The 72,089-nt window shown below is 35.7% G+C and overlaps 1 protein-coding gene across 1 annotated transcript; it reads left to right on the top strand.

Annotated features, from left to right (window-relative positions):
- Positions 1–32,535: 32,535 nt before the first annotated feature.
- On the top strand, positions 32,536–63,003 carry LOC119536596 (membrane-spanning 4-domains subfamily A member 3-like). Its single transcript, XM_037839449.1, has 5 exons — positions 32,536–32,602; positions 34,283–34,368; positions 60,388–60,546; positions 61,826–61,927; positions 62,462–63,003. Exons 1-5 carry the CDS (start codon positions 32,536–32,538, stop codon positions 62,492–62,494), a joined length of 447 nt encoding a protein of 148 aa, XP_037695377.1. The 3' UTR covers positions 62,495–63,003.
- The last annotated feature ends 9,086 nt before the right edge of the window (positions 63,004–72,089 follow it).

The following is a 72,089-nucleotide window of genomic DNA, read 5'->3' as shown; positions in this document are numbered from 1 at the left end:
AAGATGGCCGATTCAAGAAATGCCTTCACGGTTTTAACGTTGAATGTAAATGGATTAAACTCCCCAATTAAAAGATATAGATTCGCAGAATGGATCAAAAAAAATGAATCATCAATATGTTGCATACAAGAGACTCATCTTAGACACAGGGACACAAAGAAACTGAAAGTGAAAGGATGGAAAAAAATATTTCATGCAAGCTACAGCCAAAAGAAAGCAGGTGTAGCAATATTAATCTCAGATAAAATAGACTTCAAATGCAGGGATGTTTTGAGAGACAAAGAAGGCCACTACATACTAATAAAAGGGGCAATTCAGCAAGAAGAAATAACAGTCGTAAATGTCTATGCACCCAATCAAGGTACCACAAAATACATGAGAGAAACACTGGCAAAACTAAAGGAAGCAATTGATGTTTCCACAATAATTGTGGGAGACTTCAACACATCACTCTCTCCTATAGATAGATCAACCAGACAGAAGACCAATAAGGAAATTGAAAACCTAAACAATCTGATAAATGAATTAGATTTAACAGACATCTACAGGACATTACATCCCAAATCACCAGGATACACATACTTTTCTAGTGCTCACGGAACTTTCTCCAGAATAGATCATATGCTGGGACATAAAACAAGCCTCAATAAGTTTAAAAAGATTGAAATTATTCAAAGCAAATTCTCTGACCACAATGGAATACAATTAGAAGTCAATAACCATCAGAGACTTAGAAAATTCACAAATACCTGGAGGTTAAACAACACACTCCTAAACAATCAGTGGGTTAAAGAAGAAATAGCAAGAGAAATTGCTAAATATATAGAGACGAATGAAAATGAAAACACAACATACCAAAACCTATGGGATGCAGCAAAAGCAGTGCTGAGGGGGAAATTTATAGCACTAAACGCATATATTAAAAAGGAAGAAAGAGCCAAAATCAAAGAACTAATGGATCAACTGAAGAAGCTAGAAAATGAACAGCAAACCAATCCTAAACCAAGTAGAAGAAAAGAAATAACAAGGATTAAAGCAGAAATAAATGACATAGAGAACAAAAAAACAATAGAGAGGATAAATATCACCAAAAGTTGGTTCTTTGAGAAGATCAACAAGATTGACAAGCCCCTAGCTAGACTGACAAAATCAAAAAGAGAGAAGACCCATATAAACAAAATAATGAATGAAAAAGGTGACATAACTGCAGATCCTGAAGAAATTAAAAAAATTATAAGAGGATATTATGAACAACTGTATGGCAAGAAACTGGATAATGTAGAAGAAATGGACAATTTCCTGGAAACATATGAACAACCTAGACTGACCAGAGAAGAAATAGAAGACCTCAACCAACCCATCACAAGCAAAGAGATCCAATCAGTCATCAAAAATCTTCCCACAAATAAATTCCCAGGGCCAGACAGCTTCACAGGGGAATTCTACCAAACTTTCCAGAAAGAACTGACACCAATCTTACTCAAACTCTTTCAAAACATTGAAAAAAATGGAACACTACCTAACTCATTTTATGAAGCTAACATCAATCTAATACCAAAACCAGGCAAAGATGCTACAAAAAAGGAAAACTACCGGCCAATCTCCCTAATGAATATAGATGCAAAAATCCTCAACAAAATACTTGCAAATCGAATCCAAAGACACATTAAAAAAATCATACACCATGACCAAGTGGGGTTCATTCCAGGCATGCAAGGATGGTTCAACATAAGAAAATCAATCAGTGTATTACAACACATTAACAAGTCAAAAGGGGAAAATCAATTCATCATCTCAATATATGCTGAAAAAGCATTTCACAAAATCCAACATCCCTTTTTGATAAAAACACTTCAAAAGGTAGGAATTGAAGGAAACTTCCTCAACATGATAAAGAGCATATATGAAAAACCCACAGCCAGCATAGTACTCAATGGTGAGAGACTGAAAGCCTTCCCTCTAAGATCAGGAACAAGACAAGGATGCCCGCTGTCACCACTGTTATTCAACATTGTGCTGGAAGTGCTAGCCAGGGCAATCCGGCAAGACAAAGAAATAAAAGGCATCCAAATTGGAAAAGAAGAAGTAAAACTGTCATTGTTTGCAGATGATATGATCTTATATCTAGAAAACCCTGAGAAATCAACAATACACCTACTAGAGCTAATAAACAAATTTAGCAAAGTAGCGGGATACAAGATTAATGCACATAAGTCAGTAATGTTTCTATATGCTAGAAATGAAAAAACTGAAGACACACTCAAGAAAAAGATACCATTTTCAATAGCAACTAAAAAAATCAAGTACCTAGGAATAAACTTAACCAAAGATGTAAAAGACCTATTCAAAGAAAACTACATAACTCTACTAAAAGAAATAGAAGGGGACCTTAAAAGATGGAAAAAAATTCCATGTTCATGGATAGGAAGGCTAAATGTCATTAAGATGTCAATTCTACCCAAACTCATCTACAGATTCAATGCAATCCCAATCAAAATTCCAACAACCTACTTTGCAGACTTGGAAAAGCTAGTTATCAAATTTATTTGGAAAGGGAAGATGCCTCGAATTGCTAAAGACACTCTAAAAAAGAAAAACGAAGTGGGAGGACTTACACTCCCTGACTTTGAAGCTTATTATAAAGCCACAGTTGCCAAAACAGCATGGTACTGGCACAAAGATAGACATATAGATCAATGGAATCGAATTGAGAATTCAGAGATAGACCCTCAGATCTATGGCCGACTGATCTTTGATAAGGCCCCCAAAGTCACCGAACTGAGCCATAATGGTCTTTTCAACAAATGGGGCTGGGAGAGTTGGATATCCATATCCAAAAGAATGAAAGAGGACCCCTACCTCACCCCCTACACAAAAATTCACTCAAAATGGACCAAAGATCTCAATATAAAAGAAAGTACCATAAAACTCCTAGAAGATAATGTAGGAAAACATCTTCAAGACCTTGTATTAGGAGGCCACTTCCTAGACTTTACACCCAAAGCACAAGCAACAAAAGAGAAAATAGATAAATGGGAACTCCTCAAGCTTAGAAGTTTCTGCACCTCAAAGGAATTTCTCAAAAAGGTAAAGAGGCAGCCAACTCAATGGGAAAAAATTTTTGGAAACCATGTATCTGACAAAAGACTGATATCTTGCATATACAAAGAAATCCTACAACTCAATGACAATAGTACAGACAGCCCAATTATAAAATGGGCAAAAGATATGAAAAGACAGTTCTCTGAAGAGGAAATACAAATGGCCAAGAAACACTTGAAAAAATGTTCAGCTTCACTAGCTATTAGAGAGATGCAAATTAAGACCACAATGAGATATCATCTAACACCGGTTAGAATGGCTGCCATTAAACAAACAGGAAACTACAAATGCTGGAGGGGATGTGGAGAAATTGGAACTCTTATTCATTGTTGGTGGGACTGTATAATGGTTCAGCCGCTCTGGAAGTCAGTCTGGCAGTTCCTTAGAAAACTAGATATAGAGGTACCATTCGATCCAGCAATTGCACTTCTCAGTATATACCCGGAAGTTCGGAAAGCAGTGACACAAAAAGATATCTGCACGCCAATGTTCATAGCAGCATTATTCACAATTGCCAAGAGATGGAAACAACCCAAATGTCCTTCAACAGATGAGTGGATAAATAAAACGTGGTATATACACACGATGGAATACTACGCGGCAGTAAGAAGGAACGATCTGGTGAAACATATGACAACATGGATGAACCTTGAAGACATAATGCTGAGCGAAATAAGCCAGGCACAAAAAGAGAAATATTATATGCTACCACTAATGTGAACTTTGAAAAATGTAAAACAAATGGTTTATAATGTAGAATGTAGGGGAACTAGCAGTAGAGAGCAATTAAGGAAGGGGGAACAATAATCCAAGAAGAACAGATAAGCTATTTAACGTTCTGGGGATGCCCAGAAATGACTATGGTCTGTTAATTTCTGATGGATGTAGTAGGAACAAGTTCACTGAAATGTTGCTATATTATGTAACTTTCTTGGGGTAAAGTAGGAACATGTTGGAAGTTAAGCAGTTATCTTAGGTTAGTTGTCTTTTTCTTACTCCCTTGTTATGGTCTCTTTGAAATGTTCTTTTATTGTATGTTTGTTTTCTTTTTAACTTTTTTTTCATACAGTTGATTTAAAAAAGAAGGGAAAGTTAAAAAAAAAGAAAAAAAGAAAAAAGACAAACAAGGGAAAAAAAAAAAGATGTAGTGCCCCCTTGAGGAGCCTGTGGAGAATGCAGGGGTATTCGCCTACCCCACCTCCATGGTTGCTAACATGACCACAGACATAGGGGACTGGTGGTTTGATGGGTTGAGCCCTCTACCATAAGTTTTACCCTTGGGAAGACGGTTGCTGCAAAGGAGAGGCTAGGCCTCCCTGTATTTGTGCCTAAGAGTCTCCTCCTGAATGCCTCTTTGTTGCTCAGATGTGGCCCTCTCTCTCTGGCTAAGCCAACTTGAAAGGTGAAATCACTGCCCTCCCCCCTACGTGGGATCAGACACCCAGGGGAGTGAATCTCCCTGGCAACGTGGAATATGACTCCCGGGGAGGAATGTAGACCTGACATCGTAGGACGGAGAACATCTTCTTGACCAAAAGGGGGATGTGAAAGGAAATGAAATAAGCTTCAGTGGCAGAGAGATTCCAAAACGAGCCGAGAGATCACTCTGGTGGGCACTCTTACGCACACTTTAGACAACCTTTTTTAGGTTCTAAAGAATTGGGGTAGCTGGTGGTGGATACCTGAAACTATTAAACTACAACCCAGAACCCATGAATCTCGAAGACAGTTGTATAAAAATGTAGCTTATGAGGGGTGACAGTGGGATTGGGAATGCCATAAGGACCAAACTCCACTTTGTCTATTTTATGGATGGATGTGTAGAAAAGTAGTGGAAGGAAACAAACAGACAAAGGTACCCAGTGTTCTTTTTTACTTCAATTGCTCTTTTTCACTCTAATTATTATTCTTGTTATTTTTGTGTGTGTGCTAATGAAGGTGTCAGGGATTGATTTAGGTGATGAATGTACAACTATGTAATGGTACTGTAAACAATCGAAAGTAAATTTGTTTTGTATGACTGCGTGGTATGTGAATATATTTCAATAAAATGATGATTAAAAAAAAAAAAAGTGAACTGTGTCTAATTTCTTGTCCATATAACTTCATTTTAAAAACAGTAGATTTGTGGTAGCATTTGAAAAAAATCTTGTAAAATCACACAATTTTAGTATTCTCTAGGATCTACTCACTCTTCCTTTCTCAAATCTGAATCAGTTGACAAACTAACAAGGGAGTCATGAATCAGAATACACCCTTATTCCTTGTAAATCTATTGAAAATGGAGATTAGCACCCTGGATAAGAAGTGGTTTTGTTGTTGTTGTTGTTGTTGTTGTTGTTGTTCAAATCTTTGCCTCTCTTTGCATTTACCCAGCTGTTCTGGTTTGCTAAAGCTGCAAAAATGCAATATACCAGAAATGGACTGGCTTTTACAATGTGGGTTTATTAGTTCACAAATTTACAGTTCTAAGGCCATGAAAATGTCCCAGTTAATGCTTCAATAGGGCGATAACTTCTCTGAAGAAAGGGCTGATGGCATCTGGAACATCTCTGTCAGCTGGGAGGGCACATGGCTGGTTTCTGCTGGTCCTTTGCTCCTGGGCTGCATTGCTTTCAGCTTATGATTCCAGTGGCTTAAGCATCTGTGGCAAACACTGGGCTTCATCTCTTAGCTTAATATCTCCAAATGTCTGAGCTCTGTCTCTCTCTCAAGCTCTTTTAAGGACTCCAGTAAACTAATTAAGACCCACGTTGAATGGGCAGGGTCACATCTCTATGGAAACAACCTAATCAAAAGATCCCACTCATAATAGGTCTGCCCTCACAAGAGTGGGTTAAAAGAACATCATCTTTTTATGGGGTACATGACAGATTCAAACTAGCACATTCTACACTCTGGACCCCAAAAAGACCTGTTCTTTCCCTATGCAAAATACATTCATTCCATCACTATTTCACGAAAGCTTAAATAATTTAATAACAATAGGGAAATACAAAGTCTTATCAAAATCAGTTACAGGTGTGGTTTGTTCTAAGGCAAAATTCCCCTCTGGCTGTGGACCTGTGAAACTTAGAACAAGTTATCTGCTTTCAATATACAAAGGAGGGACATTCATAGGATAAACATTCCCATTGCCACAGGGAAAACTGAAAGGAAAACAGGGGTCTCCAGACATAAAACACCAGCCAACCAGAGAAAAAGGACTGTTGAATCCTAGAATTCCCATGATTGCCTAATCATGGGGCCAAGGTGATTCTAAGGAAACCACCAGAGAGTCAGGATGCAGTGAAGATTGAACTCTCTTATGAGGAAAATTGAGTGTGTGCTGAGGAGAAAGCACGTAAATATGTCTCTAATGCTGCTTTTCCTTGGTTAGTGGAGTAAGGAAATATGTTACTCCACACTGTTCTGCTTTACTTTTCTCCTTTTATTTCCCTGTTTAAATTTATTTTCTACTCTATTCCTTTTCCCTTTTAATAAAGTGCTGAAGCATCTTACTGATACGAGGGATATCTCCATCCCTGAAATAAGAATGTGCTTTTTCCTTCCATTCATAAGGAAATATGTTACATATTCTCTGGAGGTTAAAAGAATGTATCATCCAAATCAATCATATTCAAGTATAATTTGTTTGGACTAGTTGAGTTGGTCCCATACATGCAATATGTCCCCTATTTCTCAATTCTTTCAATAGAAGTCCTTTTTTCTTTTTCTTTTTTTTTTAAATTAGAGGACAATAAAATACAGTGTTTTGGTTTGCTAAAGCTGATGAAATGCAATATACTGGAAATGGACTGACTTTCAACAATGGGGATTTATTAGCTTACAAATTTATAATTCTAAGGCTGTGAAAGTGTCCAATTTAAGGCATCAACAGTATGATGCCTTCTCTGAAGAGAGGCTTCTGGTGATCTGGTGTTTCTGGGTCACATGGCCAGGCACAAGGCAATATCTACTGGCCCTTCTTTCCTGGGTTTTGTTCCTTTGGCTCCTGGCTTCTCCGTCTGTGGCTTTTTCTCTAACCTTCTCTGGGTGTTTCTCTCAGCTTCTCTGGGGCTTTTTCTGTGAGCTTCTTGTAATTTCATCACTATGTGTTTTATCCTCTTATAAAGGACTCCAGTAAAAGGATTAAGACCCACCTGGAGTGAGGTGGGTCACATCTCAATAGAAATAACCCAATCAAAAGGTCCCACTTATGCGAGGTCTACACCCACAGGAATGGTTTAAATTTAAGGACATGATTTTCTGGGGTACATAACAGCTTCAAGATACTACATATAGGGTTCCCATATACTACACTACCCTATTATTAATAGCTTGCATTGGTGTGGTACGTTTGTTACAAATGATGAAAGCATAGTTTTATAATTGTACTATTAACTATAATCCACAATTTAATTTAGGGTTCACTGTGTAGTGCAGTTTCATGGATTTTAAAAATGTTATTTTTTTAACATGTATATAATCTAATATTTCCCCTTTTAGCCATATTCAGATATATATTTCAGTGCTATTAATTACATTCACAATGTTGCACTACCATCACCATCATCCAATACCAAAATATTCCCATCATTCTAAATAGGAATTCTGTACATTTAAGCCTTAACTCCCTATTCCCTATCCCCACTCTGCTTGCTACCCAGTCCCTATATTCTAGGTTCTGACTCTGTGAGTTTGCTTATTCTAATTATTTCATGTCAGTGGGATTATACAGTATTTGTCCTTTTATGTCCAGCTTATTTTACTCAACATGATGTCTTCAAGATTTGTCCATGTTGTTGCATGTATCGGAAAGAAGTCATTGTTAGAATTTTTAGCTGAAAATTTAGAAAGCCAAGGATAAAGAGAAATCCTACAAAATAGCTTTAAAAGGACATTAAAGTAGTACAATAAATATGTTTTCTACAAGTAAGGTACAGGGGAAGTCCTTGATGTAGTACATACTAGTCAATCTCTCCCAGAGGCCACAGAACAGAAAGTCTGCAGACCAAAGGATGATGGTCATATCATACAGAATATAAAATCAATTTGAAATACAGCAAAAATAAAAGGAAACAAATTGTGCATTGTAGGGAATTAATTCATTTATTGATTAGGGTTCAAACAGAATGGAATGACCACATTATGTGAATCCAGGAGTATGCTGTTTTCATGTGTCCCATTTCTTTGTCTGTTTAATCTGCCTTCCCTTCTGGTAGTGTGGTTACTAGGGCCATGCTGAGGATTAATTATGGTCACCTCAGAAGGAAGGTCTTCCTTCTAAGGGGCTTAGGGCCAATGACACACATTTGCTCTTTCAGGAGCAAATATCCCTGGTGTAGCTCACCAGTTATGACAAGGTACTTTCATGGTATTTAGCTGTGTTTTGGGGTGTGTGTGTGTTGGGGTAAGTGGTAGAGCACATATGGGCTCAGAATGGTACAATATTCAGTCTCAACAATGGGGGAAAGATTTAGGGTGATGGAGCTGTAAACCCAGTGGTGCCATGATCGTGGCTTGTCCTTTCCATATTTTTCTATCTCATTGTAACAATCTTGCTTATTCCATCATTTTCTATTCTATTTTTGACACGTCTTCCCAGTTACTAATTTACCTATATCTAACATCTTATTAATTCTGCATGTCTTTCATGAACTTCTTGTGTTATCAAGAATTCATTTCTGAAGAAAAAGGTATATTTATGGATATTTATATACTTAAAACACTATTGACCATAGCTTCTGCATGTGAAGATATCTGATAGTAAAACAAAATGAGGATTTCCTTAAATATCTGGTGTAGAACCCCTGTGATGGATGTATTAGCCTGTGTTCTCCAAATGATTTAAATGCAAATACAAATAGACAAATAATGAAGAGCTAAAGCACCACAAATTTACTTTTAGGACTAAGTTGTTTTTAGAATATATTTAAAAAAAAACCTCTGGTAATAATAGGAAAATTATCACATGTTTTAAAATGTGGTAAATTTCTTGTAGGAGGATATAGATATTAATTTTAGATGACTACAGAAAATTTTTGATTCTCTTTTTTGAAAATTCAGAAGTAATTTCTAAAACAAATAAAATGTAAAATTCCAAAGAATTAGGTATTTAAGAATTTCCAAATCACTAAAGAATTAACTTTATAAAAATGAGGCGCATTAGATCAATAAATGAAAGTGAGCTTGAAAAGAAAACAATACAAAACACCAAGTAATATGGAGAAATAATTTAGTTATTACTCATAAGATACATGAATGGTTTAAAAAACTCCAAGAAAATCTTCTTATACTGCTTTTGAAAAATGTGTTGTATGTTCATTAATATCATTTATGAAAACACATCCAGAAGTATAAAATATTCAGACACTAAATCCAGCATCTTACAAAAATATAAATCAAGACAAATTCATGTTAATATTAGGCATTCACCTAATGTATTTCATTACATGAACAGATTAAAGAGGAAGAATTTAATCATTTCTAGGCCCTGATATGAGTAATTTACATGCATTCAGCTTTAATCTAGACAATATTGCTGTACAGTGCATTCACTATTTTAATTCCCATTTTACAAAGCAAATAACTGAGGTGACTAGAGGTTAAATAGCTTGTCCAAGATTATATGACTTTAAAGCATAGCCCCAGAGTATGTGCTCTTAAAAATTACACTACAGCTTTGCTCGTATTGGAAAAATTATGAGGAAAAAAGTAATAAAAGAAGTTATATAAAATTTGTAGTAATTACCCAGCTAATTATAAGCATGCATACTAAAACTTTAATTGATTACATATTATATTTTATCAGAATAGGAATGTTGGCACAGGGACACAGGTTCTTGAACTAGACTTGTACACATTTTACATATACTCAATAATCATATGGGGAAAGAACTGACTAATGAAGAATATGGATTACTGGTTAATACTTTCAAGGAATTTAGGTACATCATAACCACATTTTAGGCATAAAAGTGAATCATAGATGAATGAAAGAGCTAAATATAATTCTGGAAAACTGAATAATAATAAAAAGAATGTTTCTCAATAATTTGGTAATGGATACCACATACTGAACATGAGTCAATATGCCATAATCACTGAGAAAAAATAAAAATAAATGTTTGTGTTTTGATGCCCAAAGCAAGATTTAAAGATAAATGACAGATTGATAGAACATATTTGTAATACACAATTGTAAAAGTTAACAACCAGATTACAGAAATTTTAACTATTAAAAGGGAAAAGATAAACACTGTTTGAATCTGTATGTACCCTAGAAAAACATGTTCTTAAATCTAATCCATCTCTGTGGGTGTGAAAAAAAGTCGTAAGTAAAACTTTTTGGTGAAGTTACTTCAGTTAAGGTGTGTCCCACCTCAATCAGGATGGGGGTTAACTTATTACTGGAATCTTTTATAAGAGAATGAAATTCAGACAGAGAGAGAAGAAAGTCACAGGAAGCAAGAAACCGAAACAAAACCTGGAAGAAAACGGCGAGACCAGCAGACATCGCATGCGCTTGCCATATGACAGAGGAGCCAAGGATCACTAGCAGCCAGTCTTTGGGAAGAAAGCATTGTCTGATAATGCTTTGATTTGGACATTTTCCTAGCCTCAAAACTGTGAGCAAATAAATTTCCATTGTTTAAGCCAACCCATTTCATGGTCTTTGCTTTGAACAACCTAGGAATCTGAAACAGACTTTTTGATAAGGTTACTTCAGCTAAGATATGGCCCACCTCAGCCAGGCTGGGTCTTGTTTTATGGCATTAGGTGTTGCTAACTACCTTGAATATATAAAATGGATTAAATGCTTATGTTAATGACCTAGATAATCAATATGGTTAAATAAATGTAAAATCACTATTGGGAAGAGAAAAATTAGCATGTAATACATAGAAATAAAGAGAAAAATTAGCATGTAATATATAGGAATAGCATGTAATATATAGAAATATATAAAATGGATTAAATGCTCCTGTTAATGACTTAGATAATCAATATGGTTAAATAAATGTAAAATCACTATTGAGAAGAGAAAAATTAGCATGTAATACATAGAAATAGGTTTCACTATTGAGAAGAGAAAAATTAGCATGTAATATATAGAAATATATAGAAATTAGCATGTAATATATAGAAATTTCCCTTTTTATTTCTAGCAAACATTTAAGAAAAAAATAATTTCAATCTTAAACTCTTTGTGAGAATTGAAAAAGAGGAAACAATTGCCACCTCATTTTATGAAGCTGGAATAATCTTGATAATAAAACCTGAGACATTAAATAAAAGAAGGGAATACCAAGTCCATTTTTACTGATGAAAAGATAATACAATTTTATCAATCTGTCATTTATCTTCAAATTTTATTTTGTGTATCAAAATACAATCAAGTGATGAAAACATGCACCATTCAACACTAACCAACAGGAAGGGGGTAGGTATATAAATATCTGATAAAATGAATTTGAAAAGTAGAGCTCTAATAGGACAAAGAGGATCACCTGACATTCAAAGAGGTCAACTTACCTGGAAGACAAAATGATTTTAAATTAGATTTCACCTAATAACATGCCCTGAAAGAACATAATGAAACTGATAACCTTAAAAAGTGAAATAGTGGAAGATTTTAATATACCTTTCTTAGTAAATGTTGTAGCAAAAATACACATGCACACAAATTCTTTGGAAACTCAGTGATTAGGACAAGGCAGTTAACGAAAATGATCTAATAACATTTAGAGAACAGAATATGTATTCTTTCAATCTTACAAAGATTTACAAAAATAAATAATATCCAATATTAAAAGAAGTCAACACATTTGAAATATTAAAATCATAGAAAATATATTTCCTGACAAAAAATAATTTATTTAGAATTACAAACTAAAAAAGAAAATTTAAAAATTACCATGTGTGACAATTGAGCAATAAACATATTTAAGATTTGCAAAATGTCAGAATGGTAATTAGAAAATATTTTGAGTGAAAATGGTTATTAAAATGCCACATATCAAAACCTGCAGGGTGTGTATAAAAAATTATTTAGCAATTTATAAGGATAGCATTTATATATTAGAAAAGAGTAATGATTGAAAAGAAAACACTAAACAACCATTTCAAGAAGTTCAAAGAGTAAAGTGAATACATATAACGGAGAGGTAAATAAATAATAAATTTAAGAGTATAGATTAATAATGATCAAAACCAACAACAAGGCTATTTGTGATTTTTTGAATATTGGGGATGAAAAAGGGACATCATATAAAGCAGGCAAAAAAAGGACATAAGAACAATTTTATGCCAATGGATTTGCGATGTTTTATGACCCTGAAAAAATCCTGGAAAAATATTATTTGCCAAAACTGATACACAAATAAATTTTTAAAAACCAAATAGTTCTATAATTATCAAAGAAATTAATTAATTATCAAAAAACTTCCATAAATTATACTCCAGGCACAGTGGCTTCCCTTTTTACTTCAAGCAAACATTTAAGAAAAAAATAGTTTCAATCTTAAACTCTTTGTGAGAATTGAAAAAGAGGTAATAATTTCCACCTCATTTTATGAAACTTGGATAATCTTGATAATAAAACCTGAGTAGGTAAATAAAAGAAGGAAATATTTTTACTGATGAACACAGATAAAAAAAAAGTTCTAAACAAAATGTTAGAAAAACTAAGTCCAAAAGACGTAAAATAATAATACATAATAACTGAGAAGTCCAGCTCATGGCCAAGCATGTATGTATGATCTCTGAGGAATGACCAAAGGCAATTATAAAGGACTGGAAAATTAACATTCTTTTGCCCCTTTATAAAGATGTGAGAAAGCTTGTTAAATTACAAGACAAATTTGGCACCTAGGGGCATAGATCTATGGTGAGAGAGATGGAAGATTGGGAGTTATAAGTTGATAACTTCAACATTGGCAGCACCTGATCATTCTTTCAAAGACTTTTCAAATTTGGCTAGGCTCTTAGCTTTATTTGTGCCAATAATATTCATCAAACTAATTCGGAAAAGGCCACTTCATAGCTTCTGGTCTGGTTGTGGGAAAATCACTTGCCAGATTTTTGGCTTGTGTTTTTTTACCTACCAAGGTTGCAGTGGTCAAGCAGAGATTTTGGAGGTGCCAAGAAATTATTACCCAGTTCCTTCCCTAAAAGCACTGTCAGTCTATTTTGGGAGATTTCTCTGATTGTGCTTCATAGGTCTTCAATTTTTGAATGGATACTAGAAAGAATAAAAACCATCAAATTGTCTGAGTTTGAATAAGAATAAATGGCTCCTATCACATAACTTTTTGATTATTGCTTATCCTTTATCATCTTCTATAGCTTGAAGGCAGATTTCGATCTCAGTATGTTTTAGCCTATATTGTAGTATGTGTAGAGAAGATAGTGGTGACTAAATAACTTAACCTGAGTCAGTGTACATTATGACATTTATCATTTCTTCACTTCAGTTCTATAGTTATCCCACAACATTCAATTCCAGTTGGTAATAGGATACTGATCTGACAGTGAAGATTGAGTGACTGATGTGATTTGCCCCCACAATGAACAAGTGATTGATACTTAGCATGTCTTTTAACACCTCGTCAATGGAGAAAATGCCTACATGAAATACTCCAATAGTTTGTAATTAGTCTGTTTCAAAAATTACATGCATGGTGTTTTATGTTTATGTAGAATCATTATTAAGTCCTGTAATGGGTGAGAGTGGGGAGACTGCAGCCAGCACAGCTGTAACATATTAAACAGGTTTAATGTGGCTTAACTTCCCTAGGATAATAGGCTTTTTATTTCAAATGAACGTGTGCTTTTTTAGGTTATCAATTTCAGCCTTAGTATCATCGTGGTGTTAGCAGCCTCTGCAACTTTCCATATACAAGTGTGATCCATGGACAGTATCGGCGTGACTTGGGAGATTGTTAAAAGGAAATGTCGAATCTCAGGTCAAATCCAAGACCTCCTAACAGACACTATATTTTAACAAGACACCACATGATTCATGGGTACATTAAAGTAGAGTCTAGGTTAAAAAAGTAAACCGAAGGCAACAGTTAGTGCCGTTATTTATCTCGACTGAAATGATGAAGCCAAAAGTGTTCTTTCCTCAAAAGATAAAAGGGCTTCAGGTGTGCTAGGGTCCTCCTCTTCCCCCTTCCCCTATTGCAATCCCCCATATGGTGGGAATGGTTTCAGTATCGTCAACAATACACTTTCAATCCTCGTGTGGAAAAACTAAGAAAAAAAAGAATTAGAGAAATAGCCAAAACAGATTCCCTAGCATAAAAAGAAAATTACCAGGTAGTTCCACAATAAAATAGTATCAGTGGTTAATTGAACAGGGGGGTAAAAGGTGTAAACATTATTGGAGAAGTAGAAAGTTTAGTTTTATTTTATACACTTTCATACTGTCTAAATAAAATTAATAACAATTTTTGCCTTTTGAGTAATAAAGACAACTGAAAAGTAGTGTCAACTAAAATAATTGATATTATGTAAATTTAAATCTACTGCAAGGCCTTTATTTTCAATTCCATTTTAAATAGTTGGTACCCTGAAATAAAACCCTGTTACTTTCAAGAAATATATATTACGCAATAAAAATATTTAGGAGGAAGAATTTTCCTTTGAGATTTCTGATAATGACGTCTTTTTCCTTGTTTTTCACTACTTCAATGCATAATCCTGGAAAACTCTGTAGATTTTTGATAATATTTGGCAACAATTTTCTGGCACTAGGAAGCTAAATAATGTGTTATATTATTTCTAAAGTTAATTTATTAAACTTTTCCTTTTCATTTTGAGCTTCCATAAGGTTGGTTTCTGTCAAATTACTGAGCCAAGCGAGTTGTTATTCTAATGCATAATCCTACTCAGGGTTTTTACATTCCGAGGTTTGACAGGACAAAATTATTTGTGGAGAAATTTTCAGCACTCTGAAGATTTACCAACTAATGATAAAATTTCTTCTTGTGAAACCAAAACTAAACCAGAAAGCATTGCTCTTTGGAAGCTTAGACCACAGTTTTGTGAATTCATTTACCTGAATTAGAATTACACGGAGCTTGTTAGAAGGACAAATCAATGGGTATTGACTCAGGTTTATTGAATCTGAATTGTGAGATGAGGGGCCAGAACTGATTATGATACACAACACTGTCAAATGAATCTTACATAATTCTTTTGTTATCACCCCCTTTCAGCATTAGCATCTTCGTGCTATTAGTAGCCTCTGCAACCTTCATGTAAAAGTGTGATCCATGGACCAGTATCAGCAGCTCATAAAATTGCCTTGAGAAGTCTTTGTCTTGGCAGTCTATTAGACACATATCAAACATTACATAAGATGTCATTTAGACATATCCATAGGCTTCAGGAAGATACATTTTGGGGTTGTATAGTTGAGAAAAACTTTTCGTATTTTCCCCCTTATATTTTCAATCATGATGATCGTAACAATTTCAGACTGGGAGGAAAAGCCAATAATATGTTGAGGGTTCTCAGTGCTTTCCAGAATGATGTATCATCACTTGCACCTGAGAAGGGAAGGTTTATAAACACCTGAGGAGGTCCTCCTCCATTGGTTCCTGGTTCCTGTGATACCTTGGATCAAGGACGGGAGCGATGAAGGTCTCTGCTGTGTTAGGGGGGCTCCTCCTGCTTGTGGTGCTGATTCACGGTTTAGATGATGGTAAGAAAAGGGGGAATTCTGGAAGGTGGGGATTTCAAGCATTGGCAGTGCTTTCTTACATGCTATTGACTTTGGGGGCTTGGTTTTATAACCTAGTGGCCATCTGCTAAGATAACCAATGACTACCAGTTTCCACTCAGATCTACGGTTTAACCCGTGCATTTTCACTGCCATGCTCCCCTTGGATCTGTCCAATAGGCTGACTTTATGATGCTATTTTTTTTTTCTTTGCTTGAAAAACAATTTAAAGCTCTCAGAATATTCTTTCTGGAGACTGTGATAATTCGTTGAATCCGTGATAATTGCAGTGATGGTTGAAAGCAGGAGAGACAGTGGGGTGGCTGGAAGAGAAGGTTACTTAGCTCTTTGTGGCTCAGGCTGTGAGGTTTGAAGTGTGGACAGACAGTGGTCAGCTCTATCCAATTGTAACTGAATCCTTTTCAGAGTTGAGCCTCTGCAAAGATTCTGCATGGGCTTTATAACTGGCTCTGCCACTTAGCAAATAAGTGACCTTAAATTTATTCATCTGTATTCCAGTTTGCTAAAGCTGCCAGTATGCAAAATACCAGAAATGGATTGGCTTTTTTTTTACTTCTTTTTTAATTGAAATATATTCACATACCATACAATCATCCAAAATGTAAAACAGTTGTTCGCAATATCATCATATAGTTGTGCATTCATCACCACAATCAATTTTTGAACATTTTCATCGTTCCAAAATATAAAAATAAGAATAAAAATAAAAAGAACAAACACCCAAAATGTCCCATACCCTTCCTCCCCCATATTGATTTACTTTTTGTCCCCATTTTTCTACTTATTTGTCCATACACTGGGACAAGGTTTTCACAATCACATAGTTATATCATATAAGCTATATAGTTATATGCTTTGGATTGGCTTTTAAAATGGGGGTTTATAAGTTCACAAATTTACAGTTCTAAGGCCATGAAAATGTCCCAGTTAAGGCCTCAATAGGAGGCTACTGTCTCTGAAGAAAGGCTGAAGGCATCTGGGGTTCCTCTGTCACATGGGAAGGCACATGGCTGGAGTCTGCTAGTCCTCTTCTAGGGTTAGCTTCTGGTTTCCGTTGCTTTCTCCAAAATGTCTCTGGGATTCTGTCTTAGCTTCTCTCTCTCAGCTCCTGTGCATCCTGGTTTGTTTCTCCCAGGGCTTTTCTCTCTAAGCATCTGGGGGTCCTCTCTGAGCTTCTCTAGGGCAAACTCTGTGCTTCATCTTAGCTTCTCTCCTAGTTCTGGTTTCAACCACTATATCCAAAATGTCTGTAGGCATTTTCTCTCTGAGCATCTTTCTTAGCTCTCTTAAGGACTCCAGTAAACTAATTAAGACCTACCTTGAATAGGTGGGGGTAACATCTCCAAAGAAATAATCTAATCGAAGTTGTCACCCACAATTGGGTGGGTCACATCTCCATGGAAACAACCTAATCAAAAGATCTCACCAGCAACAGGTCTGCCCCCACAAGAGTGGATTTAAAAAACATAGTCTTTTATGGGGTACATAACAGATTCAAACCAGCACAATCTGTAAGTATGGGATAATAAAACTGACCTCATATGGATCCAATGAAGATTAAATGACATGTTAAAATACTTGCAAATAGTAAGCAATCCAAAAATAAATCTTGTTTAAGTACCTGAAATATTATTTATTCATAGAAGTTTCTACTTTCACATGGCATTTCAAGCTAATGTTTCTTGGCTCAGATATTTTGAGTCAAAAATTTTTTAAAAATGAAAATAGCAGATAAATTTTTCTAAGTGGCTATAACCAGATATTGAAACTGTTCCATCCCTAGTTCAGACTTGTATCTATAATGCTTGCATAAATTTCAAAGGTATATTCACTTGTGAGACTCTTTTCTGTGTGAAATTTGAATGCTATCTAGGGACTCATGGGAGATTTGTCCTGTAACTTCATTTAGTAACTAACATGCATGACCTGACTCTCCCAAATTTTCAGTCATCTTAATTATATCCTACTGAAAGCTAAACATTTCATGTTCTTATGGGACTCATTTCATTTCATTTTGTAGACATCCTCTGACACAGGTGTGGCTTTCTTGATTCTACTGCCTCTTCCAGTTACTGCCTAACTTTTCTACTTGAGCATTATCTGTATTTACTTTCTCACAGCTCTCTTTTATTTTCTTTTGAATCCTTTTTAATCAGTCTTTCATCAAGTGCACCCTTTTTTAGGACTTCAATGACTTCCAAAAAGCAAAATTCTACGGTCTCTTCATTGTTAGCCTTGGTCTTATATGATTTGGACATAGCCCATGGTACAGAAAATCCCTCTCACCTCCATTCAAAACCTTCTTTACTTGACTTCTAGTTCATGCCATTCTCCTTTCTTTGCACCATTTCACTGCCCATTTCTTGTATTTTCCTTTCCATTGTCTCCTTAGTTGCCTGATCTTGGTCATGTATGGATCAGTGTAAGGACCTCTTTTTTATTCCACGTATTTCCCTTTCAATTTTTGGTTATCATCCAGTACCATGACTTTACATCCCCTTTTTATGCTCAAAATCCCCAACTTTTTCATCTCGAGCCTGGGTATCCACTCTTATCTCCAGATCACACTGCCTGTTTGACATCTATGTTTGAATGTTTAATAGCATTTCAGACTAACATTTCAAACTGGACACCAGCTATTAACTTCCACTTTTGATTTTCCTGCATCATTTCCAGTCTCAATCAATGGCAACTGACCCTTACAAGTAGCTAAAGCTGAAAACTTGATGCCATCCTGACTACTTCTTTCTCTTTATCTACACATTCAGTTAATTAGCAGACCCTTTGCCTTTTTCTTCAAAATATACCAAGAATCAGGCCATTTCTCACCAACCCACTTCCTACCCTGCTCCAAATCACAAGTATCTCTGGCTTAGACATCATACTAGACTGGTAACTAGTTTCCTATGTATCTTCCTGTCTGCTCAAAAATCTGTTTTCCACACAGCAGCCAGAGGAATCTTGTTAAAACGCCAGTAATCCCTCTGGTCAAAACATTCCAAGGGCTTCCCATCTCACTCAGAGCCAAGTGCCTGCTGAGAGCCTCCAGGGCCGTAAACAATTTGTTCTGTTAATTCTTGATCTTATATCCTGATCTTGTCCTACTGGCTACCTCTTCTTTAGCCACACTGGAGCCTTCCCTACCCAGCATCTCCAGGCACACTCCCAAAAGCTGTCTTTTTGTGTTTTTCTCTCCTCATTGTCTGGGATTTTCTTTCCTTAAATATTTTCATAACCTCCACTCCCTTACCACAGGACTTCGTGTGAACGTGTCCTTCTTATTGAGGCCTTCTCAGATCACTGTGTTTAAAATTTCAAATCTCTCAACTATTTTCTCCCTTTTCCATGTTTTTTCTTCAAATTTTTTTTTTTACCATCTAACATAACTCTTCTTTGTGTGTCACCCAGCCTAGAATATAACTCAATGAACAATAGTCTCCCTGTCCCAATATTTCTAGTGCATAGAACACATTGCCTGATACCAAATAAGTTTTCAGTATTTGCCAAGTAAACGAAATATTTTCTAGGAGGCACACATAGGTTTTTCAGACTATTCAGGACTGGTATCCTTTTAATCTTCCTTTTGAGGTCTGTTAGGGCATGTTTGATATAACCATGTCTTAATATCCTCTGATTTCTTCTTTATCACACTACATGGTTGTTTTGAATTGGATGGGAAATCAAGTACTTGGAGAAGTTTGGACAAGGTTAGGACAATGGAGAAAGCACAATAATAACAGCTATGAAATCAATAGCAAAATGTCTTTTGTGCAGTCATTTAAATGGTTGATTCATTACAATTTTCCTAACAAAGGCTACACATGGCCTCTTCCTTTCACCTGCACTGAAAACAAAAACATATACCACTTGACAAAGAGTGAATCATAATGGGGAAAGAAAACAGATAATGTCTAAATATGTATCTATTTGTGAACATATGAGTGTTTTAAAAAATCCTTCAAGGGGTTGTTGGCAAACTTTTTCTTGCATCAGGATCAGCTGGGGTCTTGTTAAAACATAGACGGCTGGGGCTCAAGGCGAGAGTGTCTTTGATTAGGTAGAGCAGAGTACTCATAAGAATTTGCAATTCTAAGAAGTTTCCAGGTTATGCTAGTGCTGTTTGTTCAGGACGCACATTTTAGACAAGATGTCTGCTCTCTGTTTCAAGAAAAGCAAATTAGTAGAAAATTATCCTAATGAAACCTTGATATTTGAGATAGGAGGAGAGGTAAGTAGGTACATTTCAAAAGGAGGGGATAAAGTAAATGTATGGGAATTCTGAAAATCATCTAATTCAGATGGGAGAGAGATACTTCCTTGAATCACAGCTTCTAATTAAAGCTGTTGGTGGGTTCTAAAGTATCTTCAATGAAGTTCATAATTATTTTTAATCATAATTTTTCTTTGCTCCAAATTATTATGTATTATGATCATGTTACTTTATTTCTAATCTTATTGGACAATAACTGAATTTAGCTCATAAAATTTGGTAATATTTTATATATTAAGGTGGGTTTTTTTGTTTTTGGCCAAGCTTATGCCTAATTTTCTAAATCATATTTTATTGTAGAATATAACATACATACATAAATTGCACTTGGAAAGTTATCACTTTTAACAAGTAGTTAGCGAATTTCAAAGAATGTTATGGGTTTTACAGTTCCACAATCTCAGTTATTTCCTTATCGTGAAATATAACATATATGCAAAAAGGTATTATCTTTCTAAGTATGATTTAGCAAGTAGTTATATAGGAAATTTCCAAAAATGTTATGACTTACAGTACCATAGTTTTAGTTACTTCCTTATTGTGAAATATATATACAAAAAGGTGATAACTTTCGAATTACAATTTAACAAGTTTTATAACTCTTCCATAGCCACACATAAAAAGGGATGTCTTCTTTTGAATTATAATATGCCTGTGATTGCTTCCTTTATTAACAAAGGATGAATCTTGTATAGGAGCAAGGAATCATAGCTAAGGGCAATGTCTATTTTATTTTTAAACTATGCCATGTGACCTTTGTAATATTGTACCACATTGCTGACTAGGAAATGGGAAATCAGTCTGAAGTAGAAAGTTAAAATGTAGAGGTGACTTCACTTACTAAATATCGGAAAATATTATAAGCCACAATATTCAAATCAATATGGCATTGGAAAATTGCAGACTCTATTAGGATCATATTACAATAAAATATACAGCTTGAAAATATAAAGAAGACAATATATTTCTTTTCATGCAGGCAACATAAAATTTTTCATTTTTAGTTCTATAAGTGCTCTAAAAAGAATATAGTTTCTGATAAAACAGGCAGATGTTCATAAGTAGAATTCGAGCTGGCTCTTTGGGCAGTGTGTGCTCATTTTAGAGAAAAAATTAAGTGTAAAGAAACTTTCATTGTTAGATAATTATTTTCTTATCAGTAATATCAAGTGATTTTTCAGCATTCCCTAGATTCCAGGTACTAATGTAAAGCTATTACGGACTAATCTAATTTAATATTCAAAATATTCCCAGTAAGTACCTCCCAGTAAGAAATTGTATGTGCAATTTCTCCCACATACAGAGAAGCAGATTGAGCCACGCAGACATTACATAATTAACCCAAGATCTGACAGTGGACAATATAGAAATAGAACCAAAGCACTGCATTCAGCTTGAGTATAAGGTTGAAAATTTTTGAGCTATTGTTAAAGGACAGACATGGTATCTTACATTTTCGCTTTCTTCTTTCATCAGTGCTTGTAACCTGTACTGATTTATGGCTCCAGGTCAAAGTTAGACGATTGCCTATTGTGGATAACCTGCAACCCCAGCGTTATGAACTATTTCTGGGAAACAGATGCAGTGTAACCAGAGTGACGCATAACTATTTTGAGTTCATTTATCCTCTAACCAGTTGCGGCATCAGGAAATATGTAAGAGCAGTTATTATTTCAACATATAATTTAGCCTTTTCTTTCTAAGGGTCAAAAACCAGTTATTAAAACTGTGCTACTGATTTTGAATTGATTTTACACCTCATGTAATATTGACTACTCTCTGTCTTATGTTTGGACTATTTCGTAGTAGCAGAGAGATCCGTTGGATTTGCATCTTTAGAAACCATGGTATTCCTTTTACCTACCTTCTACCAACACATTTCTCTTGCCTTTGGAGAGAATTCAAATTCTCGGGGGTCAAATCAAATGTGAGGCAAATATGTATCTGAAGTAGGCCCACAACCCCCTACCCTTTGTTGAACTAAAAATAAAATATCTGAGCTATTGTTTTCTGAAGCCAGAATACTTGTTATTACCTTAAACATCAGGACTCAAGGAATCATGATGTGAGAGAGAGACGACAGGAAAACGAGAGGAATAAATAACAATTATTAAGCAATTTTGTGCCAATTGTGCTGATGAGTATTTCAGGGGCTTTAGTTTTTGATCCTTAGGATATCAAGTACATATTTTACTTATGTAATAAGCCAACAGTGCTTATCATGTACCTGGAAATTTACTTACTTAACCCTCACAAAAGTCCTAGTAGAATTATTTTTGTTTTAAAGATGAAGACTTTGAGGCCTAGAATGACTGAGAAACTTGCCCAGTGTCACACACTTAGCAATTGGTGGATCTGGGATTCAAAACAAGTATCTGTTCTTAATCCAGTAAAATCTGATCGCCCTCAAATCTATTCGCTTTGCTTTATGTTAACTTCTGTGTTTGGTAATGGCAGCTTGGTTTTCCTTTTGGGACCACATCTGCCCCACTCATAGTACATACAATTTAGGATCTCAGAAAGCAAAATAATGCTGGTGGATGACAAGCAATACAGGTGCTGGTTAAATAAAATGCAGGCACTGAGTAAATAATTGTGAAATAAGTGAAAAGGCCATGTCAATTGATAGTTTTGTCAGGTCAACTGGAACATTTCTGTGACTTCTAGGGAAAAGATTCACTCTTTTTCATTGAGATTATTAATGGATAATCATAAGTAGATAGGAGTTGAGGTTTCTATTTTCTAGCTCTGGCTATAGGGGAGACCCAGTCTGAAATAGAGACCAAACGAGAAGGAGAAGATATAACATTGTCGGGGAAGGGAGAGAGCCAAGTGCTGGAAATGTGATTGGGATTCTATTATCCAGCTATTCCAAAGTCAAAATTACCTTGGGATTCCTCTGGTACATGGACCCATATATTCCCATTTGTGCTAAATTCGGATTATTGAATGCCTCGCAAGTGAAATATATATTTCCCTGTATTAATGCTCAATCCTATAAATTATTGCCAGGCCATTCTATAGAATAAAATGCCTAGGCATGGTTATTCCTCATCGTCACACAAACGTAAAGGCCAAAGATCGTATCTAAACCTTGGCAATCTGAGATACTAGCAAGCACTCTTGAATATCATACTTCCAACATGGTAAATGTATACCCAATATTTATGTCTGACTTCATGGAAGAATTAAGAAGTCTCAATTTTGAATTTGCTCATGTTTTATATTCTCTAAATAGTTAAATTACAGTGTATAATATATATGTCCTCCTGTTGGTTTGCACTCTTCAAGAAATCTACCATTATGGAGGTATGCCTACATATATAGCTTAATTTTTTTTTATAAGTGTGTTAATTGGTATTATATGTTGAACATATTATTATCTCCATTTTACAAATAAAGTTTAGTATCTTTTTTTGCAACTGTAGCTTACAGGCCAAAGCCAGCCAGTAGCCTGTGTTTATAAAATAACTTTTTTTGGAACAGTCACATTCATTTAGGTATTGTCTATTGTTGTTTTCCATTAAAAAAGCAGAACTGAGTCTTTGTGTCAGGGGCAGTATGAAATATGACATCAAACACTAATATATTTATTGTCTCGGTGATTAAAAAAAAACATTGCCAGTCACTGGTTTATATTATCACCAGTTTACAAAATAAGCAAAGTGGAACTTGTTCTGAAGTTGTCAGATATTTAGGCAAATTTTATAGCCAGAATATGTTGCAGGGCCTGTACTATATAATTCAGGCCTACCTAAGAAAGATCCTACACTTAAATAAAAGTGGTGACTCAAAAGTTGTCTCTGTCAACTCAACTGCTGAACAAATCCAATGTCTTTGTCACTGTGTTGGGAGCTATTACTTGGGTCTTTTCTAAATCAGACCTTTATCACTTAGTTCTGCTGTCCTGCTACTTTATATCTTAATGTAAAAATGATAATTTATACAGTTTTCTAATTCTAATTTTTAAATTACTTTCAAACCCTTGGATTCAACTGAATTTTTTTCCCCCTTTAGGATAGCACGTTGGGCATTCTCATTGAAAGTTCAGTCACATATGTACCAGTGTTTTTAAACATGGAAACTTACTGCCCGATATCATGTTCTGTTCCAAGGTAAGTCGAGCAAACCTCAGAGATTGAGGTAGCTAACATTGTCTTTGGCTGCCAAGTATTTCTGGGAGTTAAGCTGTTAAAAAAGAAAAGTTGAGTTAGAGTCATGGGTTCAATAAGATCAGCAATGTTACGTTTAGGCATGTGAGTATGTTTGTGCAAGTGTGTGTATGTGTATATGCATGTGTGTGTGTGTATATATATATATATATATATATATATATATGCATGTGTGGATGTGTGTGTATGTAATCCTCTCAATGTGGTTTCTTAATTTAAAAAATGACCCTAGTAGTTTGATTCTCTTCTAGCTGACAATATTTTTGATCCAGGATCCAGATCCCACCCCAATCCCTAATTTTCAGCTCTGCCAAAAATTAACTCTATAAATATCAAGGATACTGATAATCCTTAGATGAATGAGTTGGGCACTTATACATGTCATTGGAGCATGACTAGTGATTGCTCATAAAAGGTTAATCTGAAAACAAGTGGTTCTGTATTTTATTTAGTACTCCAAGTTTTGTATTTTTCTTAAATACACAGTTGGTATGTTAAATTTGAATTAGTCAAGCAAGAGAATACATTAGAAGGCTTTTGTTAGTAAACTATTCTCTCAGGTGTCCTGTATCTGCACCATCATCTCTATCTTGCCTTGTCCATTGTATCAAATTCTTGTATGAACCATACCACCTGCATGAAGTTGATTGTCTTGGACAGGGATGACTTAAGAGACTGAAAATAAGTGTTTCTTCCAAAATATTCAAACTAGAATTCATCTTGAGATTTAATGAGATATAAAAATCAAGACTTTTTATTGACCAATATTCTCTTCTTGTTTGAGAAACTTCAGCAATGAGGGAATGAAACAGAAAAGCCTATATTTACAGCTCAGGCAGTTCTACTTGTCCCTGGTTGGATTGTTCATTAAGTCTAAATACAGGTCTGTCCTCTGTACTAGGAGTTTTCAATCTAATTTCAAAGAGTCTAAGCTCTCTGGAGATACTGAAATTAAATGGCTGTATTTATTTTATAAAGCTGGCATCACATCTGCTATATAAAATCGTCCCTTCCCATCCCTTCTCAATGTCTTTGGCCTTCTTCACACATGAAATTAAGTTCCAAGAAAACCTTCAATTTCATATCAAAGTTAATGTTAATCTTCACTATTGCTAGCTCTGGGCAAAGAAGATTTGAGAGGGAAAAGACTCAGCATAATCGATAAATACTTTCTCTTCTGTTTACTCTATCACCATGGTTTGCCAAAGTAGGAAAAAAGGCTGAATGAGGGTGTGATGGATGAGTATTCCTCAGCCTGGTACCTTGTAGTCCATTTCTAGTAACTTTGATTAAATAGCTTTACAGAATGGACGTAGTATTGTTCAATTTATGGATCTTTAAGTCATTCAGGGGCCCAACAAGTAGTAGAGACCCCTAGTGCATTTTTATTTTTTTGAGGGGTCAAACTAGATAAGGCATAACTGCTGTACACTAATGTCGCCTTTGACCTCCCTCCCCATTTCTCTAGCATTGCTGATGTTCAAAGAGTCTCTAATTTTGGGGGTCTTTCTACAGTTAAGTATTGTTTATGTACTGGTGAAACTGCTGAGGTCCAAGAACTCATGGGTACTTTTCTCTTCCACCCTGCTCCTTTTTCTACTCTTTTCTCTCACATATTCTTTGTCTCCAGACCAAAGAGACACATAAGGAAGATAGAGCAGTCCCCTGCATAAGCAGATAGTCACCTTGAAAGTGAGGTATCACTCTCCAGTGTTGGTACCCTCAAGGTCTGAGGGTTCATTTCAAACACGTTTCTTTGTTTATAAAGAAAAGAAGCCTTTCAGTGACCCCTCTACCTAATATGCGGCAAGAACTCAAAACTGAACGTCTCAGTTCATCTCCTTAGACTACAGGGTGAGATGGTTGGATGTAGCAGAGGTGGTGCAGCCACTTATTGAGCGTTTCTGGTATTTGATATTTTATCCTCAGCTTTGGTTCCCAATAAGTAATTCTGAGTTAATCGGAACTCTAATCAACATTGTTAGGAACTTTTCCTTGTGCTTTGTGAAATTATCAATTTCCATTTCTGCCTGAGGTTCTCAACTTGGTATTCTATCTTACCACCCATAGAGAGCTGTCTAGGTTTTCTTTCACAATCCTTACCAAAATAAACAGCAGGATATATATCAGCTTCAAATCTTTGTATGTCTTTTATTTATTTACTTCTATTTCTATTTTTTTTTTATTATTATTATTTTTTAGAAAGCTTCCATTTTCCCAGAAGAAAAGTGAGATAAAGAGTGAGAACAGGACATTTGGGGAGATATCTACAGGGTCAGTGGGAAGGGAAAACCCAACATCATCTCAAGTGGGAGTTGTGGGGATCAATCCAGGAGAGTCATTTCGGTAAGGCTCTTTTGACATAGTACAATAAATGTTTTTCAATGCACTTATAAAAAAAGACGTGTTGGGTAAAATGACATAGATCATACTTTGTACTATGCACAATTTAACTAAAGTTCAGGGTCATTGTTACCATGACTTCTTATGGTTACTACAGATATATTTTATCATAATATTTATTTTCTCTGGTAAAACAGATTTGTGTTTGTACTCTCAGTAGCCATATCATGTTATCAAACCCAACCAGAGAAAACTTTGACGATAGCATGATTATCGAATGGGTTTGGGAATTTCCATGAAGATAGTAATTGTTTTGTGTGTTTTGTGCTTTTGTTTTGGAAGGACTAAGTGATTGTAAGAGAAGACCCTTCTCAAACGTGAAGGACAGCATAAGAATCATTCAAATGCCCCTTAGCTCTTGGAGTTTACCATTCCTGAAGGGACAGATCTTGTAAAAAATTTTTTTCAGGGGTCTTTTGACCTCCTAAATTTAACATTTGAGATGCTACTGTTAAAACCTATTAACATTTAATTAATAACAACTGCATATAGGTAATATATTAACATTTAATTAATAACAACTGCATATAGGTAATATATCAATGTTACTTAAATCAGTACAATGTTGTAATAGATTCTGTAGTTTAAAATTGAAACTGTTCCACCCACCCAACCCCTGTATTCCCTCCTGGTTGAACCACAGTGAATTATCTGAGCATTTTTTGTGTAATAGTTTCCTATCAGTACGAGCACATGACTGTTTCTCTTTCTTTCTTACAGGAACAGTTTTTCCCTTGTTGGATTATATCATTTTCCTATCCCTTGCTCTAAGGAAGGAATTAAGCTATAATTTCAAAGTGTGAGGCAACTTTACTAACTCTTGTATTCTGGCTACATTGAGGATTGTAGTGACTCTTAGAAGTTGGACTAATGCCTATGATATAATCTTTTATCATTTTAATAATATTTTTAAATGAATTTTCTCTGTAGATCATGTCGATTAATTCTTTTGATGAGGTGATAGAGAATCCCCAGATCTTAAATTTGAAATGAAGGTATTTTAAAAAATAAAGTTTTACATAACTTAAGAGGTGTTTTCTGTTGAAAAATCAAAGGTTCCGGGTCACAAGGCATTGTGGAGTGCTAGTTATCTGCATTTTGTTGAAAGGGTTAGGACTAACCATCACCTGCTGCTCATGGTGGCAATTAATTACCTGTTATTCCATGATCTAGTTTGCTTATTAATCCATATTACTTTTCCTTCCTGTGCTATGTGTAATATGATGAAATCAGTGTTTTCTCTGCCTGTTCTCTATTCCTAACTTGTCTCTATTGTGTTTGTTTGCATCATTTTCCTTTTCTATGTGTTAGTAATTTCAAGTCTAAGAAACTGCAATTAATAAGGCAGTGAAAGAAGTGAACTAGAAAAGAACACATTTTTTCAATATTATAAAGATTTCCAAAATGTATAATATCCAACAGTAAAATAAGTTGTAATGTATTTCAAAGAACTAAAACCAGGTCCATGAAATGGTGGGAACCTTTTATTTACCGTTCCCTCAACAGTGAGACGACTCACACATCTGTGCTGATCCATCTGATTCTCAGCTACATTCTACGTGGGAAAAATCAAACAGCAAGGGAGCTGGTGCTCTTTTGGGATATCCTCTTGTTTATACCATCACACTCAATGATTAACCATTTGACTGTTTCTTTAATGTTGGCTACTTGGATATCAGGCAGCTCAGCTCAGCTCTTTCAGTTTTGCTCAGCTCTTGACAAAACTGAAAACTAATATTTCACAACAATCCTAGGTTGATGAATGATATAACCATCTCAGTAGATGCAGTGAAAGTATTTGCTACAATTCATCAGTCAACGATGATAAAAATCAGTGAACTAGTAATATAAAGAAACATGCTTTCATAATGTAAACAAACATAGCCTACTATATCAACTATACTTTATGGTGAAATGCTACCTTTCCCTCTGAAAGTTACTACTTTTAATAAATATTAGAAAATATCGCTAAAGAGAAAATTGTATAACTTTATATTCTTAGACAGCAAAGTTCTAAAGCCATTAAAGTTCTAAATAAGTGAAGGGAGACTGCATCCATGGATGGGAAGACTCATGCACTGTAGACTGGTTACAAGCCTAACCAAAATCACAACTTTTTTTTTTTAAACAAACTTGGAAAGCTGGTTTTAAATTTACATAGAGTGGCTATTGGTCAGGTAGAGTCAAAACCATTTCTGGCTAGTGTCCTAGTTTTCTTTGTGCCAATAATTTTCTCTGTGCTAATTCAGAAAAGTTTTCTTCAAAAATTATGATTTGGTTGTGGTAAAATCATTCATTAGGTTTTTTTTTTTTAAATTCATTTTTATTGAGACATATTCACATACCATGCAGTCATACAAAACAAAGCATACAATTCAATTGTTTACAGTACCATTATATAGTTGTGCATTCATCACCAAAATTAATTTTTGGCATTTTCGTTACCACACATACACAAACATAGTAAGAATAAAAATCAAAATGAAAAAGAACAATTAAAGAAAAAAAGAACACTGAGTACAATTTTTTTTTCTGTTTTTCTTCCCCCATTTTTCTACTCATCCATCCATACACTAGACAATGGGGAGTGTGATCCACATGGCTTTCCCAATCACATTGTCACCCCTCATAAGCTACATTTTTATACAATCGTCTTCAAGATTCATGGGTTCTGGGTTGTAGTTTGATAGTTTCAGGTATTGACTGCTAGCTACTCCAATTTACTAGAACCTAAAAAGGGTTGTCTATATTATGCGTAAGAGTGCCCACCAGAGTGACCTCTCGGCTCCTTTTGGAATCTCTCTGCCACTGAAGCTTATTTCATTTCCTTTCACATCCCCCTTTTGGTCAAGAAGACGTTCTCCATCCCACGATGCCGGGTCTAGATTACTCCCCAGGAGTCATAATCCATGTTGCCAGGGAGATTCACTCCCCTGGGTGTCAGATCCATTCATTAGGTTTTTAGTCAAATTTTTTCTATCTGTTATGGGGGTCAGTAGTTAGGTGAGATTTGTGGATATAGAAATAAATACTCAATACTTGCCCTGAAAGCATTGTCAGTCTATTTTGGGAGACTTCTTCCAAAATATGCTCTATCATATGCTTCATGGGTCATCAGTTTTTGAATGGATCCTGGAATAAACAGAAAACATCAACTCGTCTAAACTGGTGTAAGAATAAAAGGTTTCATTCAATCTATATTTTTTGTTGTTAAGCCTTTGTCACATTCTACAAGATATAATCATTTTATAGCTCTAAACTAAGATTTTGAACTTAGTACCTTTAAGCCAGGATTGCAATCTGCATAGAAAAGACAGTGACTGAATCATCCTGAGTTAAGTGTACATTATTATATCTTCTCTTGATCATCATCTGTGTAAAGTATTCCCTGAAGTTTCAATTCCAATGGGTACTGGGGACATTGACCAGATACCAGTGATGATCAAGTGTCTGAAGTGGTGGAACAGTGGTCAGTCTTGTACAATGTCAGTGCCTAATGATTTTCCCCACACATTGCATCAGCGATTTATACTTCTTGCCAGTACTTTAACACTAAAATGGAGAGTATGTCTATTTTGTATACTCCAATAGTTCCTTATTAGTCTCCCATAAATTACATGCATGTAGTATTATGTTTGATGTAGATGTAGAATCATTATCAATATCTTTAAAGCGGTGGTAATGGTAAGATTGCAACTGGAAGATGTTTAGCATCCAAACATACCTTGTGGTACTATGGATATATACACCAATGTTAGGCAAAATTAACTTCCCTGAGATAATAGATTTGTTTTCTCAAATGAACTTGTGCTTTCTCAGATGTTCCATTGCTGTTCCAACCCCCTCCCCTCATATAATAAGTAGCCTGTACAGCCTTCCAGATAAAAATGTGAGCCACAGACCAGCATCCTGTTAGAAAGAAATGTTGAATCTCAGGCATAATTCAAGACTTCCTTAATCAGACTCTGTATTTTAACGAGACCCCAAATAATTCACATGCATATTCTGCAAGAGACTGAATGCACTGTTTGTCAAAGTCCTGAGTGGGAAAGAATGCAACCATGAGAGCTTGGATGAGATAATTCAATGTATTAGCCTGCGGGTATTGAAACCACTGGGTCCGTTATATCTCCAGAGACTGAAGCAAGCTATTCCGCCTTTCTTGAGGAGAGCCATTTCCCTTTGCCTAGAGAGTCTGCAAAAATCTGAATTGAACGAGAGTCTTCACAATAGGACATTTGGCCCTGTCAATATCAATCCTCACTATCCCCCAGGACAATAACAAGTGTCCCTCAGCACACCCCAAGAGGGAAAATAGTCTTGGTGGGGGTGGGGGAAGGTGTTTATAAATTGAAAATAGGATAACACATAAACGCATGTCAGACCTTAAATATTTTTTATTTTCACATGGGATACTATACTACCACTAGAAAGTGGTAGGTACAAAGGCAATGACAAAGTTTTTCAAGATGTTTTATATAAACCTCAGTGTAGAACAATATAAAACCCATTTATGTCATAAATACCTCAACATATATGTATTCATGACTTGGAGAAGATGTAAATAAAATGCAATAAATATGATAAAATTGTATCAGTGGTTACCTATCAGGGAGGTAAAGGGGTAAAGGATATAAACATTATATAAAGTAGAAATTATAGTTTTATATATTTCTATATTTTCTTAATTATTTACAGTAATAATATCTCACCTCTTGAATAATCAAGAAAATTGAAAAGTATTGTCAACTACAATCCATTGATATTGTCATTTTAAATTTAAATAGATGCAAGAATTCATTTCCAATTATAACTTAGATGATTTGCATACTAAAATAAAAACCTGTTGATTTTAAGAAACAAATAATACAATAAAAATATTTAGTGGAAAGAACTGTCCCCTGAGATTTCTGATGATCATAGAAGTACCTTTTTTGCTTATTCTTTTCTACATCAAATCATAATTTTGGAGATTCCTATTGTTAATTTTGATTATATTCACTAATAATTTCCTGGCACTTAGAGCTGAGCAATCTACGTGTTATATTATTTATAAGGGTAACTTATTTAACTCTTGCTTTTAAGATGGAGCTTCTATAATGGTTGGTTTCTGCCAAAATATTAAAACAAGTCAAAAATATTATCTTAGTCCATAATCCCTTTCTCTCATGATTTTGTGTTCTTAGTTTACACTGCACAAAAATACTCTTAGGACCTTTTCTTCAGCACCCTGGAAATGCACATATTCATTATAAAATGTTTTATGGGAAAGCAAAATTAAACAAGAAAGGAGTGTTATTTCAAAGCTTAGATTGCAGTTTTGTGAATTTGTTTACCTGTATCAGAATCACCTGGAACTTGTTAGAAGGATGATTAGTGGATCTCATTCCAGACTTTTAGATCAGAATTACTGGCTGTGATGCCAATGGAATTGCCATTTTTTTCACAAGAACCTAGAGTAATTATTGCAAATAATGTCGCCAATAAAAAATTTAAAAAATCCTTTTTATAACCAACTTGGAGCTCCTCAAATTATCTTGCAAAGCTGTGGTCTTGGCACCCATCAAATATTACATAAGATATCATTTCAGAGACATCCAGAGGTTTGAGGAAGGCACGATTGGGAGGAGGTACAGTCTAGAACCACTCTTCACATGATTTCCCTAACTTTCTGAATCACAATGATTAGAATTTCAGCCCCAGGGATGGAAGCTGATAGTGTGCTGAGGGCTTTCTTGGAATGATATATCATCACTTGCAGCTGAGGAGGCAAGAGGTTTGTTATAAACACCCACAGGGGCCCACTTACCTTGACTTCCTGTTTCCTGTGATACCTTGGCTGGAGAGCTGAAGCGATGAAGGCTCCTGGCGTGTTAGGAAGGCTCTTCGTGCTTTTCGCGCTAACTCATGGTTTAGATGATGGTAAGAAAGGGGACTTCTGAAGAGTGGTGATGTCAAACATTGGCGGTGCTTTCCTACATAGTGTTCACTTTGGGGACTCGATTTATAACCTGGTGGTGCTAACAGCTAACGAATGCCAGTTTCCACTCAGATGCACAGTTGAATCCCTGCCTTTTCACCACCATGCTTCTCTTAAAGCCAGCTAATAGGCTGATTTCATGATGCTGTTGCTTTTTCTTTATTTGTTTGCAAAACAATTTGAGGTTCTCAGAATATTCTTTCTGGAGATCGTTGGTACTTTTAAAATCTAAAATGATTGCGGTGAATATTGACAGCAGGATTGGCAGCTGAGTGTCTAGAAAAGAAGGTTCTCAAGGCTATGGCTATGAGGTACAAAGTGTGGACAGCAGTCAGCTGTGTTTAATTATAACTGATTCCTTTTCAGAGTTGAGCCTCTTCACAGAGTCTGCATGGGTTTTAATCCTGCTCTGCCACTTAAAATCTTTGTGACTTTACATTTACACATCTGTAAGTGTGTCATAATAGTAATGTTGACCTTATGGGAACACAATGAAGAGTAAATAAGATATTTCTAAAAACTGACCTGGCAAATAGTGATCAATACAAAAATAAGCCTTATTGTTGAGGTACTTGTAATATTATTTTTTTTTATCAGTAGAAGTCTTTCACATAGCATTTCCAGCTAATATTTATTGGCTTAAATATTTTTAGTAAAAAATATTTTAAATGAAAACAGTTGAAGAATTTTTCCACATGGCTATAACCAGATATTGAAACTCTTCCATTCATAGCTCAGACATGTGACTGTTTTGCTTGGCTAAGTTTCAAGGATATATTCATTCATGACACTATTTTCTGTGTGAAATTTGAATGATCTCTAAGGGACCTATGGGAGATTTGTTCTATAACTTCAAAGTAACCAATTAACATGATTTGACTCTCCAAAATTTAAGTCACCCTAACTGTGTCCTAAAAGCTAAACATTTCCTGATCCTTTGGGACAAGGCTCAGTGTTGTGTGGATAACCCCTGGCACATCTGTGGCTTTCTAGATCCCACTCCCCCTTCCAGTAATTGCCTCACGTTTCTTCTTCCCTTAAATGTTATCTGTATTCACTCTCTTCAATTTTTCTTTCATATTCTTTGGAATCCACTCCAGTCATCCTCCCATCAAAAATACTCCATCAAAATGTATTCACCTAGGACATTAATGCCTTCTAAGTAGTAAAATTTTAAGGTCATTTCGTTGTCAGCTCTTGTCTTATTCATAGACCCAGCCAATCACATGGAAAAATCACTCTCTCCTCCATTAAAACCTTGGTTTACCTGGCTTCTAGTTCATGCCATTCTCCTTTCTTTTGTCCTATATAACTGTATTTCTTCTACATACTTTACAGATGTCTTCTTATTTGTTTGATTTTGATCACACAAAGATCAGTCCTTGGACCTCTTTCTTAGTCTATTTTCTTCTTTTTTTATCCTATCCAGTGTCATGGCCTTACAAACCCTTTTTATGCTCATGATTCCCATCTTTTGCATCTCCAGCTTGGATATCCTCTCTTACCTCCAGATGCAAATATCCTACTGTCTCCCTGACAGTATGATAGCACCTCAGACTAATATTTCCAAACTGAACTCCAGCTATTAACCTCCACTTCTGCTTTTCCCATATCATTTCCAGTTTCAATCAACGACAACTATACCCTACAAGTTGCTAAAGCTGAAAACGTGGTGCCTTCCTGGCCATCTCTTTCTCTTGCTGCACACGTACAACTACTTAGCAAACCCTTTGCCTCCACCTTGAAAATATATCAAGAATTGGACCATTTCTCACCAACCCCAATGTACCCTAGTTGACATCTCCAATATATCCTCTTGCATTATTGCACTAGCTTGATAATTGGTTTTCCAATGTATTCCCCTGTCCACTTAAAAATCTGTTCTCCACAAAGAGCAGAGGGATCTTGTTAAAATGTGAGTAGATCCTCTGGTCAAAACCTTCCAATGACTTCCCATCTCACTTAGAGCCTTCAGGGCTGTATATAATTTGTTCTATTAATTCTCTGATCTCACATCCTGATCTTGTCCTACTGGCTACATCTTCTTTAGCCACATTGAAGCCTTCCCTGCCCAGCATCTCCAGGCACACTCCCATAGCATGTCTTTTGTGTTTTCTCTTCTCATTGTCCGGAATACTTGTCCCTTAGATATTTTCAAGACCCTCCAATTACTTCATTAGGATTTTGCTCAGATGTAGCCTTCTTATCCATGCCTTCTCAGATCACCATATTTAAAATTTCAACTCGGCAATTTTTATCCCCTTTCATGATTTATTTTTCTTCAAAATTTACCATCTAAAATACTTTCTCTTCTGTTTGTTTCTCACCTATTCAACAGAATGTAAGGGGGGGGGGCTTCCTCTCCCCAAATTCCTAGTACATAGAACAGTACCTGGCACAGAATAGATCTTTTCAGTACTTGTCAAGTAAAGAAAATATTTTCATTGAGGTAAACATAGTTTCCATAGAGCATCTGGGAGTGCTGCTCTTTTAGTCTTTCATATGAGGTTTGTTAGAGCTTGTTTGATATATCCAAGTCTCAAGTCTCAATATACTCTAATTTCTTATCGCTCACATAATGGATTTGGGATAGGAAATCAAGCACTTTTTCTCCCTGTCTAAATTTTACTCTGCTTATAAAGGACTTCAGTAAATGGATTACAATCCACCCTGATTGAGGTGGGCCATACCTTTTTTTTTTTAATTGTGATTGTTCAGATACCATACAATTATCCCAAGATCCAAAATGTACTATCAGTTGCCCCTGGCACCATCATACAGCTGTGTATCCATCACCACAATTAAGTTCTGTTCAATTTTTAGAACATTGTCGTTACTTCAGAAAAGTAATAAAGACAAGAGAAAGAAAGAAAGAAAGAAAGAAAGAAAGAAAGAAAGAAAGAAAAGGAAACAAATCCTCCCATATCCCTAATCAACCCCTCTCCATTGTTGACTCGTAGTATTGGTATAGTACATTTGTTACTGTTTATGAAAGAACGTTGAAATACTACTAACTGTAGTATAAAGTTTGCAATAGGTATATATTTTTTCCTATATACCCCTCTATTAATAACTTCTAGTTGTAGCATCATACATTTGCTCTGGTTCATGAAAGAGATTTCTAATATTTGTACAGTTAATCTCAGACATTGCCCACCACAAGGTTTACTGTTTTATACATTCCCATCTTTTAACCTCCAACTTTCCTTCTGGTGACAAAAATGACTCTGAGCTTCCCCTTTCCACCACATTCACGCACCATTCAGCACTGTTAGTTATTCTAACAAGGTGCTACCATCACCTCTGTTCATTTCCAAATATTTATGTTCATCCTAGTTGAACATTCTGCTCATATTAAGTGACTGCTCCCATTCTTTAGCCTTGTTCTATATCTTAGTAACTTACATTTCATGTCTGTGAGTTTACATATTACAATTAGTTCCTATCAGTGAGACCCTGCAATATTTGTCCTTATGTGTCTGGCTTATTTCACTCAGTATATTGACCTCAAGATTTCATCATCAACCCATTTTTTTTTAAGATGATTTTGTTCACACGCCATACATTGCATCCTAGGTAAATAATCAATGGTTCCCTGTATGGGAACCATTATGTGTTCACCACCCTCACCACTATCTATATAAGGGCATCAACATTTCTTCCACAAAGCAGGAGGAAGAGTCAAAGAAGGTAGAGAGGCAAAAGAAAAATAAAAAAGAAAGGGAGAAAAAAACAAATGAACGAACAAACAAAAAAAACATGACAGCCAGGAAGCAGCAGAAGGAAAGATAGTCTTAGATCAAAGTAGAATAGTCAGACAACACCACCAATGCCAAGAGTCTCACACCACTCCACTATGCCCCCCTCTTCTCTGCATTTATCTTGGTATATTGCCTTTGTTACATTAAAGGAAGCATAATACAATGATTCTGTTAATTATAGTCTGTAGTATTCCCCCAATGCCTCCCTATTTTTAACACCTTGCAAGGTTGACATTCATTTGTTCTCCCTCATGAAAAAACATTTGTACATTTTATCACAATTGTTGAACACTCTAGGTTTCACTGAGTTACACAGTCCCAGTCTTTATCTTTCTTCTTTCCTTCTGGTGTCCCACATGCTCCTAACCTTCCTCTTTCAACCATATTCATAGTTACCTTTCTTCAGTGTACTTACATTGCTGTGCTACCATCTCTCAAAATTGTGTGCCAAACCACACAGTCCTGTCTTCTCCTATCACTCTGTAGTGCTCCCTTTAGTATTTCCTGTAGGGCAGGTATCTTGTTCACAAAGTCTCTCATTGTCTGTTTGTCAGAGAATATTTTGAGCTCTCCCTCATATTTGAAGGACAGTTTTGCTGGATATAGGATTCTTGTTTGGCAGTTTTTCTCTTTCAGTATCTTAATATATCTTACCACTTCCTTCTTGCCTTCATGGTTTCTGCTGAGAAATCCGCACATAGTCTTATCAAGCTTCCTTTGTATGTGATGGATCATTTTTCTCTTGTTGCTTTCAGGATTCTCTTTGTCTTTGACATTTGATAATCTGATTATTAAGAGTCTTGGCGTAGGCCTATTCAGATCTATTCTGTTTGGAGTACACTGTGCTTCTTGGATCTCTAATTTTATGTCTTTCATAAGAGATAGGAAATTTTCATTGATTATTTCCTCTATTATTACTTCACCCCTTATCCCTTCTCTTCTCCTTCTGGGATACCAACAACATGTAAATTCTTGTATTTCATTTTGTCCTTAAGTTCCCGGAGACATTGCTCATACTTTTCCTTTCTTTTCTCTATCTGTTCTTTTGTTTGTAGGCTTTCAGGTGTTTTGTTCTCCAGTTCCTGAGTGTTTTCTTCTGCCTCTTGAGATCTGCTGTTGTATGTTTCCATTGTGTATTTTGTCTCTTGTGTTGTGCCTTTCAACACAATTGAACTTTCGATTTCTGCCTTATGTAGACCCAGTGTTTTCTTTATAGCCTTTATCTCTTTTGCCATATCTTCTCTAAACTTTTTGAATTGATTTAGCATTCGTTGTTTAAATTCCTGTATCTCAGTTGAAGTGTAAGTTTGTTCCTTTGACTGGGCCATAACTTTGTTTTTCTTAGTGAGGGTTGTAGTTTTCTGTTGTCTAGGCATCTGACCTCCTTGGCCACCCCAATCAGGTTTTCCCAGACGAGAGCAGGCTCAGGTCACAGAAGGAGGAAATATTCAGTATCTGGTTTCCCTGATGGTGTGTCTTAGAGGACTGACACACCCTGTGCTTTTCTGTCCAGCAGGTGGTGCCTGTCAGCCTGTAACTCCAGAATGGTGTAAGGAGGTGTAGTCAGGGGCTGTTTAACCCCAGGCTCTGGGGTCAGGTTCTGACGGTAAGGCAGGTAGTAGAGCTGGGCCCTACCTCTTTTCTGTTGGGAAGCTCTGCCCCCTAGAGAGAGATCATTTGCATATAAATAGATTCTTTGTTTCTCTGACTCTGCTATCTCCACCCTTGTCTGGGTCAGAGTGCTGTGAGTTTAAAATGGCTGAGTCTTTCTTTACTGCAGAGCACTGCGATCTGAAAACTGTTGAGGCTTTCTCCACTGAGCCGCCCAGGTTGACAGAGAGAGAAAGAGACAGAAAGCCCCTTTTCAGGGTCAGTCTTCAGTCCCCAGATTCACCCATCAGCCAGAGATAGCACCTGATCCTTTGGGCGCCCCATCCCGAGACAGATATGTCCCCTGACTCTCCAAGGTCAGTCGTCTCCAAAAGCCTCTGTCTGTTTATTGGGGATTTGCAGTCTGTATTGAGCAGTTAACATTAAAACCCCAGTTGGAGCTGGGCTGAGGTATATTCGCTTGTTCAGAGGGTGCTGCTCTCTAGGCGTCCATCAGTGAGGGAGCTTTCGGCTCAGGTCCGTAGTTTTTACTTACAGACTTTATGCTGTGATCTCGGGCATTTATCCCAATTCATGTTGGTGTATGATGAGTGGATGGTCACATTTGTCCCCCGCAGTTATTCCAGGTTATTTACTTGTTGTTCCTGTTGTTTATTAGTTGTTCCAGGGGGACTAACTAGCTTCTACTCCTCTCTATGCCACCATCTTAGCTTCTCTGGGCCATACCTTTTTAATTGAAGTAACCTCATTGAAAGGTCCTACTTACAATGAGTTCATACCCACAAGAAGGGATTAAATTTAATGACATGTTTTTTTTTCTGGGGTACATACAGCTTCAAACCCACCATAATAATATATGATTAAATTAAGATTCTTTGTGGCCAAGTTTATTCCTAGTTGTGCCACTATATTATCATTGTAGCACTATGATAATATATAAATAAGATCATTTTAAGAAGTAAAATATACATGAGTAAATTTTACATGAGTAAATTAAGCCATGAAGACACTAAATAATTCACCTAAGTTCTTATGGTAGAAATAGAAAAATAAGTCCAAAGTATTTTCATTCTAGGGTTGGGCAGTTAGGTTGACTTAGAGGTTGAAATTTTCTGATCTATTGTTTAGGGACAGACATGGTATCTGACTTGTTCCCTTTCTTCTTTCATCAGTGTCTGTAACCTGTACTGAATACTGGCTCCGGGTCAGAATTAGACGAACGCCTATTTTGGAAAACCTGCAACCCCAGCATTATGAGCTATATCTGGGAACTGGCTGTCCTGTAACCAGTGTGCTGTTTGATTTCTTTGAGTTCATGTACCCTATTTCTAACTGTGGCATCATGAGATATGTAAGAACAATTATCATCTCTACAAATGATTTAGTACTATTTTTTAGGGTAGAAAATCAGTTATTAAAACTGTGCTACTGATTTTTAATTGATTTTAGGCTTCATGTAATATTGACTACTCTCTGTCTTATGTTTTTGGACTCTTTCACAGTAAATGAGATATTGAATTTGAGTCCTTAAAAACCATGTACTCCTTTCACCTACCTTCTGCCAACATACCTCTCTTGCCTTTGATGGAGAGACTTCATCTTCTCTTGTGAAAAATCCACTCGAGGAAAACATTTTATTTCAATGTCCAGATTTCCCTCTTCTCATAAGGACAGCAGTCATATTGCACTAGGGCCCACCCTAACCCAGTATGACCTCGTCTTAACTTGATCACACCTGCAAAGACCCAATTTCCAATTAAATCACATTCTCAGGTGTTGGAAGTTAGGACGTCAGCATATGCTTTTTTGTGTGACACATTGGGTGTCTGTTCTCTTAATCCACTAAGTTCTGATCTCTCTCACATCTGTTTACTTTACTTTGTATTAACATATTGCTGTGTTTGGTAATGGCAACTTGCCTTTGCTTTTGGAACCTAAGTCTTCTCCAGTTTTAGTGCATTTTAGTGGACTGATTCTACCCCTGGTTCCAGGTACAGTATCCATGCCTTTGTTTACTGCTGTACCCCCCAATACCTAAAATAATGCCTGGCATTAGGCAAGCAGTGTATAGTTACCAATTAAATAAAATGTAGGCACTCTATGGACATTTTTGTAATATATGAAAGCTATGTCAATTATTAGTTCTAATAATTTTGTTTCAGGTCAAATGGAAACTTTCTAGGATTTTGCTAGGATTTCTGGGAAGAGGTTCACTCTTTTGCATTGAGATTTTAAATTGGTAATCTTTAATCAGATAGATGCTTGGGTTTCTATTTGTCAATGCTGGGAGAAAGGGAGAAACTGTCTGCAAAAAAGGCCAAACCAGAAGGAGAAGTTACAAAGTTGTAACAAAGGGAGAGAGAGGAACGGGTACTTAACAGTGTGATTGGGGTACTATTATCCAACCAAAATCAAAATTACTTTTGGATTCCTCAGGTGAATGTACCAATATATTCTCTTTCATGCTAAATTCAGATTAAGTAATATCTCTAAAGTGCTCAACCCTATAAATTCTTGCCATGGCCATTCTATCAATTAAAGTGATTCACCTATACATTCTTTATTGTCACACAAATGTAGGGGCCAAAGATGGTATTATACCTTGCCAATATGAGACACCTGCAAGAACTTTGAATACCATACTTCCAAAGTATTACATGTGTATATTTAAGGTTGAAATACATCCAAATGTGAGTCTGTGACTGCATAAAAGAGTTGACTGCTCTCATTGTTGATACCGGCTCTTGGTTTCCATTCTATTAACACGAACATTTCAAGTTTTAACATTTGATTTGAGGTACACCTGTTGGTTTGCACTTCCCATGGAATTCACCATACGGGTGTATGACTATATATAGCTTATTTTTCTTCAGATATATTTGTGTTTAATAGTATTATATGTTGAATATACTATATTCTGTCTTACAAATAATGGCTTATATCTGGGTCCATAACTATAGGACTCAGGTTGAACCTAGCTAGCAGCCTGTGTTTGTAAATTGTTTTATTGGGGCAGTCACATTCATTTAGGTGTCCTCTACTGCCGCTTTCACACTACAAGGGCAGAACTGAATGTTTGACTAAAAGGAAGTATGGTCTGCAAATACTAAAATACTTACTCACTGCTGGCTTCAAAAAAAGTTGCAAGTTCCTGGTTTATATTATCTCCATTTTACAAATAAGCAATGTGGACTCTTCTCTCAAGTCCTCAAATATTTAATCAAATTTTATACCCAGAGAAAGTTTCAGAACCTGCCCTATAATCCCAATCTGCCTAAATCACACTCTATGCTTAAATACAGGTTGTGACCCCAAAATTTTCTATGCATACTCAACATCCTAACAAATACAGTGTCTCTGACACTGTCAGGAGCCGTTGCTTGGTCCTCTTCTAAAAATCAAACTCTTTATCACTAAAATCAAACTCTTTATCACTTAACTCTGCTGTCCTGATACTATATATTTTAATGTAAAAATAAAAATTCCTACATTTTTCTAATTCTAATTTTTAAAATTGTTTTTAAATCCTCAGATTTAACTAAAATAACTGAACTTTTTGCTCTCAGGAACGCATATGGGACATTCTCATTGAAAGTTCACTCACTTATGAATCAATCTTGTTGAATATCCGGGGTCAGAAACCCATTGCCTGCACTATTCAAAGGTATGTCTAACACACTGCAGATAGTAAGGTTATCTAACATTTTCGTTAGCTGTCATGTGTTTCTGATAAGAGTAATGCTGCTAGAAAATATGCTGAGGTAGAGTTCTGGTCTCAGTTTGATCTACAATATTTCATTCATCCATATGAACAAAGTATATCACATGAAAAAATACACACATATATAAATATAATTATTCTTTTAGTGTGCTTTCTTAATTAAAAAAATGAGCCTGTTAGTTTAATACACACATATATAAATATAATTATTCTTTCAGTGTGCTTTCTTAATTAAAAAAATGAGCCTGTTAGTTTATGCTTCATTTATAGATGAATTGTTAAGTCAGAAGCCAGCTTTTTTGTTTTGTTTTCACATCCCAAGTTTTCAACTCTGCCATGAAATAACTTAATAACTATCAAGATGCTGATAATCCTTAGATGAAAGGGCTGGACACTATCACTATAAATTTCATTTTCCCATGATTAATGATTGCTCATGAAAGTCAGGTTGCTCTGAAAGCAAGTAGTCTTGTACTTTATACAGCTCTTTTGGTTTTGTCTTGTCCTTTTTAAAGACCCACTTGGTAATTTAGAGTTGAAGACTAGAGTCAACCAAGAGAATATACCAGAGGCTTTTGTTAGCAAACTTCCATTGTCTTAGGTGTCCTTTGTCTGTACCCACCATTCCCACCTTGCCTGTCCAATGCTGTCAGATTCTTGTGTAAACCATACTGCTTATATGAAATTGATTATCTCAGAAAAGGATGACCCAGTGATGCAAAATGTATTTTTTTGTTCTAACATTTTCAAACTAGATTTGAGTGAGTCTCTGGTGATTTAATTTGTGAAATAAAAATCAAGACTTGTTATGACCAGTGTTCTCTCCTTGTTTGGGAAACTCTTCTGGATTGAGAGTATGAAGGAGAAGAGCCTGTAGATACAGGGCTGAGGCAATTGTGCTTGCCCTAATTGGGTTTTCATGAAGTCCAATTACATATCTGCTTTCTCTGCACTTGGAGTTTTCAACCTAATCTAATTTTTGAACAATCTGAGTTCTCTGGAGACACAAATTAAATGGTTGTATTTATTTTATAACAACTGACATCAACTATGCTGAATAAAATCTCTCCTTCCTATCCTTTCTCAATGTTTTTGGCTTTTTTCATATATGAAAAATAAATTTAAGTCCAATGAAATCTTCAATTTCATATCAAATTTAGTGTTACTCCTTCCCTACTGCCAGCTCTGGACACAAAGGATTTGGAGAGCGAAAGTATGCAGCATAATCTAGAAATACTTTCTCTCCTACTTTTTCACCTACCCCTATGATTTTCCAAAGTAGGAAAAAAAGATGAAAGAGGAGGTAAAGAGTGAGTGTCTCTGAACCTGGTACAATTGTAGTCCATTTATTGAAACACTGTCTAAATAGCTATGTAGTATGGATTAAATGTACCTCAAATTATGGATATCTGAATATTTTGGGAGTAGGTATACCCCCTGCATATTTGCGATGAGTCAATCTAAATAAGGCTTAACAGGTTCCACACTTATGTCACCTCTGACCCCCTCCCCATTCTCTATCATTGTCGCCATCATAGAGTATCTTATTTCTTGGGGTCTTCTATAGGAGGTGATTATATATTAGTGGTTTGTGTATTGAAGAAATGGCAGCAACTCAGGCAAACATTGGAAATAATCTACTAAAGGTTGTTCTAGTTTACTCTTCCACTCGATCTCTTTTTCTACTCTTACCTTCAAAGTGTCTTTATCTCCTGAATACATAGGCACATACGGTAGATATAACAGTCTATTGCCTAAGCAAGTAACCGTTGTGGACATGTCATGAGTCTCCAGTGTAGGTAACCATCAGTATTTGAGGGGGTCACCTCAAACACCCTAACTTGACTTCATAAAGAAGGAAGCACTTCAGTGACCCCTTCATCCAAAGTAATGTGCCAAGACCTCAAAGCTGTATGCCTCTATTTTCTGTAGCCTGTAGGGCAAAATTTGGGGAGTTAACAGAGCTGGTTCAGCCACTAGTTTATTTAAAGAGTTTCCAGTATTTGACACTTTTTTGCTCTGAGCTTTGGATACCAATAATAAATTCTGGAGTAATGGGAAATCTTAATTAATATTATGTTAGAAACTTCTCCTTGTGTTCTTTGAAATAACCAATTTCCATTTTTTACTAAACTACTCAACTTGATGTTCTATCACTTATCCCCCAAAACTATCTTGCGTAGTTTCTATCCCCCACATTCCAAACCACCTATCAAAACAAACTGTAGGCTATAAGCCAGCCTCAAAGACTTGTATATCATTTTTCTTTTAATAGAAAGATTTCATTCATCTTCGTGAAAAGAGATGTTGAAAACAAGAGGATATTGGAGGAAGAAACAATCACTGTGCCTGTTGTAAGGGAAAACGTAACATCATCTCAGGTGGGAAATGAGGGGATCCTTCCAGAAGTGTTATTTGGGTAAGGGTATTTTGTCTTAGTACCGTGAATGTTTTCCAGTACATTTATGGAAAAGAAAGACAAGTATCCAGTAAAGTGGTGACATAGATCGTACATTGTACCATTTCATTTCAGGATAGTTGTAATCATACTTTCTTAGGGTGATTAGGGATATATTTGGTCACAGCATTTCTCATTATTTTCTCTGGTGAAATAGACTTGCAATTGTCTCCTCAATTGCCACATCAGTTATCAATTACAACCCAACCAGGGAAAACTTCATTACACCATCATGGAAGGGATTGGGGAATTCTCATGAAGATGGTAATTGAGATGTGTTAACACTTGCATCTGCTTTTTGTTCTGGAATGAGAAAATGCCTCTAAGAGAAAACTCTTCTCAAATGTGACGGACAGCCATAAGAATGATTCAGATGACCTCTAGCCCTTGGACTTTAGCATGCCAGAAGGGATAGAAATTGTAAATTTTTGTTTCAAGGATCTATTGACCATCTTAAATCAAAATTTGAGATACTGCTGTTACATAAAATCTATAGGCATTTATCAATAATAACTATATATAAGTGATGCATTAAAATACTTAAATCAATACAATATTGTAATAAGTTCTGTGATTTAAAATTGATATCCTCCCACCCCATACCCAACCCCTGTATTCCCTCCTGGTTGAGCCACAATGAATTAGCTGAGCATTTTTTATGTAATAGTTTCCAGTCAGTACTACTGCATGACTGTTTCTTTTTCTTCCTTACAGGACAAGTTTTTCCTTTGTTGAATTATATGAATTTGTGGTCACTTTCTCTAAGGGGAAGATTAAGTTATAAATTCTGAAAGGTGACACAATGTTACTAACTCTGACTACCTGAGGATCACCTTGACTCTTACAAGTTGGACTAATGCCTTTGGATATCATTTTTATCTTTTTAATAGTAGCTTTTAAATGCATTTGTTCTGTAAACCATGCTCATGAATTTGGGTGGGGGAAAAAGGAGAATTCCTATTTTTTTATTTGAAATGAAGGCATTTTAAGAAAATAAAGTTTCACATTTCTTAATGGTTATTTCTCTTGTTTGAAGAAAGTAGAATTCCTAACTCAGGGCATTGCAGAATCTGAGAACTGCATTTTGTGAAAGGAATGGGTTGGCTCATCATCCACTGTTCCCAGTGGAAACTAATTAGTTATCATCTAGTTCTCCAATCTGTCCCTATTTCACTTCCTTCTTATGTGTGAAATAAGATGAAATCAAAGTTCTCTCTGTAACTGGCTAAGAGAATAGAGGCTTATTCTATTCACCATTTACTGGGGATGAAATCATGCCCCACTTAGTCATGTTCAGTTCCTAACCCCCAGTTATGTGGGTATGAACCCATTTGTAAATAGGACCTTGAAGATGTTATTGGCTAAGGTTAGTCAAAGTGTGGGTGTAAACCCATTTGTAAATTGAACCTTTGACGGTGTTATTAGTTAAGGTGTGGCCAAACTGAATGAGAGTTGGCCTTAATTCAATGTGGCTGAAGTCCTTATAAGCAGGTGAAATTGAAAATGGAAGTGGAAATCAGAAAAGGAGAATGAAAGAGATCACCCTGTGACAGAGGCAGAGATTGAGCCAGCCCCAGAGCACTACCAACTACTGCAGAAAACATGGCCTTCTGATACTCAGATGTTGGACTTCTAGCCTTCAAATCTGTGAGTCAATAATTGTCCATTTTTCAAGCCAACCAGTCTATGGTATTTGTTTTAGCAACCCTGGAAAACTAAGACACTACTCCTAGCTTTCTTCTATTTTTTATTTTTTCTCTTTGTATCACTGTTCTATGTGGTTATAATTTCAAATCAGTTTGAAAACTTAAGTTCATCCATCTTGCTGTATATGAAGAGTCCAATATTTGGGAAAAAAAAAAAAAGACTCCACTTAAAGCTAGCAGAAATTTAGCAGCATTAAAGCAAATGTGAATCTTGTCTAATTTTCTTGTCCAGATATTATTGACTTTTAAATAGTGGATTACATGGCAGAAGGTGAAAAATCTTGTAGAAATTACATGCTTTTATGGGTTCTCTAGAACTTACTCCTTTCTTGATTTGGATTCAGTTGACAAAACTAAAATGGTAGCCATGAATCAGAATATCCTCTTTATTCCTTGTAAATTTGTTGAGACTAGAGATTAGCTCCCAGGGTAAAATGAATCTATCTTGGAATATCTGCCCTTCCTTGGACTTAACCAGCCAATCAGAAGAAGGGAACCCCTGCCACATAGGCTTTCGATGATGCAAGAGTTTGGATGCCAGGGTGACTCCTGGAGAGATCGTCAGAAATCCAGGTGAGATTGTAGAGAGATTCCCTTCCTGATCAATAATGGGCTGAGAATTGAATTCTCCTGTGAGAAAAATAGAGGGAATTATTGAAGAGAGAGCCCATAAATATGTCTTTAATGCTGCTACTTCTTGGATTACAGAGTTAAGTAAATATGTACCCCATATTTTGCTGCTTTACTCTCCTGCCTCTATTTCCCTATTTATTTTCCACTTCACTTCCTTTCTCTTTTAATAAAACACAAAAGGACTTTACCTGCTCCATAAAGAAAATCCCTATCCTGCAAGAAGAATGTGATTTTTACTTCAATTTATAAGGCAATACTTTTTGTTCCCCCTCTATGGAGTGCCAAATAATATATTACCTATATCAACTAAATTTGAGAATTGTTCGGGCTGTTTGAGTTGCTACGATGCCACATGTCAATGACTATCCCATACATAAGAAGTTGTATACGCTATTTCTCAATTTTCAAACTTCTGTTAGAATTATGTAGATGAAAATTTAGAAAACCTGAAATAAAAAGAAATCCTACAAAATAGCTGTAAAAGGAAATCAAATACAGAACAAAAAGAGATTTTCTATAAGGAAGGTGTTGGGTGGGGATATCCTTGAAGCAGTAACTACAAACCTATCTCTCCTGGAGTTCATAGAACAGAAAGGGCACAGACCAAATAATCATGCATTGTAGAAAATGAACTTAAAACTTACAGCAGAAAGCAACAGGAAAGGGTTGTGTGTGGGAAGGAGTTAACACATCTAAGACAGTGTGCAAGAAGAATGGAAGAACCACTCTGCTGGAATCCTGGGGTTATGCTGTATTTATATATCTTGTTTTTCTGTCTGTTTTATCAGCCTTCCTTTCTGATGGTGTGATTACAATGCCAGGATTGAAAACTGATCAAGGCAGCCACGGAAGGTGTTCAGGGTCCATGGCCCATGTTTCCTCTATCAGAGAAGTGCAGGGCAAGGATCCCTGATGTCTGAGTTCCCCAGCTGTGATCACACATACCACTACTGAGTTGGCTTAAGCAATGGGAATTCATTATTCTATGGTTTTGAGGTTAGAAGTCTAAAATTGAGGCATCAGCAAGGTGATGTTTCCTCCCTGAAGACTGTGGCATTCTGAGGCTGGCTGCCAGCGATCCTTGCTTGGGTCCTTGGCTTTTCCATCATATGGCAATGCAATGCACACCGTGGCATCTTCTTCTTTCCCTCTGGGTTCCACTGACTTCCGGCGTGTATCCTCCCAGGTGGCATTGTCTTCATAAAGCCTCTGTAATAGGATTAAGGCCCAAATTTATTCAGTTGGGCCACGCTTTAACTAAAAATAACATCTTCCAAACATCCTATTTGCAATGGGTTCACAGCCAAAGAAGTGGTTTAAGATTAAGGACATTTTTTTTTTCCTAGGGTACAAAATTCAACCTACCACACCTGGTTATGGCCATAATTCATCAATTAACGTGGTGTAATTTTATGGGATTTACCTGTTTGGGTTTTTTGTTGGGGAGGGGGAGGGAATAGTGCATATGAGCCCAGAATGATTCCATATTAGACGTCAACAATGGGTGAGGTAGAGAGCAGTGAGCACATGGTACATGGTGGTATGACCATTGGCTGTTCTTTACATCATTTTTTTTTTCTCAATGTAACAGTCTTGTTTATTCCATCATATTTTCTATTTTTTCTATTGTTGGCATGTCTTCCCAGTTACCAACTAATTTATATTTAACACATCTTGTTAATTCTACCTGTATTTCACAAGCTTCTTGCTTACTCATTTTTCTGTACTTCAGACATCCTATAAGTTTTCCTGTATCTAGAATTTATTTGTCAGCAAAAGATACTTTTAGATTTTGTTGAACATAAAATATTATCACCCTTAGCCAGACTCTGAAGGTGTGAAGATATCCAGCAGTAAGTCAAATTAAAGATTTCATTGTGTCACATATAGAACCCCTGTGACAGAATTATTAGGCCATGTTCTCAAAAATATTTAAATGTAAATGCAAATAGATAAATACTGAAGAGCTAAGATAACAGAAACTGATTTTTAGGACAAAGTTTTACATAAGAATTTGAAAAAAGTCTGTAAATAAAATCTCAAATTATTACATGTTTAAAAATGTGGTAAATTTCTTGTAGGAGGATATAGATACTAATATTAGTATTACACACTTAACTAGTATATTTCATTATATGAACAGATTATAAAAAAGGAAAAATACTGCCAGTCCCCGATCTGAGTGATTTACCTGAATTCATCTTTTATTCTGCACAGTAGCCCTCTGCAGTACATTTACTACTTTTGTCCTCATATACAAAACAAATAATTGTGGGAAATAGAAGTTGAATAACTCACCCAAGATCATATGACTTTGAAGCAGAGCTCCAGAGTCTGTGCTCTTCAAAACTACAGTATATCTTTGCTAGTATTTGAAAAAACAAACACACATAGAAGACAAAAAGTAAGTTAAAGAAATTAAATTCTTAGTAATTACCCATCTAATTACAAGAATGAACAATAAAACTATAATGATTACATAATGATTACATTTCATGAGAATAGTAATATTAACATGGGAATACTGGTTCTTGAAATAGACCTATATGTATTTAACAAGACAGTTTATGATGAGGTGGGAAATAGACTTTTTAGTAAGGAAAGTGACTATTGGTTAAGACTTTATGAAAAGCAGTCCTTCATTTTATGCATAAAGGGAGTAATGGATGAAAGAGCTAAATATAATTTTGAAAAAATGAATAATAAAAACCAGAATTTTTCTCTATAATTTGGTAATGGGTAACATTAGGTAAGCATGAGTCAATATGCAGTAATCATTAAAAAATATAAATGTCTGCATTTTGATAACCAAATTATGAAGAAAAATGACAGAAAGCATTGGAAACATGTAATTTTAAAAATTTAACCAGATTACAGAAATTGTAACCATAAAAAAGATAAGCACTATATAAGAAAATAGAAAAACTATAAAAACCAGCAATTCACATCAATGCCTAATAACCATTTAAAAATTTCAACTTTACTAGAAATCACAGTAATGTCATGATAAGAAAAGTAGAGTTTGCTCAACAGAATCTCAAAGTTTGAAAGGATAGACAATACCCAATATTTATCCAAAGAATTCATTGTCTATCTGGATGAGCATTTTGGATCATACATTTACCTGAGGACAGATGAGATATAGCTATCAACTTTATTTGACACATCCCTAAGCCATTCCAACTCTGTAAATTTTAAGGAAAATTTTGTAACAATATGAAGACTTTTGAGTTATCTGGTAATGGCAGCCTAGGTTTTTTTTTTTTAATGCAATTTTATTGAGATATACTCACACACCAAATAATCCATCCAAAGTATGCAGCCACTGGCTCACAGTATCATCATACAGTTTTGCATTCATCACCACACTCAATTTTGCAACATTTTCATTACTCTAAGAAATAAAAATTAAAAAGAATACCCAAAACATCCCACACATCTTAATCTCCCCTATTATTTATATTTTGTCTTTATTTTCTTTCTCAAATGTCCATACACTGGATAAAGGCAGTGTCAGTTGCAAGGTTTTCACAATCACACAGCCACACCATTTAAGCTATATAGTTATACATCATCTTCAAATCAAGGCTACTGGATTGCAATTCGACAGTTTCAGGTATTTCCTTCTAGCTATTCTAATACACTAAAAGCTAAAAAGGGATGTCTATGTAACACATAAGAATAACCTCCAGAATGACTCTTGTCTCCATGTAAAATCTCTCAGCCACTGAAACTTTATTTTGTTTCATTTCTTTTCCCCCTTTTGGTCAAGAAGGCTTTCTTAATCCCATGAGGCTGGGTCCAGGCTTATCCCCGGCAGTCATGTCCCACATTGCTAGGGAGATTTACACCCCTGGGAGTCCTGTCCCATGTAGTGGGGAGGGCAGTGAGTTTATTGACACAGAGAGAGGCCACATCTGAGCAACAAAAGAGGTTCTCTGATGGGCACTATTGTAAGTAGGCTTGGCTTCTCCTTTTGCAGGTGGCCTAGGTTTTAAAGATCAGTACTGCAGCTAAAAGAATGAAAAATTTGGGGAATAAAATATTTTTAAAATACACAGTGGCTGCTCTGGGTTGAATCATGTTCCCCACAGAGACATGTTCAAGTCCTAACCCCTGGTCCTGTGGATGTGAACTCATTTGTAAAAATAGGATCTTTGTGATGTTGGTGGTTAAGATCAGGCCACACTGAATCGGCATGGGCCTGAATCCGCTATGACTGGGTCCTTAAGAATTTGGACACAGTCAGCTGGAGACAGATGGGGAGAGAGATGGCCGTGTGACAGGGGCAGGGATTGAGCTACTGATGGCTGGCAAACCACTGCAGGAACACTACACCCTTCAGATTCAGCATGATCCTGCAGACACCTTGATATTGGGCTTCTAGAGTCTCCCAAACTGTGAGAATATGATTCCTGACTTTTAAGCCAACAACTCTGTGGTACTTTTTTACAGGAGCCCTGGCAAACTAAGAAAGTGGGAAATACCAAGGTCTAAATATGAGTATAAGCCTGGTACCGGGAAAGCACCAACATTGATGCCTGAGGCGTATGCTGAAACAGAAGCTGGGGTTCAGCTGCCTGGGCCATGCAGGGCCAGAGGCAGAGATCAGACCACAGGCCAGCCCAGGGAACTCGGGAGGGAAACCCTGGGACTGAACTAAGCCCCACTGGGGCCTGTGGCCGTAAGATCAGGTCAGTAGAAAAGCAACTTTATCTTTACCCCATGATGGGAAATTCCAGGAGGGGGATGATGATTTTAGTCAAGTTTACATTTTGATAAGTTAGAAATGCTTGTTGCAATTTGGGGGGGTAACAATTTAAAGATTAGAAATGGAGTACATTAATAGCAGCTGACTAGAAAAAAGTGGATTGATAAAATTTAATGGTCAATATCAAAAGAACAAGGAAATGAGAGAACACAAAGAACAAATATAGGAAACAGGTGGTAATATAGGCAAAAAAGTGGTAAAAATAACTATACATAGATCATGAATTACTTTGAACATAAAATGGATTAAATGTTCAGTAAATGACCCAGATTATCAGTCTGGTTAAATAAGTGTAAATGCCACTATAGAGAAGAGAAACATTATTAATATACAAGTTTTAGAAATAAGTTTGGAATAAAATGAAGACAAAATGCACAATTTGGTGTTAACCAATAGAAATTGGGTGTTAATATGTGACTATCAGATAAAATAAAATTTGAAATGAAGATGACCTGAAAATGAAAGAGTTCAACTTACATGGATGATGAAATGATTTAACTTAGAATGTAATAATAATATGCCCTGAAACAACATAATGAAACTGACAACCCAAAAAAGAGAAAGGGAAAGTCCCAGCAATAGAAGATTTTAGTATGCTTTCCTCAACAACACACACAAATTCTTTGTAATATCAATGATTTGGACACTATTAAAGTAACCTTATGACATTTATAGAACAGAATACATATTCTTTTCAGTTTTATAAAGATTTACAAAATCCAACATTAAATTAGTCAATACATTTCAAAGGATTAAAATCATACAGAATGTGATTTTTGACAATTTATTTAGAACTCAAAAATAAAACAATATTTTAAAAAAATCACTCTGTGAAAATTGAGTAATAAACTTTTTTAAAAAAGTCATAGTGGTCATTAGAAAATATTTAGAATGAAAACGATTGCAAAATGTCATAATTAAAAGAGTGATGAAAAATTTATAAGCATAAAAAGTATATATTAGAAAAAAGGAAACACTGAACAGTATATATTAAACAACCATTTCAAAAATTTGTAAAGCCAAAAATATCCAAAGAGTGGGGGAGTAAATGAAGAATACATTTAAGAGCATAGATTTATTTTTTAAATATTTAAAAAAACAAAATTACAAGGCTCAATAAAGTTTTTTTTTATTTTTTGAATATCAAGAATGAAAAAGGGGCATCACATTAACCAGGAAATAAAAGGACATAAAGAACAACTTTATGCCAATAGATTTAAAATGTTAGCTGGTATTGGCAAAGTTTTAGAAGACTATAATTCAACAATACCAACTCAAGAATAAATTTTAAAAAAAAGAGTATAGTCCTATAACCATTAAAGAAACTAACCAATTATCACAACATTTCCATAAATTAAGTCCAAGCTCAATTGCTTTCATATATTTCTAGCAAAAATTTATGAAAAAAATTTCAGTCCTTTGAGTGATTGAAAATGAGGTAATAATCCCCACCCTATTTTGTGAAGCTAGGTTGATCTTAATAAAACCTGACAAGGAAAATAAAAGAAAGAAATAACAGGTCCCCATTCTCACTGATGAACATAAATGTAAATGTGCTCAACAAAATATTAGAAAAACCGAATCCAGAAATTCATAAAGAAAGATAATACATGACAACTGAGGAATCAACTCCTGGCTAAAACCTACGTGTGATCTTTCAGGCCTGACCGTGGCCAATCACAAAGGCTTTTTCATCTGGCGGACTCTTGGGGGAACGCTGCCCTCCCACACCAGATTTGGTGCAGAGACAGGGCACTGTAGTTCTGAAGAGAGCTGCCATCAGGCCTCCTGGTCAGCCGTGCTCTAAAGCATGCTGTATGTCTGATCCAGGTACCTCCACTCAGAGCCTCCCAATTGGGTGCTGAAGCTGAGACGTCCTTAACAGGGTGGGTGGGGGGTCGACCTATTTTTCCAATCCCAGCCCTTTCCCCCTTCTCTTCCCCCAGCACCCCGGTCTATAACATGGCAGGAGCCTTTTATTTGGGGCTCCCTCAGCAGAGAGATGACACCCATATTTGCACTTATCTGACCCTCGCCCACCTCAGTACCATGGGGAGTAACAACACAGAAGGGGCTGTTGCTTTCTCCCGGTTAGCCTCTTACAGTTTCAATAGGTGATTAATGGCTTGAATGTTATCTCATTTTGGCTTTGTCTTAATCAGCTATTCCAACTCCTGACAGCCCTGCTCAGCTCTTTCAGCTTTACTCAGCTCTTGACAAAAACTAATTTGACTTACATCAATAATAAAATTTGGCTTTAATATTAGAAAAATATATGATAGTATTTCATAATAATACTAGACTGATAATATTCATCAAAGATACCAACATTGAGCACAACGTTAATATGAAGAAACATCCTTAATTTTGAAGTTAAACAAAAATATCCTACATCAAATATCATACTAGATGATTAAATGTGATAACTTTTCCACTGAGATCAGGAATAAGACAAGGGTCCTCACTAATCCAGCTTTTACTCAGCCCTGGGTTGCAGATTTAGGTATAGTATATGGCAACATTAAGGGATAGAAGATAAAATAGTTCTCTAGAAAGAAACAAAATCCTTGTTTTCCACAGCTGAATAATTGTGCAAATAGAAAATACAAAAGAATTTTACAGATAAATTGAGTTAACAATATTCAAGTAGCAATTGATATTGATTACAATAATATGAAAATATCAAATATGTAGTGCTTGTTTGGATCTATTTTGTAACCCCCAGAAAGGGCCATGCTCTTTTAATCTAATCTGTGGGGGCAGACCTATTGTGGGTGGGATCTTTTGATTAGGTTGTTTCCATGGAGATTGATCCTTCCCATTCAAGGTGGGTCTTAATCCTTTACTGGAGTCCTTTATGAGAGGATAAAAGGCAGAGACATTTTGGAGAGGGCTCAGAGAAGCTAAGATATGCAATCCAGAGTTTGCCCACTGGAGAACCTTAGACAGAAGCCCAGAGATATTTGGGAGAAAGCCATGGAAACCAGAAGCTAAACTCAGATGCCCAGCAGACTCCAGCCATCTGCCTTCCCATGTGACAGAGGACCCCAGATGCCGTCAGTCTTTATTCAAAGAAGGTATCATCTTTCATGACCTTAGAACTGTAAATTTGTGAACTAATAAGTGCCCACTGTAAAAAGCTGATCCATTTCTGATACACTGCATTCTGGTAGCTTTAACAAACCAAAGCACCTAGGCATAAAGCTAAGAAAATATGTACAACTCAAAACAGAAAGCTTCTTCTTAGACTTAAATAGATAGAAAGGTACTATGTTCACTGATTGGAAGTCTCATGCATTGTACATTGATTCCAATTGACTTGGCAAGCTGGTTTTAAAATTTATGTAGAGTGACAATTGTTCAAGTATAATAAAAACTCTCAAAAAGAGAAAATGTAGAATGCTTTACTGTACCAGATATCCAAACTATAAACTGATGCTAATTGAGACAGTGTGATATTGGTACAAGAATAGCAAATAGTCCCATGGAAAAAATGCCCAGCATGAAAATAGACATATATATTTACAGATCCTTGATATGATGAACAGACTGCAGAGAGGTGGATAAAGACAGTTTTAAATAAAAAGGACTAGGTTATGTCAATATTCATTTGGGTACACATATGGTCAAATACCTCACTCTATTCAAAAAATTAATACAAGTTGAATAAGAATTTAAATATGAAGAACATATGGGTAAAACTTTCAGAAGAGAATAGAGGAAATTTATTCATGGTTTTGGTGAAAGGAAAGACTCATTAAAACTCAAAATGCACTAACCATAGAGGAAAACAAATTGATGTATTAGCCTGAAATATCAAGAGGGTGCAGGTTGAGAAACTCTCTTGGCAAATGTGCCAGGCCCCCTGCCTTGATTTGGCCCCATTTATGCACCTTGGCTGTTCCTCAGTTCATTAGGGCTCATGACTTCAACCTCTAAGATTCCTTTAGTATCCATTATCCGCCTTCTAACACCATGCTCTTTTTGAAGGTTCAGTAATCCTTAACTAGTTTTGTACTTGTCATCACATTTATATGGAAGGGTAAGCTGAATAGCCAAAACATTTTGAAAAAGAAGAAGAAAATTGGAGGGCTCACACTTCTAGATCTTAAAACTTATTTTAAAATGGCAGTGGTCAAAACAGCATGGTGCTGGCACAAGAACAGACATATAGACCACAGGAATCAAACTGGTACTTCAGAAATAAACCTTCACACTTTGGGCCAATTGATATTTTTAATGCATTTTTTATTTAAATTTTTTTTTATTTATTGAGATTGTTCACATACCTTACAATTATCCAGAGATCCAAAGTGTACAATCAATTGCCCCCAGTACCATCATACAGCTGTGCATCCATCATGACAATTAATTTTTTTTCAATTTTTAGAACATTTTCATTACTCCAGAAAAGAAATACAGACAAAAAAAAAAGGAAACGCAAATCCTCCCATACCCCTAACTACCCCCACTCCATTGTTGACTCATAGTATTGGTATGCTACATTTGTTACTGTTGATGAAAGAATATTAAAATACTAACTGATTAGTTTGCAATAGGTATATTTTTCCCTATATGCCCCTCTATTTTTTTTAAAGTTTCAGAATAGTATTTAATTTTCAGAAATTTATAGTCACCTTATTTGATATCACAAAATAGTGGCCGTGTTATAACTTTTACAGATGAGGATATTGTTGCACTATTCTCACCATACATAGGTTGCAGAATAAATGAGAATACAAATCAATACTTCCCCTTCTTCCTCCTTTGTATATTTACAAACATGCCTACACATAACCCTTGCTATTCAAATTATTTTTATCTCAACCAAGGAACTAAATGCATTGAGATAATTTTGTTTTGTTTATAGGAATTCTCACTGTAAACTATACAAGCTTAGGGATCAGAGAGTAAATAGGTTTTTTTTTTTTTTTTGCCAAACCCTCTATCTGAACTCAGAAGCTAAAATGGTTCCGTATTTTCCATTAACTATGCAATAAATAGCAAATCTTGGGTCCACAATTAATGTTCTTTTGTTTCAGTGTATGAAATAGAAGTTAATAGTTGCCACTTAAATTTAGTGGTTCAGTGACTACAATAACAGATGTCTCTCCATATATAAATAGACATTTTCACCAACACTGCTCCCTATATGCCTTTGCTCTATATATCCCATGCTTATCTCCAGACAATGGCATCTAATCTACACCAACCGATAAAACATAATTGAGAATACATATTTTTCAATACTCTCAAAAAGTGTAAGAGTATTCCTTTGGATTTGCAAAAGAAGTCTATATTTTCAGACTTAAATTTAATAGTTTTCAATTATTCTTAGTCTAATTCCTGTTTTATCAATTAGGACACTAAGAGTCATCTTAAAAGTTAAGTGAGAAGACCACATTTACAATCAGCAAGTCAGAAAAGTGAGGCAAGTTGTGCCAGTTTGAATGTATTATGTCCCCCAAACGCCATTATCTTTGATGTAATCTTGTGTGGGCAGACTTATCAGTGTTGATACACTTATCTGAAGCTTTGGTAAGAATATGAGAGGAATATGGCATATATACATGTACATTTAATATAAACATAAGCATAAAGATAATTATATCACATTCAAGTGTATTTAAATATATGTATGTATTATGTTTTTAAAGTATGTGTATTCACATAAACCTATACAAGAAAATGAAACCTGTAAAATAAAATTAAAAAAAAGAAATGAAACCTGTAAAGTAAAACAAAAAGATTATAATTTACTGAAAATTTAAACTAATTTTTAAAGTTTTAGTCATATAAAAGATGAACATTATGTGTAATTTTGTATTCTAGAATATGAATAAAAAATGAGGTATTGTATGACTTTTGCTAAATACTTGGTAATCAAGGTGGGTCAAGAAGAAAATGGTTGAGACAGTGTTCCTTTATCTGCTCTGCTTTCTGTTTTCACACAGTTTATTAGTTCAGGATCCTTGTCTATTGCAGCAGGGAGAACATCCAGAAGAAAGTTGGTAAGTGGAAGTTCTTCCTCTCTTTCTTTGACCATGAGTGTGGAAATAAAGTATCTTTAATTGTAGGAGAGTAAAGGTTGGTGAATCCTGCCGAGATACTGGGTCCTATGTGATATACAAGGAAATTAATTTTATTTTATTAGGACATTCAGATCGTAGGTAGAGAAAATATTGAGGACATAAGAAAACCATCTAGATGGTGAATATGCAAACCTGAGATGCTCAGTCTTTATAATTGATGGAGCTGAAGCCCAGACAAAGGTTTCCTGATCTTTGTGTATTGTCAAATGTGTTCAATTCTAATTATTTTGAGCAAAGGTTCTCCCAAACTAGTTCCATAAGTGAACACCAAAAATTCAATTTTATTTAGTCATTCGTTAAACAACTATTAAGTCCCTATTATGTGCCAGATATTCTGTTCCCACTAAGTGATTCAACCATTTATACTCCACTTACCTAGTTCATTCATTCTCCCTCCTCCCTAGATGACTATTTTATAGTTTATATTCTATCCTTAAACAACAGTCCCTTTTCTCTCATCCTCAATCTTGATGACCTTGCTTCCTACCCTGAGAAAACTGAAGCCATCAGAAGAGAATTTTCAGATCCCCATTATAGCATCTTCACCATGGCCAGATCCGTACCAATATATTTTTCCTTCTAGCCTCTTACAAATAACCTCTGTAATTCTCTTTAAAGCCAATCCCTCTACTTATGTACTAGATTCCATTCCCTATTTTTTTATATCACTCCAACTTATTCCTCTCCGCCAGATCATTTTAATCATCATACATGCATTCAGTTACTACTCTCAGCTTAAAAAAAATATTTTTTATCTTGACCTTATTTTCCCCTGCTAGCTACAGGCACACTTCCTTTTTTCTTTTGCAGAAAAACTCCTTACAAGAGTTGTTCATACTTCTTCAAATTCCTGTCTTCCCATTTTTTCATTTAAACTTACTGCAATCAGGGCTTTATTTTTCTTTCCTGCCACACCTCTGTAACTGCTCTCTTTAAGATTGTTGAAGAATTCTTCATTGCTAACATGGTGATCAATTCTTGATCCTTATCTAACCTGACCCATGAAGAACATTTAACACAGTCATTCACTTCTCCTTCCAATCATTTCTTCACTTGGCTCCCAGGACACCTCAATTTGCTGTTTTTCATCTTGTATTTCTAGTTTCTCCTTCTCAATCTCCTTTCCAGGTTCCTCTTCTCCCTGATCTTGTAATGTTGGAGTGCCCCAGAGTTCAATTCTTTGCCACCTGGTATGCCCAATCTGTACTCACTCCTTTTGTGTCTCATCCATTCTCATGGCTTCAAATAACCTCAGTCTGCGCAAGACTCTGAAATGAGCATTTCCACCCCACCTCTCTAGCCTGAGCATCAGTCTGGCGTATCTAATTGCTTCCACTTGGATCTCTAAAAGGTCCAAAATTCAACTGCTAATGTTCCTCCTCAAACCTTGTCCATCCAAAGTCATGTCAGCTGATGACAACTCCATCCTTCTTGATTAAAACAAAACAAAAATCCAAACAAACAAAAACTTGGAATTATCCCCGATCCTTCTTTCCTTCATAATCCTCCATCAAATTTGCCACCAAATCCTACTGCCTCTACATTCAAGCAACATCTTTCCTAATTGGGAGACTTGATTCCACCTGGCCCTCTCTAGAATAGTCTGAATAGAGATATCTGAGTGATCCCTTGAAGGTATAATCTAATTATGTCATCCCTTGCTAAAAATCCTCCAGTGGCTCAGTATTTTCCTCAGATTAAGAACCAAAGACCTTTTCATGACCTAGAGGACCCTATATGTCTAGGTTCTCTGTTAATTCTGTCTTCATCTCCTAATGTTGTCCACTTTGGTCGTTCTTTTCCAGAAACCTTGACTCCATGCTTTCCCTAGAACATACCTAGGACTCTCTGGCCTTGGGCTTTGAACTGTTTCTTTTTTTAACGGTTTTATTCACACACGGTACAATCCATCCTAAGTGTACAATCAGTGGCTCCTTGTATAATCACATAGTTATGCAATCAGCACCACAGACTATATGAGAACATTCCCATTTCTTCCAAAATAAAGACAGAAAAAAAAAAAAATCTCATACATCTCCCTTATTTCCCCCTATTATTGACATTCAGCTTTGGTACGGTGCCTTTGTTACAATTAATGAAAGGATATCACACTGTTATTGTCAACTGTAGACCTTAGCTTCCATTAATTTTATTTTTTCCCATATACCACCCTGTTATTAATGCATTGTAATAGTCACATACATTTGTTCTAATTCATATAAAAACTTTCTTATATTTGTACAATTAACCACTGTCTGTCCACTCCAGGTTTTGCTAAGTTATACAGTCCCAGTTTTTATCCTCTGCCTATCCTTCTGGGGACATACATGACCTTTGTCTTCCTTTTTCAGCCACACTCACACTAAGCTTTGTTAATTACAATATTGTATTAACATCACACAGTATTGTACCATCTATTTCCAAACCTTTACAATCAACCTTATTAAACATTCTGTACTCCTTAAGCATCAATTGCCCAATCTCTGCCCTCTTTCTATCTGCTGATAAACTATGCTCTCAAATTTAACTCTCAGAGTTTGCTCATTACAATTAGCCCATATTAGTGAATGAGTGTTTCTTTGATGGCAAGGACATTTCTGTAAATATCCCCATGGCTTTCCCCCTCAAATCTTTTATGTCTCTTCTGAAGGGTCATGCCTATTTAATATCACAAACCTCCACTCTTCTCTAGGGTTCCAGATTCTCCTTACCCTGCTCTATTATCCCATGGTACTTAATAACTTTTAAAAATACTATATAATTTACTTATTCTTGTGTTCATTGTTCCTTTGCCTTTGCTGCTAGAAGATGAGCTCCATGAGGGTGGGGATCTTTATTCATCAGGGTTTGCCCAGCATCTAGGATATTGCTGGGTGGATAAACACCTGTCAATTGATATTTGTTTAAATGAATATAGCTTAGATAATGAAATGTGTGCTGCATTATTAATTGAAAATTCTTACTCTTTTTTTAGATACAAAACAGTTGTGAGGTGAACATTTCCAGTGCTACAATTGCAATAGTTGGGATTATTTTTCTCTTAATAAATTTAGTAATTAATAGCATGTCTTTCAAGAGTTGTCAGTTATTCCAGTCACCAGACTTATGCATTTACGTGGGCTCTACATCAATGGTAAGTTTTTAAAAATCACGTTTAAGTGTAAAATATTTGAAACAATCCAAACTACAGAAAAATAATATATCAGATAATACGCTGCTTTGTTTTGAATCTTGGTTCTTCCGCTTATAGCTCTGTGACTATGGGCAATTTAGAAACTTCTCCATGTTTTAATTTTCTCATCTTTGAAGTGAGGATAACAATGTGCTCATTTTATAGGGATGGTGTAAAAATGAAATAAATGAATATTTGTTAAGCAACTAAAACAGTGTTTAGCACAGCATGCTATATTATTATAATTATGATGATGATGATGATCATTACTATTAATTATAGTCCATGAAGAGATTATAATTTTTTCTTTTTTCACATCTCCTTGCTTGCTAAAACTAACTGGAGAGATTTACAGCTTTCTCTGTGGTTGCAGTTTTGAATGACTTCACATTTGACACATTTGAATTTATTTAAGGATGGTGTTTTTAAAGTGCATCTCTTTAAGATCCCTCCACATTTCTTTGTTGTTCGTGTTTAATTATTCTACCTCTTCTGGGGTCAAGTTAGAAATTAGTATTTCTCTTCAGATTTGTCTGGTTCACCCACAATTACTGACTGACCCCTAATCTTCCTGTTTGCCAACTCTTCTCATGAAAGATTCTTTCCTCATTTTTCTGTGTCATATTTTTAGTTATCTAAGTTTCCCTTTATCTGTGTTTGATTTTTCTATGGAATTTGTGGTATTTTTCCTCCCGAATTTTGTGTGTGTGTGTGTGTGTGTGTGTGTGTGTGTTTGCTTTTAGGTGCCCCAGTGATAATAGAAGGATCACTTGTCCAGCAACAATTATTTTGCATGTTTAATTTTTCTGCCTGAGGATTTTAGGTTCTACGATGGTACAAATGCCTAAATCTCTACAAAGTACTACTAACAAAATGGTGGTGGAGTCCTTCTTTTGCCTATTTGCTTGGTCTGCCTCCTCAACTCCTTAGTATACGGCTCTTCAAGTTGGTGGCTATTAGTGGTAGTTCTAGAATTTTTCCTCTCCAACTTCTGATGATGAGTTCTTATGGGTTGATACAGACACGCCAGGTGTTTCTCTCTCTCCAGGGAAAATCTTTCCATGCTGTTCGACTAGGGTTGTGTCTCTTTGAGTGTGCCATTGTGTGTTTATGTTTTAAACTTCATTTTTTGTTCACTTCATTAGGTTTTATGAGAGGGAGACACTGTTGTCTGGTTTTCAGCTTTGTTTTTTTCCCAGATGCTTGTACCAGGTTTGATGTGATGCCTTACATCCCCTAGGGCCTTGTGTCTTTAATGCTGATTCTCACTCTTCTGGAATTGTGCATAAACATCTCCATCATAGTCATGTGGTGCAAGAAAAACTGCTGTAATTCAAGAGAGGTGAGTAATCAAAATAACTCATAATTCACTTGGCCTGCAAACCTCCCTTGGGGTTTGGGTGGTCTCCCGACTCTTGGAACTGGACAGAAACTTTTATGTGGTAACAAATTGTGGTTTTCCTGGAGTTAGAGATTGTAGGACTGCTAGAGTTGGAATGAGGGCTGGAAGAGAATTTCAATGTGATCATGTAAGAGGAAACAGCGCACTTCATATTTATGAGCATACATTTTGGATACAGAGATAATTAAGTCTAAATACTTTCTCATAAACTTTCTAGCTGTGTAACCCAGGGAAATCACAAATTCTTTCTAGATTTCAGGGATCTCAACTAAAAAATGAGGCTAACAATAATTGTACTGTCTTCTGATATTTGTTGTGAGCAAGATGTGTGTGTGTAATGCTTATATGGCATTCAGCACCATAATAATCAGTCAGTTCGTATTATTGGTAAGGATCATGATGATAATAGGAAGGAGTGGGAGGAGAGGCAGGAGATGACATCTGCCCAGAAATTGATGTTGTTTTACTTTCCAGGCAATTTCCTCACCTCCTAATTCTGTGGAATAGAGAACGCCTCCTGATGAAAGCAATTCTGAGGAAGGACATTGAACCTCGCTTCTCCAATGAGGCAGAACTTCATCCAGGACCTTAGAGAAGATAAGCCCATGAACACAATCCCCTATGGCACCAATCTTGAGAAACATGGGCATTTGAATCCATCCTTTCTGTCCTAATTATAAATCCCATTACTGTGTTTTTGTTTATTAAGGCATTCTTGGTTTGGAACTTCCATGACCACTACCCCAAAGTTGTTCCCTAGATTGATTCTCTTTCTTTCTTACCTCCCTATTCCTCTACCTTATGAGATTGAAGGAAGGCAGGTAGTATAATCTCTATTTCAAGTATTCGCTTTAATATGCAACTTCCAACCACCCAATGCGGAAAACAAAGGAATCAAAGTTTTTTTTTCTTTCATTACAGGATAATTTTTTTGTTGTTGTTTTGTTCTCTTGGTTTTACTTTAGCTGACATCAGCAGTGCAAAAACTGTTAAATAAAAATCATCATCCTCATCGAGATAATATTTCATTCTATTTGAGGTGAGAGGGTTGTGTTTAAGAGTTTTATTTCAATCTCTGCTACTGAGATTCACACATACTCTAAAACATAAATGGGGATTAAGGTTGGGGACTTTGAGAGAAAGATCAACATCTGTTCCTCAGAGGACTGTGAGAAACTGTAAAGAAATAATGCAGGCTTTAGAATACAACTGATTTGTGTTCATATTCTGATACTGTTACTTAAGCAATTTGGGCAATTTACTTAAGCTCTCTGATCTATTTTTTCTCATCTGTTGCACAGGTGTAGTAATAGCAACTACCTCATCAGTTGTTATGAGAGTAAAATGAAAATAAAGCAAATGTTAAATAGCACCATAAGTTATAATTATGCTACTGTTGGTGGTAGTCTCGTTGCCATTATTAAAGCTGAGATGGGATCATGGTCAGATGCACTGGGAAGGTGGGGCAGAAACTTATACTTCCCTCATAGCCCCTTTTACACCCTCCAATGACTTCAGTGGTCATCTCTTCAAGGTGACAATTTGCGACTAAAACTCCTGATATATCTCAGTCCTGATTTATAAATCTCCTGCTAAAGTACTTATATTTCTGAAATATAAATTAATACCCCTCTCTTCATACTGACTGAAGCCATTTAACATAAACCTTGTTCACCACAGGTGCAAAAAATTCCTGGCCTCTCTCATTCAGAGTGTGGTTGAGCACCACTTAGTACTGGATGCATATCCCTAACAATAGTAGTTCCATCATGCATTTATTCATTTCATAATTCATTGAGCAGTCTTTTAAGGAATGCCTACTGAGTACCATGTGCTCTGCTAGAAGCTTGGCGTGCAGTAGAGAATGCTGCATGGTCTCTGCCCTCAAGTTGCTCAAACTGAGTGATACAGACCCATAGAAACATGCAAGAAAAATATGGAGTAATAAGCACTATGATAGGAAGTGGATAGGAAATTGGGAAGTACACATAGGAAAAATTTCAACCTGGATTTAAAGACAAGGTCAGTTTTAATTTTCAAAAGACTTCTTCTCTAATCTGCAATCTTAAAGGTGGCTGGGAGTTAGCATGACAAGGAAAAATGAAGTGTTTGGGACCCATGCGAAACCTCCAAACTAGGGAGAACTGGGGATATTCAGGGAACTAACGAGACAGAAGTGTGCCAAACTTTGGTTGTTGAGGGGCAGATGGCAAGACATCAGTTTGAAGAGGGAAGAAAGATATTCATAGGAGATTATAAAACAGGGCAACCTTGTAAGATTTAAGAAGCAGTTGAAAGCGTACACTGTGATGTGCTGGAGCTGCTTGTGTTGGCTCATGGGAGCTGATTGTTATGTTTTTCAGGAATCTTGGACAAGTCGACATAATTTTGGTAGCTTGAAATTTGCTGAAGTAGCAGTACTTATACCACAAAAATTGGCAAAAGCTGCTAATCACATCCCCCATGCCTTGTAAAGCCAGTTAAACATTTACAAGCACACCACTGGATAAGGATGGACAGGCCACTTACCTATTTGCAATTTAGAGATATGAATTGTGGTTGCAATGTAGAGTGCATTAGAAAGGAGGAAATGGAGAGAAGAAGGTTGGTTAGGGAATCCAATGCCATAAACCAAGCAAATGATGGATGTATATGGACTTCATCAGAAAGCAAAGTATATTAACCTTTTTCTCACTACTTTTCCTTATTTAATTCTACTTCTCCAATTATGCTATAAATAAACAAAATTATTTCTTTATGAAGAAGGAGTGGGCCTTCAAGTGACAGTGATCCAAGATGGCAGCCATGATGGGCTCGGACAATTTATAAAAACCGAACATACAGCCTTAAAATACAATGTGGACCTAAATAAAGGACCTCCCTTTGTAAGATTTGTACAAATTGTACAACAAAAATTAATAAGAATGAAGTTAATTGTTCTAATATACCAAGAGCCATATTAGTGCTATCAAAATGGCAGAATTCATATAGCATCAAAGTTGTGCTACGAGAGAGTTTTGGCACCTAATGATGACTGTAAAAACTATAAAACTCCCTCAGCTGCCTGAAGGACAGTGTTATAGCAATTAATCAAAAAGTAAAACCACAGGCTCTCCCCCAACCCCCGTTTGATTTAAGCAAGTCTTCATTTTCCACAGTGGTAAAGTTTCTAGGTACGTCTTGTAGACCTCAAAGTACTGGAAAGGAAGCTCCCAAAGACATTTTATCTTAAGATACTATAAATGTGGAACTGCAAGTTTTTCCAATAGAAAGGCCTGCCCAATCTGGTGCTACAAAGGAGAAACATATCTCTCACTGAGAAAGTGATTTTATTGCAAGTGCACAGGTAAAGAACTAGAAGAATCTTCCCCAAACCAGTTCAAAGTAAGGACGTGAGTTAGGGTTTTTATAGGTAAAGGAAAGGGGATGAGGTCAAGAACAAAGTAATAGTTGAAGATACATTCTTGTCAGGTCAGAGATGACACTGGATCTTTGTGAGAAAGGCACAGGCAAAATTCTCAATCTTGTGTTGTCTCAATCATGTCTTGTTCCAGCTTCAGTGATTAGATTTAGATATTGATGTACAAGCTTTTATGTGCAGAGTCTTCACGACTTTTCTTAGCTGACTGCTCAGGATGCCAAACTTTTCTCTTTTGAGGCTACAGGGTGTTCTTGACACTATTCTGTTAATCTCATTTCTGTAAGCAGAACTGAGAAGGTCTAGCTGGTGTCTTTCTGAGATCTAAATAGAGTAGACAGCTAAGATTAGATTAATAGAAAACCAGATCTGCTATGGTATTAGAAGATCTAAAGCCTCTTAAGTCACATTTTCCATTAATTAGTATTAAATGATACTAATTTTTGTCCACTTGAAATATATAAATTGTGCTATAACAAACCATACTGTCAAGTGTAACCACGAGCCACATAGTTGAACTTCTGGGATCAAGAGAGTCTATTTAAATTGGTTCCCATTATAACCATGTGGCACATCTAACTCAACTGTGAAAAAAGACATGATCACAGATCACAGGATTACATGGCCTAGGGTCTCTGCCTTTTCCTCCTTCTCCACCCCCAACTTTCCCCCTTCCTTCTCTCTCAGCAAGAGCCCTCCACATTGGGGTGGCTTATTAGGATAGATGTGAAGGTGTCAGGTCACAGCTTGTGGGACTACTGCTGGGTATGTTTCTGTGTGGGGGGGTGCTTCATCTGCACTCCCCAGTTTCTTTTTTTAAGTCTTAAATGACTACCCCCTTCCAAGCAATCGTCCTACCCCTCCCCACTCTCCACATCTACCCTTGGCTAAGAATAGATTGTAACCCCCACTGCTCCCCTCTGAAATTGAAATTGCCTTTGATGAGGAATTCTTTCAGAGCCTTCCCCATATTTTCCCCTACCCCCCCCCACCCCTTTATCTACGGGTGCTGTTTTATCCTTCCTCCTGAAGTCTCTCCCTGTACCATCACCACTCAACACTTTCCATGACACTTTCATACTTTGGCCAGAAACCATCAGGTTAGGTTGGAAAGAGTCTCTGGTCTCCCTCATTTAGTTTTGGAACCACATTTCTTTATTCTCCAGCAGCCTGGGAAATGAAAATTGGGCCCACAGCCCTGCCACTCTCTGCTGTCATCATCAGCTGATGCCTTCTTTTAGCTCAGGTTTTGATATGGTGAGAAGAACAGTCACCAGGGTTACTCAGACCTGCCAGCTCTCAAAGTCCTTGGTGGTCAAATTAGAGAAAAGCCACGTGAAGACACTTGTAAACACACATGATCCCTCTAAATGGATTGCTTTTGCTTTTAAAATTTGAAGAAATTTTAAACAAACAGGGCTTTCATTTGGTCATCCTTGCAATCCATTTGGGTTTAGTTTGGAATGTGACAAATGGAACAAAAAGAACCTTGAATTTGGTGCAAACTTTGGTTTTGGTGCTACTGCCTCTCATGATCCTTGGCAGGGATTAAGAAAGAACTCAGTGTGCGTGGAAGGACCCTGAAATTTGTGGGCTTGACAAGTTGCTGCATTTTCCCACTTTTCTGTTCAGGACCACTAAATGCTAAAATGTGGATGTATATGAAATAAGAGCAGTTCATTGTGAAAAAAACTATTTCTTTTTATTTCTCCAAGGAATCTGCTAAAAATCTTTGGTCAAATACATCAGCCTGTAGGAGACATCATGATTGCCTGTCCGTCATCCATTCTACCTCTCACCACCCACTTGATGGCAATTTGGGTGGAGTTAACCTCACCCTGAGCTTCAGACTTGTGCCCTGTAGGTCTAAATCCATCAGGACAATTCCATTCATGACTGTGTTAACCCATGACCTTCCCCTGGACCAGAGCCTGATTCAATTGTGGAACCATCATCAAGGTGAGGAGTTTTTTTTGACAAATGTGAAACATGACCTTCCCTCTCATCATTTTTTTTTGCATATTCAGACACAGCTGGAATTAGAAGATATTAGGTAGCGTTGAGAGAAGCTGGCCTAAGTTTTAAGCTGAAGGTAACACAAGATAATTTTAGAAAATGGAAATCAAGCCCTAATCTAACCTCACCTGAAATTTAACCTATATAGGGAATTTAATATCTCATGAAGTACATGAAGTTTAATTATATTATTTAAATGATATTTGGTACAAATATCTTTTCTCATTCCATTTTTGTTTTGTTTCATTTTAATGACTTTTCTGGTCATATTTATTAGCTTTTTCATCATAGTTTATGCATTTTATATTTTATACAAGCAAACTCCCTTATCTGAAGGCCATAGAAACATTATTTACCTTATTAAAGTTTTAAAGTATTGCTTTTTAGAGTATGAGTATTAATATATCTATAAATAATTTTTCCTATTAAGAGTGTAACATCATCATTATTATCATCATCTTCTTCATCTTCATCCTTTTGAAAAGCTAAAAATTCCACAACTTTTCACTGAACAGCCCATCATTTACTATACTCAAGTTCAAATATATGCATGTGGTTTGGGGTCTTCCAATTCCAGTGACATTTTTTTCTTATTTTGTGAAAATTCCACATTGTTTTAAATGCATAGTATAACTTTACAATTATTCTTATAATCATCTAGGACAAATTCCTCCTCTATGTGGTTATTTTCCACCATTTCTTATCTACTTGTATTTTTATGTCTCTATATGAATTTTTAAAATTATTTGTTAAAGCTCCAAATATATTTTTCAATTTTTCCTTAAAATTATAGATCAACTTGATGATAATTGACACATTATTTCTTTAATATATAATTATAAATTATACATATTTTTTCTTTTTTCCATTTTTTATTCCCTTTAATCATGGTTGTGTAATTTTTCCTTTTGAGTCTTTTTCAATCATCATTGTGTATATTTAAATCTAAAAACAAAGGCAATTTTCTTTCCTTTTGTAAGATCAATATATTCCTATATTTTTTTTCTCATTGAATTAGTTGAGATAACCCTCCATAATGTTAAAAGAAGGATTTTGCTGTTTCTCCTTTATATTGCTCATCTGTGTGCGTGTGTGTTGTGGTGTGTGTGTGTGTGTGTGTTGTGCGTGTGACAGAGAGATAGCGAATGTGTAGTGGAGTTATTGTAGATATTCGATGAAAAACGATTGAGACAGGCAGACCTATCTCAAACTTGTTTTTATTGCCAATTAATTTTTTTCACTTTTTACTTTATAACATTTTTCAATTTACAGATCAAAGCAATCTAGGCTTTTTCCATCAAGCATCTCACATTCTTCCAGCCTCTACCCTTTATCCAATTCCAAAGCCATTTCCACATTTTTGGTATTTGCAATAACAGCATCCCACTCTTCTGGTACCAAAATCTATTTTAGTTTCCTAGGTTGCCCAAAGTACATACCATGAAATGGTTCAGCTTAAACAATGGAAATTTATTAGTTTATGAACTTACAATTTTGAGGCAATGAAAATGTCCAAATCAAGGCATCACAAAGGTGATGCTTTCTTCTGGACAACCAGCTGCTGTCTATCCTTGGCTCCTCTGTCACATGGCATGGCACATGGCGGTACCTGCTGGTCTCTCCCTTCTTGGTTTTGTTGCTTTTAGTTTCTTGCTTCCATGGCTTTCTCTCTCTGCAGTCATTCCATTTATAAAGGACTCCAGCAAGGGATTAAGACCCAACTTGAATGAGGTGGGTCACACTTTAACTAAATGGGTCCACACTCCCAGGAATGGAATAAATTTAAGAGCATGTTTTTCTGGGGTACATACAGATTAAAACCACCATACTGCGGAGTACAACTATAGTAATGCTTACAGAGTGTCTTTGTTTTTCAGAGCTGCTATAAGAAATATCACACAAAGGCAACAAGAATTTATTGTCTTGTGGTTTTGGAGACTAGAAATCCAAAATCAATGTCTAGACAAGCCATGCTTACTCCCAGAGTATTCTCCCTACTCTTTTTGCCACATTTGAATTGGTTCGATATTTTTCTCATATTAGGGGTTTAATTACTCTATTATGTGCCTTTTACCCCCTAGTGTGTAGTCTAATTTCTTTATTATCACTCCATGAGACATATCAAATCCTAGGTGGTGTAGTAATTCTGATTCATCCATGTTGTTGCGTGTATCAAATTTCATTTCTTTTTATTGCTAAATAATACTCCATTGTATAGATATACTGTTCATCAGTAGGTGGGAAGTTGGGCTGTTTCCACTTTTTGGTTATTGTGAATAATGCTGGTATGAACTCGCATGTATGAGTTTTTGTGTGGAAGCATGTTTTATTTCTCTTGGGTGTAGAGCTAGGATTGGAATTGCTGTGTCATATGATAACTCTATCCTAAACATTTTATGGAATTTTCAAACTTTTCCAAATTTCTGTCATATTTTGTGGATCATGTTTAATTTTCTTGATGCTATCATTTGAAGCCAAAAGTTTTAAATTTTGATGAAGTCCTGTTTATCTTTTTTCTTTTGTTGCTTGTGCTTTTTTTTTTTTTAACATTTTATTGCTTATATTAGATGCTTGTAATGTGTCTTCATTGGAAATAAAGTTAAGCAAAATGAAGACAATCAATTATAGCTAACCTTAGTGGTGGAATTTTCTATGCATATGTATGCATATAGATATGCACACAAAATTTTAAAATGATGCAAACTATTTTTAGCCTGTAGTTTTTACATAATTATATGTATATCTATTTCAACCATACCATTTTTAATAGCTGCATAACAGTCCATCTTATGAATGTCCTACAACCCAAATATTGGATATGTGTTATTTTTTACTATCATAAACAATCCCATAATGATCTCATAATTAAAAAATAACTGAAATACAGCTTTGGTTAAAATTAAAGGTATAGTCTTAGTTAAAATGGACTTACTGAACACAAAGGTATGAATAGTTTTAAGGCATTTAATAGTCACTGACCAAACTGCCCTGCTGAGAGTACGTACCAATGAAACAATTCTACCTGTAGTTTATAAAAATGCCTTTTTCTCAACACTGGTATTTACTTTTTTTTTTGTCATTCTTTTTACTCCCTTTTTGCTGATGTGCTGGGTAAAGATGGATCTCATTAATTTGGATTTTTGTCCTATTACTAGTAAATGCAAAAAAATGTTGCATATATTTATTTGACATTTATATTTCTTCTGAATTGCTGGTTTCATATTTTTGTCCATTTTTCTTATGTAAATATCATATTTTATGGTGTTTCTTAGGTAAATGTACTGTTTGTATTTTTATTACTGATTTGAAAGAACCACTTACACATATTAATAACAGAAACCATTGTCTATTTATTGTAACTTTTTCTGTAATAAAGTTTTTCCAAATTGGAAAAATCCAGAATATGCATTAAGAAGTGATTGTTTAAATACAATATGATTCATTCACATGATAGAATATAAAGGCAGCTGGTGAGGAAGTGTGAGGCAGATCTCTATGTACTGACAAGGAAGATAACTATAAGATCCTATTGAGAATAAAAGGCTAGATACAAATATCACTTAGATATGACTCTTGTTTTTAAAAGGTTATCTATTAGGTACATACACTGTATGTGTATATATGTATTAAGAAAGGTCTGTAAATACATAATACAAACATTAAAAGTACTTCCCTATAGAGTAAGGGACTGAAGAAATGAAGAAGGCGAAAATAATTTACTTTATACAAACTCTTTATTGTTGATGTTTTTAAAAATGAATATTATTTTCATAATTAAGAATTGCTAATCAAGAAAAATGCAACAAATATTTTCATATTTATGTAACCAAATCTTTTCCTGGCATCAAGTCAAAGACAAGAAAGAAAGAACTTCCTTGTGTCAAGATATGCAATTATTCTTTATATTTTATTTAATATTAAAACCTTTACTTTGTTGCTTATACTTTAATGTTAGCTAAGAAACCAATGACTAACACAAAGTCTTGCAGATTGGCCTCTATGATTTCTTCTAAGGGTTTTAACTCTTAATTTAGGTGTATGATACATTTTGAGTTAATTTTATATATGGGATAAGGAAGGGCTCCAAATTCACTCTATTGCATGCTGATATACCGTTATCCCAGTGCCATCTGTTGAACAGGCTATTCTTTCCCCATTGAATTGTCTTGGCACTCTTGTCGAAAATCAGTTGACCATATATGTAATTACTTTTATCTATGCATTTTGTTAACAGACAGATTTCTTAGAAGAATGGCGTTTGCCCTACTAAAAACTAGCTTTTAGTTCACAAATGATATCACCATTATTCCTAATTTTTATCACAGATATATACAGATTATCTGTCACAGATTCCTCTTGTTATTGAGGCAAAATGTGTTGAAACTTCATAATTGCCTTTTACTCAGGTACCAAATAGCAATTGTGCCCCCGATGTAAACTATTTTACATTAGCCATATCAGGATGCCCAGAAGTTTTTATTCTAGGTTAAAAAATTAAGGTAAATATCTTAAATAAGACACAGCAGTGGTAATGATAGTAAACCATGAGAATGATATTTTTGCGCCATGTGCTTAATATAACCACAGTCCTTTTTCTGGAAGCCCTAAAGACAAAAAAAACATGAAAGAAATATCTTTTTAATGAAGAGTTTTCTATTGAGCCGACTG

The sequence above is a fragment of the Choloepus didactylus genome, chromosome 6, assembly GCF_015220235.1.
Source record: "Choloepus didactylus isolate mChoDid1 chromosome 6, mChoDid1.pri, whole genome shotgun sequence".
Taxonomy (NCBI): Eukaryota; Metazoa; Chordata; class Mammalia; order Pilosa; family Megalonychidae; genus Choloepus; species Choloepus didactylus.
This window is presented reverse-complemented; position numbering and strand designations above follow the sequence as displayed.

Coding starts and splice junctions, on each gene's coding strand:
- LOC119536596 (XM_037839449.1), top strand. CDS start 32,536: ATGAAGGCTCCTGGCGTGTTAGGAAGGCTCTTCGTGCTTTTCGCGCTA. Junction 32,603..34,282: donor AACTCATGGTTTAGATGATG/GTAAGAAAGGGG, acceptor TATCATTTCCAG/TTTCAATCAACGACAACTAT. Junction 34,369..60,387: donor CTCTTTCTCTTGCTGCACAC/GTACAACTACTT, acceptor CTCTTTTTTTAG/ATACAAAACAGTTGTGAGGT.